This window comes from Homalodisca vitripennis, chromosome 4 (assembly GCF_021130785.1).
Source record: "Homalodisca vitripennis isolate AUS2020 chromosome 4, UT_GWSS_2.1, whole genome shotgun sequence".
NCBI classification, from domain to species: domain Eukaryota; kingdom Metazoa; phylum Arthropoda; class Insecta; order Hemiptera; family Cicadellidae; genus Homalodisca; species Homalodisca vitripennis.
Window position 1 is genome coordinate 87020569 of NC_060210.1, and position 60948 is coordinate 87081516.

At 32.3% G+C, this 60948-nt stretch overlaps 2 protein-coding genes across 3 annotated transcripts; one reads left to right on the forward strand and one right to left on the reverse strand.

Moving 5' to 3' along the window:
- The first annotated feature begins 17834 nt into the window (after nucleotides 1-17834).
- On the forward strand, nucleotides 17835-33562 carry LOC124359695. The gene is made up of 2 exons (XM_046812642.1): nucleotides 17835-18497; nucleotides 33045-33562. Exons 1-2 carry the CDS (start codon nucleotides 17876-17878, stop codon nucleotides 33440-33442), a joined length of 1020 nt encoding a protein of 339 aa, XP_046668598.1. The 5' UTR covers nucleotides 17835-17875; the 3' UTR covers nucleotides 33443-33562.
- Nucleotides 33563-33835: 273 nt separating this feature from the next.
- On the reverse strand, nucleotides 33836-54205 carry LOC124359694 (MICOS complex subunit Mic60). 2 transcript variants are annotated; one of them, XM_046812640.1, is made up of 13 exons: nucleotides 54073-54205; nucleotides 50154-50263; nucleotides 49850-50059; nucleotides 48831-48961; nucleotides 47805-47933; nucleotides 45982-46120; nucleotides 43974-44163; nucleotides 40359-40496; nucleotides 40066-40194; nucleotides 38436-38664; nucleotides 36275-36433; nucleotides 34816-35107; nucleotides 33836-34146 (listed from the first exon to the last, which is right to left on the reverse strand). In XM_046812640.1, exons 1-13 carry the CDS (start codon nucleotides 54106-54108, stop codon nucleotides 33969-33971), a joined length of 2070 nt encoding a protein of 689 aa, XP_046668596.1. In that variant the 5' UTR covers nucleotides 54109-54205; the 3' UTR covers nucleotides 33836-33968. The 2 variants fall into 2 exon arrangements, with proteins under 2 accessions (XP_046668596.1, XP_046668595.1); XM_046812639.1 differs by lacking the exon at nucleotides 54073-54205 and adding an exon at nucleotides 53650-53805.
- Nucleotides 54206-60948: the final 6743 nt, after the last annotated feature.

Sequence of the window (60948 nt, forward strand, 5' to 3'; positions counted from 1 at the left end):
TTTAATTTGTAATAAGGGTTTTTATATACATTTATTTTGGAACTCAAGACTAATTGCCTGTTCTCGTTCCCATATATATGCTTGAGATAGACACGAACTCTACTCATTACGAGTGTGAACAACATCAGCAACGAGCCCAATTATATTTGTACCCGGAAGTTCCCATGTAAAGAAACACTCACTATGCAAGTTTGTCTGTACCGTTACAAATTAACCAATCATAGAGGCCCGGCAGTGGCGGTGCACAACCTGCTAAGGCGGACGTGAGGAGGCTCTTAGCACCGAAACACACTTCGCCATCTCCCGGCTTTGTCAGAAACCACACGTAATTGTACGCAATACAGCACAGCAATGCCGCCTAATAAAGCAGGAGCCCGTTTTCGACTTCGACCATTCACAGTCGGCACTAAATGACAAAATTATGATCGTTTTACGCACAGTTTCCCCCGCGTACGTGAATGATTGATGGTTTTTTTCTGACACCTCTCTCCGATTTCTCTCTCGCTTTGCGTAGAGAACTTGTCAACTCACTGCAGACAAAAGGTTAGACTTCGAAAACTCGGCTCTTTTGGTTTGTAACGCTTTCAAACAAGGCGATTGTAGAAATCAAAATTACTGTTGTACTATGACGGACGAAACTGTTACCCATTCAGTCACGACGTTGACAAAGTCCTAATTTGATGCAACAGCTATTTTAAATTCATTTGTGGTAAAGTCTTTTGACTTTGATCATACATGGTGAAGACGTTTGATATAATTCAAAGAAATACCTTGTTTATACAATTAAGAATTGTTTGATCGACATATGACCGAAGAGCAATTAGACGGATCATTAGATTACAGTGTCTTGTTCGGTGATAGAGTGGGGGGAGGGGAAATTGTATTTTTTGTATATTTTAGGAGCTAAAATATATGGGTGAATTTTGATAGAGTGGGAGCTGTACTACCTATACAACATGGAGGGTACAAAATTGACTCACCAGAGTAAAACATCTCACAACAGAACAAGCTGTGTGGCATGGGCGTCAAATAAATTCAAAAACGCATGCCTTAGGTTTATAGCAATATTATAAGAAGCACAAGCCATAATATTCACAATATATGCGCATTTCGTACGACTTCAGTAACTAAGAGAGTGCATTGTCTGTTTTTATGTACAACCTGTTGATTTGGGTGGGTTAATTACCATATATTGTTCGTCCTGTTTAAAATTACGTTCAACCGACTGGAATATTTACTTTTATAATATTTACTTATATTTACTAAAAAATTTCAGTCCTCAAAACGAGTGTTACATTCTTATAACTATGGAAAATTACCAAAATTGTCTAATCCTAAAATCATCCATCGTCAATAATGCCATAAACAAAGAATACTCGTACTTTAACATCTAATGATCAATTAAAATGCCTTATCGATCATATTCTCGATAATACTTTCAATTAGTAAGTATAAGACTATCCATACTCCATGAAAGCAAACTAGGACACCTAAGGCTTGCTGTATTTGGTACAGAGCATCTACTTTATTTTGTAGTAATCTACTTCCGAAGTAAGGAATGCAGGTAGTAGCGTTTGCCTTAGTGTCCCGATCAAGAAAGTATTCGTACATACGCTGGTCTGAAAAATCTACTTTCGTCACACAGTAACTAATTAGGGATATTTTTATATTCTCCTCTATAATATATTTGTGGTACTGGTATTCTTTTTAGGGTATGTACATATGCTTGCAAATTTCATCTAGGACAGTGAGAAGTTTAAAAACAAAATTAAGGTTTTTCTATAAGTTGTAATCCTATTTATGCACCTGTGGTGGATTATCTTCATTAAAATGCCTTTTTCTCTTTATGTGACGTGGAATGTGTATGTAAAATTTCATCTTTCTAGAACAGTGGCAATTTAAAACACATTAGTTCTTGTAGGGTTTGTATCCCCATTTCGACCCCTATGAATGTTCTATATTTATGACAATGAATTCGTTTTTTTCTATTTGCGTTATGAGGCTATATGTGCCAAATATTAACTTTCTGAAATATATGGAGAATCAGTGATGAGTGAGTGAGTGACGGTTTTGACTTTTATACTCGTATGTAGAGATTCTTTTGGAATTATTCGTTAAGAATAATCACATTCTTTGTATCACTTTTACACAAATCTGTTACTCCTCTTTTGACTAGACATCCTGACAAGCACTTTTTTGTTCTAGCTTAGCGTTCCATATTCGACACAGTGAACCGTATAAAATCCAAACAGTATAATTGTCATCTTCACGGTGCTATTGTGTGGCTGAGAGCAATTTTAGATACAGTTTCAATGTTGTGTCACCTTCGATTTCGCTTTCTGAGTTTCGAATGGAAAACAAGTCAAGATAGACAGTAACATTTATCCTATCAATAATCAGCAACAAGCTGCTACATAAAAACAATTTCTACCAGTATATTATAGTATAAATCATAGATACTTTATACAGGGTTATACGAACTCTCTTGTAATATTTCTGTATAATGTATGATTAATGAAACCTTTTCAATCGTAGACGTTAAGTATTTTTTGTAGCTACAAATGTTGTTTTCTTCATTTTTCTGTAATAAATAGTTTTCCATCCTAAATGATATTCTATTTTTTCATATACAGGATCTACTTAATTTTCATCTACTAAATTTGTCATCCTACAGGAAGTGTTCTGTGTATTATAAGATGCGGTTGAAATATTTTTTTATTTCAAATATGAGCAAAGTTTTAATTTTATTCTTAGTTTTGAGTTTTTTTTCTGATCTCAATTAGCCAAATCAGTTAATTTCTTAAAGACTGTTGTATTGTTATCGTTGTTCTTTGAAGTAAAACCATGATTTACTTTACAGTTCATTACATACATAATGAATTACATAAACTTGGTAATAATTTTACACAGTAAAAATTGTTTTAAGATTTTGTAGAAAATGTTTGGCAACTGCGTGCCTAAGGTGTATAAAATAGCGGTCCTGCTTATTCCAATTTGCGTAAAAGCCAACATCAAAAAGGAAGACAATACGTAGGACCCAAAAAATAAAAATAGGGTTGGTAGTATTCACTTTTAATCCTTAAATAACTCAGCTTACATATGCATATCATAAGCTTGAAACTGGACTAAGGCATTAGATTGGTGGAAGAGAAAAGTTGATATCCTTGCATAAGAATTAGGGGCTAAAGAAGAGAAAATGCTGCATGTTTAAGGATATAAGGCCATAAAAGTTCACAGAATCCTAGCAAATCAATTTGGAGTATTTACAAAGCAATTTTTACATTTCTCTACTTTTAAGAATTTATAACTAGTTTTCACAAACTTATTGGGAATACAATTATAATGGCATTTTCATTTACCTTTTTCTTCCTGTTTTGTAGAAAAAGCTCTGTAAGGTAGAAAGCAGGTCAGGGATAAATAAAAGATCATTTCTGGAAAGAGAGATTATGTTTAAATGATTTACCTTAAAGTAAGGAGTATCCCTGATTAAGATGAATTATTAAGAGAGGAACAAACATTTAATATTTTTTCGGAAACAAAGGATTACACGAAACGGTGCTCGATTGAAGGATATTAGTGTTACTTTGGTATGTTATTCTATCGCGTACAGAGGGTTTTCGTTTCTTTCTGTGATAGAAGTCACATTGAACGCGATTTTTAACTGGGTATAACTGTCAAATTGTTGTGTGCTGAAATTCGTTTTCAGAAGGTTACTGGCATGCTCTGGGTTTTCTGTAAGACTTAAAGTTTGTGTGAATCCTTGAAACTGTAAGAAAAATAAGACCCTGTAGAGAGGTAAGTAGGTGTTACCCTTACTTTTTCTTCATATATCGTATTGAGTTCGTGACCACATCGCTAAAAAAGCAACTAAAACCTACTATTTTGTTTAATAATTTGAAAGGGTTTGTTTTTTAAAAAAACTGAAACTTTCAAAGTTCTATATTTTGTCTTAAAAACTATACGGCAATATTCATTATACCTTTGATTTTTTTTCCACTAACTTCCACACAATGCCAACTTATAAATAATATTTTGAACGTAAATTTAAGCTCTACGTTATTATTTTTATGCCTGCAGTACTATCCTAATCGTTAGAACATTTATTTATATGGGTCGAGATAAGGTATGTATGAGAAAATGTCGTGCTTGAAGCAAAATTGGCCAAAAACACTGTTATTCTACTATGTGAGAAAAACATTCTCTCCCTACGAATCTGGGTTCATCAGCTAACTCAAGGTCAACGACCGGGTCGCATCCCGCCTTGAATTTGTATTCAGGGAGATTACAGTGAACAACCACAACTACACGTGCCTTACACGTACGTCGATCAGTTGGTTATTAGCGAGTTGATCAGGAAGAAGATACCGCGAGGAATCAATAATGACCATCGTCAAGAAATTATCACGAAGACTCTTTCTTTTTACATTACCCCTGTATTATCTGTGTTACCTTACACCGCATCACCCACTTTCTTGCTTAACTTTCTACTAGTTTCTGCTCGGCAGATGGTTTCCCTTGAAGAAATCTTTTCTATTTTCCAGTTTAAAAATTTGTAAAATGGGATTAATTATTTTAGATCATGTAAGTATAATATGTAACCATGCTAGAGTACATTGGATGATATTTTGGTGTCGATATATTTTGTATAGAAGAATCAGAATTACAAGTATTTTCAAACAATAAACCTGCATTCGTCGTATGCTTTGGAGAAGGGCTTTTAGTTGTCAGTCTGGCCAACAGTAGTCTCAATCCTTTTTCTTCGGAGAAAAGTTGTAGATGACCATCATTTGCATGGATTTTATCAAATCGATAACTACGGCAAATGTTTTGCAAATTATAATAATTAGTGTGGAAATTCTGTTTATGCTGTTGTTCACTTTTATTTATTAGTTTTATCCTTTTTATGCTATTTTATTATTTTTTTATGCGTCATACGACCATCGGTTACAAGATTTATTTTTATAAATAAGCAATAAATTTAAATTTAAAAAGTTTTTCTTATCAAATTAATATGAAATAGTATAATAATTTTTACTATCGCCCTAATGTTTTTTTTATAAATTAATCTGTCACGCCACAACCTATCATATATACATATATGATATCTGTTTAAATTTTGTCTCAGACTTGTCGTACATTTATCTGTCCCCCAAAAGAGCTAAAATCGCTACAATATTTATGTAGGTAAGACATATGCATACAATAATTATACATTATATTATATGTTAGAGATATTTCTGACTTCGTGCAAACATCGTACATTATCTGTTCTCCCGAGGAGCTAAATTACTGAAATCGTTCTGTAGTTGAGACATATTCATACATAACTTGTACATTATAAATTTTCAGATATTGCATAAGTTGTTGTTTGGAGAAGTGTTGTGTATAGTTTTTTATTAAGTACATGTTTTTAGAGTTCGTGAAGTTGACAAACAACATGGTGGTTGTGATTCCTGACTTAGGCGAGCCACAACGCTTTGGTATGATTTGTTTATTTTAACCTAGTTTATAATTATGTATTAGGTTAGTTCTTTACCTGAAGAAGAGATCAGATTGCAGATCTCGAAACGTGTTACTGATTTCTTGTTTCACTGAACGATGGCAAATGTCCGGAAAAATCCTGTTTCCTTCACAATCCCTCCATCGTCAAAAATAACCAAACAAAGAATTTGAAGGTATGTTGTTCAAAAGTTCAGTAAGAGAAAGAGACAATTAAGAATCTTCATCCACTGAGTTTGCTTGCTTTCAGCCGATGATATTATCTACCACTATATGCCCACTAACGCTGGCCTTTTCTCTACATGGAAGTTTCTTTCAACGGAGTAAAATTTTTTCTGGTTTTTTTAATTTTAGATTCAAATTCCTTTAATATACATTCCCTGTAAATAGACAAATTATAAAAACCAACTATTATTAAATAATAGTTTTCTGGCTTTTAAATCTAGAATGGCTGTACAAGACAACCAACTTTGTCTTTTAGTTAAAACTAAGTATACAGCAGATTACGAAGACTCTATTACCGAAAATAATGTATTACAAAGGTGCCCGAATACCTTATACAAACTTGCCCTCCTCTGTTTGACTGGGTTAGAGCTAGTGTCCATTCCGCAATACTTACTGGTGAAAAGCACACTAGTAACTAACTTTAGAGGCTAAAAATGTACTCGTTACGCAACAAAGCAGATAGATTATGGAAAGTAGCCCAAAACTTCAGCCTATATTTATCCAGTAACTCGTCAAAAATTCTTATAAAATATGTTTAAAATGGTTCAATTGTGTTTGCTTGAGTATTTTATTAATGTAATAGAGGATTTATAGACATTTAAAAGTAGCATTATTGTAAGATGCCTCAAGGACCTGCAGAATATAAGAATATGTATTATTCAGGGCATAAAAAATATATAAAACAGTTGTGGATGTGATTTTTTTTTAATTATTATATTACATTTAGTAAAAAAACTTGTTTTAAAAAAGTTCACGTTTTTTTTTTTTAATTACAAAAATACAGTACAGTAACCAACTTTTCTATTTTTCTTTTCTTAAAAAAAGCTGTCTAATAAAAGCTATTTTATTGGTTTATTTTTTATTTAAAAAAATTAAACAATCGAATCGCCCACTGATTCTCGACCTTATATGATTAAACTTTCTCGTGGCAAAGTGTAAGAGAGGTTATGTAGATGAAAATTCTGAGATCCTCAAAGTTCCATCCATCACTTAAAGAAAAGAGAAGCTGCGAAAGTTCCCGGTTGTTTGCTCCTCTCTTTCACGACAGAAGGTGACCTCTGAGCCGCGCGTGGGAACTCCATGTGGGAACTCTTCACTTTCTTGTCGAGGGTACTCCAACCTCCAGCGTGTGCCGACCATCCTTGTGACTCGCCGGCTATCTTCTCCCTCTTCACAACTCGCGGTGTCTTTCATTGACACACCGTCTAACACTGTTACAGGTTTACTACATATTGCGATTTTTTTTCTTAGCATTTGTAATGTCGATTCAATTTTCCTACCCTATTTACATTTTTTATTTGTGGTTCATCCTTGGCATTTCCATTTTTTGCCATTTATGTATTAGATAATATATTATTATTCTTGGATTTCAATTTTAATACGTGTGGTTGGGGTTCCAGGGATTTCATTTCAACATAATCAATACGTTAATGGAACCAATTAAATCAGAGGTTAATGTTACACGTCAGTATATTTCGTATTATTTAGTTAATTACCCATAAAATACCCTTTAACAAAGTTCTTATACACCAAAAAGAACAAAAAATTATAAATTTTTTGGCTTAATGCAGCTGCCGCAATGCAGCTTAATCACACTCGTTTTATTTTGAGAACCTTAAGAACCTTATTTAAAAGTCTGTTCTTTTGTTTGAAGTTAGTTTTTGACGATGGAAGGATTGTGAAGGAAACAAGATTTTCCAGACATTTGCCATCGCTAAGTTTCAAGGATTTAACTCTATCCCCTTCCTCAGGAGTCAAAGACCTTCATACATAAGGCTACACAAGGAAAATCTTAAAAAAGGCGGTGATGACTTGCTACAAAAAAACTAAATTTGATAACAAAAAATGTATGTATGTCAAAAACAACTTCCTTTTTATAAAATCTAGTTTATCATGTGGTAAATACACCGCCACTCTTTTTTATTTTAAATTCTTTTGTGTATAGAGGTTTTGGCACCTGAGAAATAGTGTAGATTTCGATCCTCGAAGTTTCGCAGAATTGAATAATGTTCTATTCAAACCCATAGCACATTACGAGTAGGGTTCATTGCTTGTAGCAAATAAAAATGCCCGAAATCTATCGTTTCAAATCATCTATCGCCAATAATAAACATCAAACAAAGAACAAAACTTGTACACGTCACGCATAACAGACACAAGTGTAAATACGTAATATCTTTTCATATTAAACGTGCCATTACTTCTAACGTACGATCTCTCTGTCGACCAGATGACTCTACAAGAACACCAACTGGAAGAGTTTGATCCGGAAAGGAAGATCGGTGCAGAAACTGACAGTTGTGATATTGTCTCAACCAACAATCGGTGACCTACTCCACTACGCCACGTCTTAATGGTCTCAATCCAGCTGATCAGACAAAGCCGCGTGACTCGGACGCTGACACAACAAACACGCCCTACTCCGTTATACGGCTCAATGGTGTTTGGACTTCTTTGTGCTGTTTTGACAATCGCACGCCAAATAGCCTCAATTCCATTGTTAATTGTTTCTCGCTAACTGAGAGACGTTCCACAGGGATCGTGCCCCGAGGTTCAATGCCAGGTGTGTAACGGCGCAAAGCGACTCCCTCTATATTGTACATCTCTGCTCGATCCAGATCACATTCCGAGCATGGAGACTCTTGTTTTACAACGTATAGTTGCAAGTTGAGAGTACGCCACGCCACGTGTCACGTAACTGGTTTCGCTCAGGTTTCTGGCGAGCTACGACAAACAATCATATGGAAAAGAAATTTGTTTATTCCCCGACAGACAAAAGAGAGAATGAGTCAGCCTGTTGAATAAAGGACTTCAATGACGCTTTACCATGGTTGGATATGCACAATTATAAAACTCACTCCTGTCTATTCTCCTCCTTCCTATTCACTATGGATTCATCATACCACATTTGTGCTCATCAAATTGGGGTTCATGTCAATGTTTTAATAATAAAAGACTATACAGCAAGTCATCATAAAATTTTTACATGCAAGTGGAAGCATTTAGGGAAAAGTGAACACTAGTATGCCCGTTCTGGATCCGATGGATTTCATTCAAATTTCCTTTTGTATTTTAGCTCTTATGCAAACTGGAGTAAGTAGGGGTGGTAGTTTATGTGGCATTGGTACGCACTTGCCAAAGTGATAATTTTACACTCAATCACAAAAAACACTTTTACTGTACAAGGTAAAAGGATACTTACCAATGTGTCACGTAACAGGATTCGCTGAGGTTGCCTGTAAATTTTTAAATCTATAGCTTATTTCATTCTTGAAATTTCCTGTGAAGAGATAAACGATCACACACAAAAGATATCTTTTATTCCTCAGGCAGACAATCGAAAAATTGTGACAACCCACTGAGTAATATAGGCTTCAATGCTGCTTAACAAAATTCCATGGTTGGATTTGCAATACCACCATATAACTCATTCTTTTCTATGTAGGAATGACATTTAAAGTGTACAAATGCAAAATTCCTAGAGATATCCTGCTACCATGATACATCCACATTTTTTTTCATTAATTTCCGTTTCATAGCAGTGTTTAAATATCAATTTTGCTGTGAGCTAGGAAGCGTACTAAAACGCAAGAATGTGCTGAAATAAAATCTTGTCAGTGACTCTTTTTTCTTTTACTATATGACCAATGTAGTATAGTCTATACACAATGTCCAAATGATGTATGGGTTGTGGTATTCTACATATTTTAGTTACAATTTCACATTTAAAAATCTGCTTTTATCTTTTTGGCTTGGTACCAAGAAGCCGCACAGCTCTTATCTTGAAAATTTACCTATTGATTGTAGCTAGTTGCCACATTTTTTAGTTAACTTTTATTTCATAAATTATTTGTTAAGAAACATTTTATTTTCTGGCCATTATAATTTATATATTATATATTTATCATCTCATATCTTTATTTTAGGAACTATTAGAAATTTCAAGATGTGTTCCCAAAGATCCGAAATATGTGGTCCATTTGAAGAAGGTTTGGTAAATGTGGTGGAGTTGCAAAATGTTCTTTCCTCAAGTTTTCAAACATATTTTTACATTCCGGAACATAACCAACCCACTGATTGGAAATATGATCAGTCGGTTCCTTAAATATTAGAAAATAGGTTTTACCTGCGTTTCGCGCGCAATTTTCAAAATCTGAGTCCTTATACTACTTAGTAAAATACTTTTATTGTAATACGATGGAGTCCTTCAACGTAAGTAGGCACACATCAGCTAGATATTATTTGTGTTCATGAATAAAAGTATCCTGACTTTAACCTGACTCTTATATCATGTTTTTTCAGGTGCAGGACTTTTTTAGTTCAAATTAATTATATTCCCAACGTCACAGCTGGGTCTGTTTTGTTACCCCAATCAAGGAAATATCGATTTGGTACCGGTTGGCACCAATTTTGAGAACCTAATGTGAACAAATTCACAGCTTTGTTCATCAAGGTTGGTTTTATAACAGTGCTTAATAATATTTACAGTACATTGGATGTTTTCAATTCGACACTCAATATAAAATAAAATTGGCTGAAACATCGGTTTCATCCAACATGTAGCCCTTTGGCTGAAAGGGTCAACAGCTGTTTTTTGTCAGTTAAATTTGGATTATGAAACTTAAATACTACAACCTTTTCTGGATTTTAAAATTTTCCAGGTAACTTTCCATAACTTTCTTTTCATAAAAGTTTTTCTCTGGACACAATGAATATTTTACAAAAACAATCAGCCGAATTGGACTTAGCGTTCTCAAAATTAACGCTTAGCAACACGATTAGCGATTCATTTTTTATAAGAAGTTGTATGTTTAGCTACTTTTTAAACATATACAAATTCGCAATTTAAAATACACCCTTACTGTATTGGATGAATCGTTTGTATTGTTATGGTTATTTAATGTAAGTTTAATTTCATATTGTACTCGTATTTGACTTTCATATAAATATTGTATTTTTATATTGTGATTTCAATAATGTACTACTGACTTTTGCTAAACATGTAATGTATGTCTACGTTATTAAAAAGGTTGAAATTGTAATTTTGTTTTAGATTGACAATTAATAACATTAAAGAGTTAAGTTGTTACATGACAGGTAACGTAAATATATATTATTTGTTTCAGGTTAAAACTTTTATCAGTAATGCTTGAAGAAGCTACAACGTCAACTTAGCGTTTGCATTATGGTCACAGCATCGCAAAGAACTATATATATATATATATATATATATATATATATATATATATATATATATATATATATATAAATATATATTTAAATGAAAATTGTTAAAATGAAAATCTGTCCAAAAGTTCAATAGCTTTAATGATACCACAACATCCAAGTATACCAGTCTTTTATATTCTTCCCAAATTACACAAGAAAATTATGCCACCACCAGGACGCCCGATAGTATCTTCTTGTTCATCACCTACAGAAAGAATTTCTGCATATGTGGATCATCAGCTACAGGACTTTGTCCAAAATCTACCATCATTCATATAAAATTCTGATGACTTTTTAGATAAACTTAAAAATGTACCCCAACCTCTTCCTAACGATGCAATATTGGTCACTGTTGATGTCACTTCTTTATACACAAATATAGAACACGATGAAGGAATTGAAGCTGTAACATACTATCTTAATCAAAGACAAATTGACACAAAACCTAGTACTTCATTTATTACAAAATTAATCCATTTTGTGCTTACAACGAATTGCTTCCGTTTTCAGGATACATTTTATTTACAACAAAAAGGCACAGCCATGGGAACTCGTATGGCTCCGTCATATGCCAATCTTTTCATGGGAAAACTAGAAACAGATTTTCTCAACAGTCAAAATTACAAGCCTATATTTTGGAAACGTTTTATTGATGACATTTTCTGTATTTGGACACATGGGAAGAATAATTTAACCAACTTTTTAGAACATTTAAACAATTTTAGCAAATTAAAATTCACATTTGAGACGTCTTTAACATCAGTCAAATTTTTAGATATGGAAGTATTTATTGAAAATGGACATTTAAAAAGCAAAATTAACGTAAAACAAACGAATAATTTGGAGTATTTAAACTACGACAGCTGTCATCCAGTCCATATCAAGAGGAATATACCAAAAAGTTTAGCATGCAGAGCTCAAAACTTATGTAGTAATACAAATGACTTGGAAAAATACATTGATGATATTATGAACGCATTCTTAAGAAGAGGTTATCCACGAAAATTACTTAAAGATAAACTTAATGTAAAAAAGAAAACACTACATTCTAAATTTGAAAACAGTGATCCAAAATTAATAGTTCAATACCATCCAGGGCTTCACAAAATTAATAGTATTCTTAAAATAGCATTTAATACCTTACAAAATTCTAGTTCAACTAATGATATTTTTAAAACAACTCCTAGAGTAATCTTTAAAAGACCTCCTATTCTTAAAGATATATTGGTCAAACCTAAATTACCAATGACAAACACCAATGAAAAATCAATACCAAAACAAAAAGGATCACACCCGTGTAATAAACCAAGATGTTTGATTTGTAAAATGTTACCAAATTCTTCAAAATTCACTAGTAGCAAAACACGCAAGACATATCCTATCATCGGCAACTTGTCTTGTGAATCTAAAAATGTGATTTACCAAATTCAATGTAAAAAATTTCCAGCAGATTATATTGGCTCAACAACAAATACCTTGAGGACAAGAATGACAGGACACCGATTTGATTATAAACACCAAGATTTAAAGAAAACTGTCGTGACTCATGGTATAAATCACAATGAAACTTTTGAAAATACATATTCAGTCAAACCTATTCGGCAAGTACATACAAATTCAAACTCAATTTACCTCAGAACATTAGAACAAGCACACCAATTGGTTTTAAAGAGCAAAATTCCACATGGACTCAACATCAGATAACTTAACCAAAAACGTCTAAATTTGAAATCAACATATGGAACAATTGTTTAGTTCATGTCATCTGTATTTATTATTATTACTTATTCACTGTTTATTTACTTTCGTTTGTACTGTTTTCTTTTATATTTTTATATTTTATACAATTTTTGCACCTGAAGACGGTTTTCACCGAAATATAGTGCCAATGTTTTAAAAACACTTTGTTTTAATTGTAAAGTAATTTACTACAAATAATATATATATATATATATATATATATATATATATATATATATACATATATATATAGTGTAACCTAGCAATGTTCCTAGCAGAATCAAATATGATGAACAATCTCCATTACCACAAACGTTACTTAAAGTTAAAAATAATAATTGGAGTATAACTACACTGCAGTTAACAGTAACATTCTGAAACACAGCCAATTAATCAATTCTCTTGTCAGGATATTTCACGGCCACTGGGATGAGTTCTTATCTTAATTACGATCTTAACGCGCTGTCTCTCGCCGCAGCTGGCCGCTTCTAGTTGGTGGGCAAAGGTCTTACTCTAACCCATCATTTCACGGTCGTGGGGGTATGTGAAAAGTAGGAATCGTCGGTCATCCTTACCTTGCTAATTACTATATTTAAAACAGCACTGTTTCAATTTAGATAAGGATAGGCACGAGAGGACATTAATATGTATAGTGTTGTCTTCATTATTTGCATGTTACTCTATCTGAAGATTATAAAGTACCCATCACTGATGGGATGTATGAGTTGATTTACAAGTTGTGTGTATGTACATGTAACTCAGAAACGTGTATATTCTATCTTGCATCAGTACCGAGGAGATGTTGTTAAACGTAGTTTCCAAGACGGAATGCTCCACTTTCCTAAAGTGAGGCTGGAATTCAGAATAAGAAGCTAGTCTTACTTCGACCCGAAACTATACGACATCCCCAAAAAAAGTTAAACTGTTCTTGTCCAAAGTTTAGACAAAGGTTAAAAATTGTATGTAATAGGTAATATTATAAAATAATATCTTACAAAATAAAAATATTATTTTATTCTCATATGAACGATATATTTTGACAAACATGTCTGTGGCAGTAAGCTGTAATTAGGTTTAAGTATTTTTATTCGTTTTACTTTGAGAAATTTAATGTTTGATATTTATCGTATATTATTTTCACTTTCATTATTAGTATAATTAGTTACACATTGAGTATTCTGGTAATGTTGAGACCAAAATCGATCTGAAAAACTGTGAACTGAGAAAAAAGAACGCTTGGACAATAAAGGCGTTTTCTTATTTTTATTATTATTATCATCATCTATAATTTTGTGTAGAAAGAAATGTACATTTACTGTATTCCATGAAATATCAACTGATAGACAAAAGGAGTGTATTTAAAGGCAGTAAACAAAGAAAATAAAAATTAATTTTCCTTCTACAAACATACAATTTATAAAACTGTAATAATAATTCTCTTAAGTAGAGTTATTAGGCTGATTTTTATATTTTAAGAGTCCGTCATTATGGGTTACAGATTGGAGCAAGAATCGTTAAAGTAACTAAATACTTGATTTTAACTAAGTACTTGACCATACTATGATATTGGTTATCTACTGTTTAATATCAGCCCTGATTGAAACCCTGTACAAGGAAAACTACACAGTAACAAATAGTTCGCGAGTAGCAATTTGTCAAAAATAAATTAACATATATGTATATAAAGCTTGCAATTGAGACGAGGGTAACGAATATCTAGAGATCTTAAGGTCCGTTCTGCAATCGTTCCTATAGAAATTTGACTAAATCGTAAGCTTCCTGACTATACTAACTTCTCCAACCTGCAACAGGTCAGAAATGAATGATCTTGATCCAAGTAATACTTTTGCAAAACAATATAGGCTAATTCGTTATGCTTGGTGGGATAAGCAGCATGTCAGCACATACCATAGCTATCGTGGGAAAGATGGTTTCAATGTGAATATTGAGTTTAGATCCAATTCACCTTCCTCTGAGTGTCGCGTCTGGAATATGACGCTGTCGCAGACGTAACTCCTGGAATCTAGAGTCATGTTCGTCTGAAGAGATCCAAACATTTTCAGCGACGAAGAAGCTCAAAACGAACTCATTGGTTAGTTTCGACATCAGAGGCACCTAGACTACAAAATATAGTATAATCTAGGTGAACAGGTTACACTGTCTCATCAGGTGCACAGTTGAGTGCACTGCGATTTTTCTGACACCATCCCAAAGTACGGTGGAGCATCGAAGTTTCCTACACATAACTTAGTTATGGTGGGAAGGTTGTTTCTGAAATCGTTCAGACGCTGCACTATAAAGAAGGTGAACTGGAGCAATCTATGTTTCAAGCCTTGGATTTTCCGAAATAACAATTTGGTGATTGGGGATTTTATTTACCTCTCTGAGTGGCGTATAGGCAATATACTTTTATCATTTAAACAAGTTTAGGTACAGCATTTTGTAACACATTTCACGCCTATGCCGTGAAATGGCGGAGATATATTTCAAAATGCAACATATATGACGACTTTACAGAATCATTGAAAATATATTTGTATCTATACAATTTGTTGCAGTTATAAATTTTATTTCTATTGCTGCATTTTATATTTTAAAACAATACATAGCAAAAATAATATATTTAGCAAAATAATTAAATTTATTTCAAATAATCTAAATGTGTTGTAAATTATTGTATTAAAAACTTAATTTATTATCAATAACAAAGTAGTTATTCACACAAGGTAGGGATACGCCGAATAATGTGTTCTTAACAGGTTTCGCTGATATTCCACGCTAAATTTCAACTCTAGCTCATTTCATTCTTGAGATATCCTGCGGAAAGACAGACAATCAGAAATATAATTGTTAAGGGAAGCGAAACATCATAGCTAACTCTGGTCATCCGAGGGCAAGTAAAAAGGCTTGCTGTAGTGAAAATATTGTTTTACTTCATAAGAACAATGTTACAGTTAAAAAACTGTCACTTCCTTATTATTGATCTTAGAATGATGTGAGGTATCTCGTTTAAAAAAATGATTAATACGCATCCAAATGCTTTTTTAGTGTATAATAGACTTCTTTTGAGTATTTAAACTATGAAGTTTAAGGAATTTTAAGATTTTCTGATAAATCAATAAAAATATCGGAAAACAACTAAAAATGTTACAATGCCGATTTTATTTTTTGCTATTTGTTTATAATTTTACATTTTTTAATGTTACGATTTTGTTCTTTTATTTTTTTTTTTATTTTATAAGTACATCTATAACATAAGACAGACATCTTCCATAATTCTGACTAAAAGTAAGGTGGTAAAATTATTTTAAGCTTAACATTGTTCTCATGGAGCTAAAGACAAGTAAGTAATAAAAATAGTTCAGCTGGCTTTTCTGATTGTACATTAATCAACGAAATACTCACTGGCTTATAGCAAAGACTAGGCAATTCAAAAGAATGGATAACGTAGATTTCATTTTCCAAGAACATTCCAGGGAACTGACCTGTAAATTAACCAATTTCCTTGCACATCAAGGCAGACCACAGCGGTACTACTGATGCAGTTCACAGCTCCAGACGTCGCTCACTTTACAGCGACACTTTCCACTGCGTGAGAAAAAGGAAGAAGAAATTGTCCGGAGTTAATTCACCAGATGAAGAGAATATAATTCATCTCGAAATAATGGCTTGAGACATGAATGGGTGGTTTGACATGAGTCTGATAATTGCGGAGCTATGGAAGCAACATTAGCCTGCAGGACATGACTTTCCCTGCAAGATGAAGGTGGAGATGTTTACTTGGTGGCTGATGGAAGATTAACCGCTCTTTAGTCCTTTCCATGTTTCTGGAATTTCCCATCTGATTTATTGCAAATACAATAATTTCCCTCAGTACATTTATTTATAACATTGCAAATGTCGAAAATAATATCACCTCAATCTAAATATTGCCACTGCGGTTATTATATGCTTGTGGCACATATATTTAAATGGCTTTAATTAATGTAATATCTATTCATATTAATAAATCACATAGGTCCAAATTATTAGCCTTTAAGCATCTTAGCAGTCTCAGAGTAACTAAAAAGCCTCCGGTGATGGCCACAAGTAATGGACTCGCATATTGTCCATGATCACTTCTTATCCACAAACCATATCGATGCTCGATGCTTAGGCTGCCTTGAACAATTGTCTTTACTCTTGGTAACACTTTTTTTTAAACACGACTTTTGTCTTGAAGATTTTTAGATTTCTTTTAAATCTACCATGTATAATAATTGTTACTTCTAGATCAAGCACAATCACTATATATATATATATATATATATATATATATATATATATATATATATATAGAGAGAGAGAGAGAGAGAGAGAGAGAGAGAGAGAGAGAGAGATTTGAAATAACCATAAATATTGCACAGTTGTTCATTAGGTGCTAAACACTCAAAACATACACAATATTTTTCATCATATGGGCTTTTGTGATCGTCATATCATGATGATTACATGTAAGATAAATTCATACTTCGTTTTAGCACAGCATCTATATAATATAAACTGTTTAAATTAATCTATATATCCCCTGGTTGCCTAATTATTTGTGTCAAATAGATACGTGTATATCATTTACATAACTGCCCTGTACTTATTATAAGTGCGTTATTAGCTTTCGTGCGTATAGAATGTAACCCGTAATTAATCGAACCAACGAACAAGTGGTCACACGACATCCTCTTTTATTATTTATTCCTTTTAGTGACAAAACACGCCATATGGTCCAAAATATGAGTACCCATTATCAACATTTATTTAGTTACCTTCTTGGACCTACTAGAACTCCAGGTTCGGTTGCTCTCCATCCAGATCAGTCACGAAGGCCAAACGTAATAAAGTAAACAATCGAAGCGAGAGACGCCGAGTCAGCGAAAGTGACTCGAAGCTTGTGACTTGCAGCTGTCAAACTGGGGCGTCAGCGGCAACTCGTGATATTTGAATATCACCGGTGAGATGTTGGTAATGAGAAGAGTTGGCGTATAGATCGCGAAGTTCCCGCTCTCCGCACCGCGCCACCGCTAGCCCACTTCCCTCCTCCCACCTCACCGCCGCCGGCCCTCGTATAAAACATTGGACCATCGTACCACACGTGCACTAGCCAGCATGCCAGTGAGTCCATAGCAGATCGCGATAACATCCTGACATGGGGGAACTGAAACTAAAAGTGTTCGCTATCTTCATAGTAATCACGGAAGTCCACTCCGCGATTTTAGATTCCTCGATTGACAAAGTGGTCAATACAAAAGTAAACGATAATGGAGACAAAAAGACTGAATTTGGAGACTTTCACATCCTCAGCAATCGACAGCAGAGATTCTTCAGCTCTGTGAAGTTGAATTCTATCGATTCTGCCAACGAGGTGGACAGTCCCCATGCTGCACTGGAGAAGGCTGATGAGGACCCCAACACCGCACTCTCCGGGGTCTACACGGACTGTCTGTTAAATCTGTCCTTCCCCTGCCTCCAGAGGAAGATCCTTGTCTTCATAGACCGCCTGGGAAGGATGGCCAAGTTCAACCTTATCGGAAACTTCCTGTCTGTCGTACGAACCGCCAAAGAAGCTCGACAGTCCTTAACGGAGGACACACTGTTGGCCAGGAAGATTGATGATGAGAAGACCCTCAGAGGTATGATCGACACTTCCATCGATGAGTTCTTCGAGGACCACGTGATCAGGGTGACGATTCCTACAATCCCGGGTGAAGGTGGGAGAGCTACTTCAGTACTGGATTTCAGAATCGGAGAAAATTTTGAAGTGGAAGAGGGTAAGTACCAGTGCACACGTTAATTTTAATAAATATATTTTTGTATTACTTAATAGCATTTTGAATAACCATCCATAAATTCATCAAAATTAAAACAATAACATAACTAATTTAGAGTAGGCAAAATAGATTTATAAAAATTATTTGAACTGAATTGTTTTTGTGTACATACAATTTTGAGATTACCGAAACTAGCATTAGATTAAAAATTAGTGGAAGTCGCAATTAAGTACCTATTTTGTCTAACCAGGCGTTAAAGTTACTCGTGAGATTGTAATATATAAAGCTATTTTAATGAAGCTGAACTGGCTGACTTATTCACTGGCTGAGCACTTTCCTTAGAATAACAATTGACTAGAAATGTTTAATTCAGTTGAGCCTTTAGCTTAGGATACCTAGAAAGTTCAAACTTTACTACTTTATTATTTTATGCCTAGAATTTATTGCCTAAAACTGTGTAGAGGAAAGCAATGCAAACGACAGCATACACTACAGAAACGATCTAAACTATTATTTTAGCGAGGATATAAAACATCTCAATATTCTTAAAGAAATATTTGTTTATATAATTGAATGGCTACCTTTAATAGATATTTTATCGCGAAAACCTGAAATGTTTTGGTGATTAAAGTCTGTCAGAGCCTAAAACTTAAATATAGTTCCAATAATCAATTACTTTAAGTTTATAGACTGATATAATTTGATATGTAACACACATGTAAAATTTCTGCCATACCATGCATATTATATGTCATATTACATAAGTACGTATTACATAAGTGGGTAAAAACTACTAATTACAAAAATTACAACACAATCATGCAGCATAACTATAACTAACGTTGCAATGGCTTTGTAAATGTTATACCAAATTATTTGACTATACAGGTTACTTGTTTCCCTAGCGAAACGTCTTTGTTTCAGTTAATTATCTCTTCATGTTACTTGGTCACTTAAGTTCATGTTGTCCTATACGTTGTAAAAATTAACCTGCACCCCTATACATTTACCTATAGCTGTATAGTTTGGTCGATTCTGCAGTTTAATATAAAACATGTTTAATTTAGAATGAATAAATTAGTAATTCCATTAAACTTAGTAAATACTAAGTTACATTTGCCCCGTACTCACATAAATAAAAATACTTCATCTTCAATATCCCCGAATATTTTCAAAGATTCCAGTAATTTTCAGACATATTCAAAATAAAACAGAAACAGGTCGCGCAGTAGAATTGTTTAATAATGAAGAGTAAACTTGACGGATTATTAATAACATCTTTATTAAGAAACTGTACTTTAACTACAACAAATTAAGAGTTGCTTTATCCATATTCTATCGGTTTTAACATTACCCGAACAATATAAACTGAAACGTTTTGGTAAAGGGATGGTGATAGAGGTGGTACTCGCAAAATTTACCACTTTTATAAATTCAGTTCCCACACTTGAGATTGGTAGACGGGGTATTTGACCCTGCAAATCTCCCGCGGGTGGTAGCTCTGGTTATCGTATTCTACTATGAAAATTTAATTCTGATGGAATTGAAATAATAACTCTATGCTCTAAAATGATCAAATGTAACAATAGTGCGTCTCTGAAGATGCTCTTTGTAAACATGAGCATGAAGTACCAGTATTGTAGTAATCGAGTATTACAATCGAGTATGAGCAGCTTTGTGTGACTTTTATTTGCGTAGATACTAAAAATATATAGCTGTGGGACTATGTACATCATTCTAGAACGAGCTGGAAACTATACCAAGGAAAACAGTTTTAGACCTCATCACGCATTAATTTAAAAATTTTATTTGCATGATATTGAAACAATAATATATATGTCAATAATGGAGAATGTTAACTTCTTTAAATCTAACACATTATTTTGTTACTGATTCGCTTGGTGGTATGTAATATCAACACTTAAATAGAAAATAATTTATAATTTACAGATAAATGTTCCCAACTTTAATAACTCAGATGATCGTAAAAAATTCACTTAACTCAAAATTTTAGAATTTAAAATCCTTGTAATTTGGATATAAAACTAAATTAGAGACCGTCGAGAGAAATATAAATTTTCTACAGCGGACCTTACGTCAAAGTATTATACGCAAAAATAGCAATTTAAGATTGTGATTCTTGCACGGCAATGGCTTCTTCAATATTTTGTTGTCGTTTTTATGGATTTATATTCATCCAATAATCTACTTAGAGAAAATATTGTAATATTTCAACAATGACTTTCAATTAATGACATCATTTATATAAGAATGCACATTCTTGTGTTCAAAACAGAGGCCAAATTCCCTTTCTAGCCTTATTCAGCCCGTCCTCATTGATCACCGACCTGCGTCTTATCAAACGTTATAAAGGAGAGTCGGTACATTAAAGGATCAACAGTACTCATAAAAAGTACAACGGTCAAAGACAGGATTTGAACCTGCGCCACCGGCTCTCTCATTTACACTATGAGACGGCATAACATGGAATAATGTTTATGTATTGACATGGGCAGATAAAAACTATCTCTACCGATTGAACCAATTTTCCCACTTCGTGCTCACCTCTGCCCTGCCACGATTAGAAAGGTTACGGCCGCTCGAAGCTGTACATCGAACATCCTGCTCCGTGACCGATCGTGTTCTTTTGGTTAACCCATCATTAGCACTCTTCCTCTTTCTCTTCTTTCTGTCTCCGGCAGAATCAGATGTAATAATAATTAGGAGTTAACGAATTCGTTCAATTCGTTTTCACCTAACTATTGAAGAAGTAAACGCTAAACCCACAAATCGCCAAAATTATTAATTTCTTTAATAATTCATATAAAACTACTAATTGATAAAACACTATGCTGATTCATACCCATGACGATATCAGGGTATAACTTTATCTTTCTACAAATATATATTATTTGTCAAATAAGTCAAGGTTTGTGGTGTATTTTCTTTGGAATCAAAATCTAGGATCCATAGCTAGTCTAATTACTGCGAATGTTCCCAAATCCATCAGTCACTCTAACATGACTCGGTTAGTATCCTTGCCTTCCCATCATTAAACACCGAGCGTGTCTTTGGTTAAGATGGTGCAACTATATCTTGGTTAGGACATTTTTCGTTTGAAAGTTGTAACTCTTAAAGACAACTTACCTAATAGCATGTACACTAAAACTTTTTGAACACTCTACTAGAAATAAAAAAAATCTTAAGTGTATTTAGACAAATTTAGATAAAAACTGAATATTTGACAGTAATTGCATGAGTTTTAACTTCAATGAGTGATGTATTTCTATACGATTTTACTTAACTAAATATAATTTAAGAAAATTATCATAGATGATTATGAGTCTGATTATAAGATGTCTCTAAATTCTGCTTCCAATGCTTACTCCAGGTGCACGGAACAAAATATGTTCTATTTGCTCTACCTACAGAAAATATATCTTGAAAGGCTGTGAACAAAATTGAGTTTAAAATAAAAAATAAAAAAAACTATTTCATTATTGCATTTTAAGATTACTGAAAGGAATGAACAGGTACAGGTTGTTTTAACATTTCCGATAATATAAATGAATACAAGCGAGAAAATGGAGAGGTGGAATAAAGGAAGTGTTATGGCATGTATAATTATTTTCAATTGACACCATCTCCACTCATGGGAAAGAAAGCAAATTATTTCACCACGCAGAGAAGCAACTCCGGGCACTTCATCTTGTTACACCGTACAAGAACAAATTCAAAGCTGTCTGGAAGGCCCTAATAGTGAGTCCCCTAAGCACTCGATACGTGAGAAACAAAGTTATTAAGAACTCTGCAATCTATGACGACAAAACCAAAATTAACACTCCTAAATCTACAAAAATGTTAGTCATGTTAAAGTGATTCTCGACAAAAACCTTGCAACTAGAGAGAGATGTGGCTTAAAGTTGAAGCTGACGCAACATTTTCAGCAGTCATCAACAAAAGTTATAAATGATTGAGTTTGCTTAACATATGCACTGAGACGTACGTTGTATCGTGATGACTACCATTTAAGTGATGCTGATATCTCGAAAGTTAGCTAGCTGGATAAATTAGAACTTTTTAAGAACAAAAATAATTGTCTTGCTATCCAATAAAATGTGATGGAACCAGAGCTAGGACATTGCATCCTTCTACCTATGGCAATGCCATTAAACCCAAAGTATGCCTACGAAAGAAGCATAATAAACGACAAACACCTTCTCACAGATACTGAAGTCCCAGATGGATCATGCCTCGTAGGCATCATCAAATCTGTAGAAACAATGAATGACGGTTTCCCACAAATTAATGTCATGTCTGCCACGCCCTCTATGTAAGCAATAATTACTTAATCGACATAGAGTAACTATACAGGTACGTGTGCCACCACAGATAGCTTAGTCTACAGGAAACAAAACATCGATAGTAAAGTGAGAGCATTTTACTACCACTCTCTTCAGATGATGTTAATGGAGATGATGAGTGCGGATCGACGGTTGCCTTGAAAAAAAAAAGGACGCCGACACCAATCGAAGATGTATATAGGAGATACTCTAGCTGCCTCCGGTCCTGGGCAGTTGTTTAGACAAAGTATGCCAACGTTGATATGTTTATTGCATTTAGACAACGACAATAGAAAGATAAGTAAATCCGTCAGTAAGCATCAGAGATTGTACTCGTGAAATACACAGTTGGATGCCAAACTTCCGAAGTAAGTGTGCGTTACTTTCAAGCAATAAAAGAGCCATAACGATTAGAGTGCTCTTAGTGAAGCGTTTGCCGCGCTAAAACGTGACTCATCATAGCGTGACTGGCGGGTACTATTGACAGTGTTGTGTTGTATCGCCATTAGAAATGCGAATTATTCATGTTTCTTATTTAAGGCCGGCATTCAATGCGTGGGAAAATGACTTGTGAAATTAGTGGATTTGATGTGTTAGTCTAAAACTAGCTGCGCAGATTTTGTGAAATATTACTAATATATAAAGATATATTAGTTCTTATATAAAGATAGATTTTTTTAGTGTACATTCTAATAATTTTTTGTAAGCTTACCCAATCACACATATGTTCATACTGTCCCTAGTATACATGTGTCACCCTTCCATCATTTTCTACGTATGCAACCCCGCTCTTTATTTAAATCTATCCCCACTGTAATAAAAAACTACATTAGGCCTTTTTCAAAGGATTGTCCAAATTGCATTATTTACCTATATGTCCGTGTTGTCTGCTTTTAAAAGTATATTCAGTATATTCAAATTAACAAATTCTTGTTTATTCAATTTTCCAACGACTTTTCAAGGGCTGCCCCATAGAAACGAGGCGTAGGTTGAATATAAACGCTGTTTTAGGCTCTAAACCGATGTTTAGGTCTCAATTTTATAAGTTAGCATCAAAAATGTATACTACATTTCCCATATTTATCACCATCCTTTATAGTTTTCTTATCAAAATCTTACATAGTTATATCTTCAATACCAGTTATAATCTTTTCCTGATAAATGGGAAGGTACACTAAATTTTCCCCTAAATTAGTTTACCAACATGTTGTTTTGTGTTATTTTTTAACATCCATACAAGTACAGTTATTTCGAGTGTGGTTCAAATTACCCCACTTCCTTCCAAACATCACTTGCCAGAAATTCATCTGTCTACAACAATAGCAGTTACCCGCGGCTTCTCACGCAATTTTGCTGATTTTGCACGTATGAGCACTTTCTGGTTCGAGTGAATTATTACATTTCAGACTCCAATGTAGAGTTTGCCTTCTTCCCGCAATCAACAAAATATGTTAAAAATTGTATATTTATGGTCATTTAAATTTACTCCGGTCTTAGTTTTTTGTTCCAAAGCTACTTTTATTAGAAGACAATTTAATAGGTTTCATAACAGTCTTTAAATATATAGTAAAATTTTGACTACACCGTCCCTTACATCTGCACTGCAAACAGTTACCTGCTGCTCTGCACGCAATTTAGTAGGTATTGCACGTTTATGCATGACCACTGCTGGTTCGAATGAATTATTTTCCAACGCCCATTTTGAGTTTGCATTGCCACAATCAAAAAAATACGTCAAAAAGTTTATAATTATGGCAAGTGTAATTTACTTAGTATGTTTTGTTCCATAGTTGATTTTGTTTTGTTTACCAATCAAGAAAATAAATAGCACAGATCAGAGAAGCCTACTTCTATCAAAAGAAAACTAAGATGGGTTTTAGATCAGTGTTGAAATTTATTTTAAAAGTTGTTTAATATTGTGGAACATTTAGAGCTGGGATTGGTACATTAGTTCAAAAGACCATTCCAACTTTTATATTTTTTATAAGTATATTAGTACTTACTTAACTGAAATCTAAAACAGCATTAAAAACGTGGTTACTTATTAGAAAATTTGCTCACTGTAGATGTAAGCAAATTGAAAATAATAAACAATGTTTATACAGAACAGTTGATTACATTTGACAGATTCATTCATTTAATATTACACCACTTTAGAGACCAAGATGGGATTTTTACTACTTTAAAAACCAGTGGGACGTAGCCCGGAGGATTTCTCAAAATAAGAATAGGCCTATATTCATCCCAGAAAACGCAAGAATGTCCATGTACAATTTCAGTACAATCGGTTGAGTAGTTTACTCGTGAAAACAAAACAAACAAACAAAGGCACTTTCACATTTATAACATTACTAAGATTTTTGTACATTGCCCAAAGAGTAAAAAATGAAAAACATAAGAGTGGAAACACCACATTAAAAGTCCGTTCAAAAATTTTGACATTATACACTTTCATGTAGTAGTAACCTCCCAGTGATTCTATTTCCATAATACTAAAACTCGCCAAATTCAAATTCATCTACATTATATTATTGTTTTGCGAAAATTATCAAATGATTTTTAATGCACTTTTATTCATTGCCAAGTAATATAAATAGTGGCAATAACAGAACTTTGGCTAACAATGTTTCCAGGATAAACACGTTTTTTTTAATACGGTGCAGGGGCCATCATTCAATTCTTCTTAGGTTGCATGCACTAGTTCGGTACTACACCAAAAGGAGCCCTAGTTATGATACCACTTTTCTAATTGGCTGAAGATTTATATTGCAGTATTAGTATCAAATTATCAGCTATTAAAAAAATTCATGGGATTCAATTGCTATTAATTATATAATGTAATTTACAGTTCTTGTTATTGATCTACGACTGTTAGCATGATTTACCCACTTTATATTATATTGCTATTAACGTTATATGTTTATAATTAATTATTACTAGTTTTTGGCAGTATCAGTATAGTATTAATAAATTTGAAATTGGCGCTTTGTATAAGCCGCTGGAAAGTAGGGCCTCCAGTGAGCTAGAGTACTACCATGCAAAAATGCGTTGAAATAAAATCTTTGCAACGACTTTTGGCATCGTCTTTCCTATCCATTTTTCTTCTTTTATACTTTAAAGTCATAGCCCAGTACAATTATAAACTAGTCCCCCAGTACAATTATACAAATATGCCCAGTACTTACATATGTAAGTTAAACAAGTCAAATTGTCCAAAAAATTATTTTTACCAATGTTGAAGTTTGATTTCGCTAATATTTCACTTTACGGTTAAAATTTTCAAATGAAGAGGTTGATAATTTGTAAGTAAATAATATTGGCTTCAAAATTTCAACAAATTCAAAGAGTTAAAAATTCTAAGTTATAGAGATTGAAGATCCCTATAGAAAGAAATAGTACAACAATTTAATGGTGTATGTCTGTGTGCTTGTGTGTGTGTTTTAGAATCACATAAAAACTACTGGACTGATTATACTCAAATTTGACATGGACATTGTTAGAGTCCCTGGTTAAGGTACTGTATTCTTATTTCAAAAATCTCCTTGGGCTACACCCCCCTAGTCTCTGAAGTTGCAAAAATCTATTCTTTGTCCCTAAAGTTGCATTACAACAAACAAATATTATTAATTGAATGAGCTTGTTACATGTAATCAAATGGTCTGTTTAAATACCGTACTGTTTTATGACAGCACAAAAATATGTTTAATTAATTTAATCACTATTTTAAATTTGTTTACATTTATACTTTTGAAAGCATAGAGTAAGCTGATTGTGACAATACTTCTTATTTCAACCTATTCTGTAACTGCTGTTGAGCACACATTAAAATACATCCAGATAAAATAAGTTTTAGAAAAAATGTACTTTAAACTGTACATTTTAGCAAATATTAAGTATGCAGTGCTTGGTCAGTACTGCAATGCAGATATCAAAGACATAGTTCCGTCTATTGTCTAACTTTTACTATAAACTTTAAAGACTGTTATAAAACCCATATAGTTGTCTTTTGGCAGAAGTAGACTTCTCAGCCCTGTGTTATGTATATATCTGTGTTATCTTCTTGATTGGGAAAACAAGGCAAAAAACAATGACACAAAAAAAATACTAATACAGGAGTAAATTACAATGGCCATAAATATACACTTTTAGACACATTTTCTAATTCAACATCGACTCGACTTTCAACTATATCAACTCTCTTTCCTATTGTGTTCGATAAGATTCTAGCACAGGCCAGTAGTCCACGTGACTGAGCATAAAAAGGCTAAAAGGGTGATCGGACATTCCTTTTCTTTAAAAATGTAATCTTCAAACACATTAGTCATTAACAGCATAATTGTTTCTTCATGTATCCTCAAGAATATCATTCTAGTTCTTTATCACAAACCAGATCAAAATTTCGTTTATCAATAAAAAGAGTAATATCACTTTGTATTTTCTTGTTTTTCTTACTTTCTAACTATTTTTATTTCAGATATAGAATATTATTTGTCATATCAAAACCTAATTTTTGATATTTAATGTTTTGTGAAAATCAAGTGTAATATTTTTTTAAATTTTGTTAAATAAAGAAAATTGGACATGAGCTTAAAATTTAAGACGATACAATTGTATTGAACTTCCTACCTCAACAAAGTGTTTTTAAGTAGAGCATTAGATTTATAATGCATTAAAATAACCTGTCTCTCTCCGAATGTCTCTCCTTGAAACTAAATACAATTTAGTTCTTAGGGTTCTAAGTTTTTAAGTAGAGCATTAGATTTATAATGCATTAAAATAACCTGTCTCTCTCTGAATGTCTCTCCTTGAAACTAAATACAATTTATTTCTTAGGGTTCTAAGTTTTTCATGTTTAACCTTGGCTTCTAAATTGTATCACCTGTTGGTATATAAAACTCCTCAAGTTCCATTGCATTGACTCCCAGCTCTTTGCATTGTAACTCTTCAATAACACCAATCCAAACAGAATTACAAAATGAAAATCCTATCATCAAATACATTATTTTTTACTTACCTATAACCTTCCAGTAAACAAAGCCGATAGTTTCATTACATTAAACCTAGTCATTAGAGACTTGTTACACCATTACTTGATACATCCATTTTGGCCATACGTGGGCCTATTACAATTTTGATGGTTTAGCTTGATTTACTGGTTGCAAATTAAATTGTACAATTGTAAATTGTAAAAAACTCAATAAAATATCATAATATTGCTGCAATTTGAACAGCAAAAAATGTATACATTTTCTCAGTGTTCTCATATTTCCATAACAATTTCACACTTTATCCTATTGGTCTCCTGAATCATGTCAGGTGACGATACCCCGAGACCTTAATGATGTCCTGAATACTGATGTTTTGATGTATTGTGCATTAAGCTCATATTTATACTTCTCAATCAACTACTTATATTTGTAATAGGACAACTGCAGTATAAGTTATGGGAATTATGAATTATAACAATATGATTCCAACAACAAGGATTTGTCAGGCAACTGTTGATAACACTTCAATACATAGTATAAATTAAAGTTGCTTTTTGTGTTGGTCTGTTTGTGCATTGACATTTTCTAAATTACTCTTCGAATTTTGATATGGTTTTTACTTTCGGCTTTGTTATGAACTAGGGCAGGTTCCTAGGTATGATACATCCATATTTTAATGATAGAAAGTAGATAAAAGTATGTGTAATGCGAAAGTTGATTTTTGAGTGCTTTTATTGCTAACACTGACTAAACCTTACGACTTATAACAAAATAATGTATTACGGAATTGTAAATTTCAAAAAGGCCTACAAAAAGTCTGCAGAGTAATATTTTTTTCTTTTAAAGTTTGCATTTTTATTAGCATTTCCGAAGCCATTTAGATCAATAAAGTATCCATATCAATGTATTAAGATACTTAAAGATTAGACAATGAATCAACCACCTTTGTAAAAGTAAACAATTTAGGAAAGTAAAATTGCTGCTTTAAATATATATATATATATATATATATATATATATATTTAAAGCAGCAATTTTTATTTATATATATATATATAATGCAATATAATTTTTTTATAACCATAAACGAATAATAATTAGCTGTAGGTTCCTATTTTTAAAACCAGTGCATAATTACAATGTTTTTAATGAGTTGATTATTGTTAATGGCAAGTGTAAAAATTCACACATGTTACTATTATTTTTCCTATTATTCTATAGTATTAATGCAGTAATCAAGCAACATAAAACAAAGCATGAACTACTGATGCCTTGACCAACAAAGGCACTCGGGCATTCATAAGCACTCCAGATGGTCTCGCCACTCAAAAGTTTTGGAAAAATGACTTGTGAGAAGATGTCTTCAAGTGAGACAAAATTTAGTTTCTTATTTACAATTTTGTCACAAACAAAACTTATCTGAGCAAAACTGACTTTTTCATATAATAATTTGGTTGTATTAAAAAGTTATAACTTTGTTCAATTAAATATCAAGTAAATTACACATTTTAACAGCAAACTGAATACATATAACCAGTTTAAACTTTATCCAAAGTAAATTAACCCTCGAACCGACAATCGACAATATAATGTCGATCTAAATTGTTTTACAAGTGGCAATTGACATTATAGTCAATCTGACATGCACGTACTTTGACAGTTCGTATAATACATAAATCAAAACTACTACCATTTATATACCATTTCAAACAGACAAAATGGTTGATTTCAATAGGATGGTTTTGCTGTTTTGGTAACAATGATGCCACAGCAACATCACAAATTTTGACAGAAAGTTTGTCTTCATCTAGCCATTTTGAAAATTAGTGATATGTCATGAGTATAGTTTATAATGTTGATTTATTAGCTTTGTTTTAGGTTATACGCTAAATTTAGGTATATTTTTTTAATATCAAGCATAAAATTAAAAATGTTTTTTAATTTTCAAAAATAATCGTATTTAAAGTAACAAATTTAGGTACGCCATACCACTTTTCAAAAATAAAATGATTTAGAAATCATGTTTCAATCATAATAACAATCAGTAATAAAATAATTGTATTTATTGTTTTATAGTGCATATAACTCTCTAAATTTTTGTATATTTTGGAAACATTTGTAAGAATTTTATTTTTTGTACATTTTTGAAAATAATTGTCCCCATAGTAACAAATTTAGCCAATCGTGTACTTTTTGTGGTTTTTACAATATATATAAATTTTCTTAAAGAGAACCTAGATACCATTATATATTTTCTGAAACTACATAAAATGTACATTTTACAAATACATATTTTTTTACTAAATGTTTTAAGTACGGGTACAAAACACTCAAAAATGGCCTGCCAACTGAGGAAAACAATACTGCCAGTTTGAGAGTTAAAACTCTGAGTATTTGAAAGGTGTCAAAAGGAAATTTCTCCTGTTTGGGAAGATAACTTGGATATTGTTGCCTATGTGGTGATTGTGGTGATAATTCCAATAAGTTAAATGGGCACACCCCTTCTATTATTTTTTTATATGCAATGTAATCCTCAAGGATGTACAGCACGCGCGCTGAAGATTCGGCCCTGTCGTTGCCCTACTAACCAAATAAAAACATTGACTCTCCAATGATCCGTCACAGACGGCAATGTTTAATTCTCGCTCGACAATCAACTTACGGTTAGACCAACTTCCTGTACAAATAAAATTCTGAAACTTCGCAGATCTATTTTCCTGTTTATGCCAATGCTAATGGATGTATTAAGTTTCAATGTTTTATTACTTTTCTTCAATAAAATAAATTTTAAAATTAACTGTGCCAAAATTGTGATCCAAAAACGTTTGTATGTGAGGATTTTTTTTATTATTTGGTCAGGAAACTTTCACCAGCGGGAAAGTTTTTCTGAATGAACAGAAGTTAATTTTAGATTTAACTTTTTTCAGATACATAGTTTAGGTTAGCCGTAACTTAAGTCTGAAGTGGAATGTATCACCGACACCGCTGCCCTACAGTTTATGGCCCATTCACGTAAATGCAACACGGCAATACCATTTGAAAGTTTAACATTGAATCACTTTGCAATAGTTTATTTCTGAAAAAAAAAAAAAAAACACTTTAGGCCATAGTGGTGATCTGTGATAAACTAAAAGTTTAAACTTTAATGAAATTATGTTGAATTTCATTGTATTATATTCGAATAGAAAATGTTTTGGGGTGTATTGTTTATACACTAATTTTATGACAGATGAATGAATACGAAACACTGATGTATAAAGAATCCTGAGAACAGGGACAATAAATATTCAGACTGCAGCGGGCCAAACATTGGCGGATGTCTGCAGAACAGTTGTTATATCGGGCAATCCACCCGTCCCCCGCCATAGTCCGCTCGGTTGACTCGGAGCCGAACCTTCAGCGCGCGTACTGTATATGTCTATTTTTACAAATTTCAAGCATCCCAGTCACTGCCTCACTAATAGTATAACTGACTAAATGCTACACTCAGGTAACTATGTACTCTGCAAATACACCCAGGAGTGTAAAATATTTGTTTCCATTGTAGAGAATACCTTACACAATAACGAAAACACTTTTAATTTTTCCATTTTTTAACTAGTATTAGTAATTTTTCTATAGATTAAACAAGATACTATAGATGATCCCTAATAATGTATTTTTCCAACACTAATGAATATTTATTTAAACCTTAATCAACCAACAAATTTTGAATGTGTTTGTTTAGTGTAGGTGGCATAAGTATTTCTTTAAGAACCTCAAAAATATTTCAATACAACCTGAAACTTCAGGATATTTATGAATATCTAGCTGTTTCCCGCGGCTTTGCACGCTTTTCGTAAGCTTTGCCCGTGTATGTGAACTTCTGGTTTAATTGAAGTATATTTACAACGCCGATGTAGAGTTTGCCTTGTTGCCACGATCAAGAATATATGTTTATGTTTATAGCCATTGTGCACGTACATGTACTTTATTATAAAGTGGTCTAACACTCAAACTTTAAGTTCAATCAGAAATGTATCTTAAAGACAAAATAACTAAGCGCCTTCAAATAGTGTTTGGCTATGTAATATACGTAACTGTCTCGTAATTGCAGTTTATAGTGTGCGCTTTGAAACCTTTTATCTTTTGCAGCACCGCTTGGTGGTGAGTTACATCAATGGGCATAGCTTATAAACCTTCTCCATGGAAAAATACGTATACATACAAATTTTCATAATGGTCTGTCTAATATTTTGCGATTCCATAAAGGACAAACACAAACATTCATTTTTATATCTATAGATTTATGCAATTTGTAATTTTATTATTCTGATGGAAAATCTTAAGAACTGGTAATAAGTCTCTAAAAGTTTTACAGGTAAACTAGATATCTAGATATGATCGTATACAGAAAAATATTAGGAAAATACATTCAAGTGTCTTGTATATTATATCAATATACAGTGTGTAAAATTTCTGGAAGCACTTTAGAATTTTTAACTAAAACAGATCAAATCTACAATTTTTTAAACAGCCATTTTAACTTTTTGTGCAATAACCATCACACACCTACATCGGGGGAGTCCATGAGGATCATGGAAATGATAGTCTAGATCAACATGCATATAATTTAAAATGCCTTAATATTTAGAATACAATACTTCAAAATCTCACTTCATAAGCGTTATTCATTAAAAAATGATGGCTGATGAAATACAATCAATATTGAACCTTTCAACGGCTAGCATTTAGTATAGAATAACTTTTTTAGTAATAACTATCAGAAAATGGAGCAATCTGAATACGTAACTCAAAGTGCTCTATTTTTTTTTAATAATGATTCCTCCATGCTATACAAAATGGAGGCCGTTTAAGCTTCAATATTGATCTTGTTTCAACAGCCGCCATTTTGTGATGAATAAACCTTTTGCTAAAGAGTTCCTTGCAGCCAATATAAAAGAGCTAGTAACCCATTGGGATAGCTGCATATATACATTAATTAGTATAATGCTGAAAAGTTGAATAAGTCCTGTTAAGTAAAATTGTATGGTTATATCTCCAGAGCAGTTAGTTTAATCATTAAATGCCATATTTCCATATTGAAATAAAAATATTTTAAAATGTCTGATTTAAAAATTACTATTATTGACCAGTACAGGAATCTGATATTGCTTCCTTCCATGGAGATGGAGTTCTTCATAAAAATAAAAATGACCATAACATTTTTGTTACAGGTCGCATGAAGAAGAAGAAAGGAGGAGGAAAAATGAAGGGGATGAAAAAGATGATGATGATGGGATGCATGATGATGATGGGAAAGGCAGCCATGTTTGGACCAATCATCATGGGTATAAGCAGTCTCGCAGCAATAAAGGCTCTGATCTTCTCAACAATGGCTCTCACCATATCCAAGATAATAATTCTTAAGAAGTTAAAAATGATGATGGGCAAGGGTGGAATGTCAGGATGGCCTTCCTCAGGAGGGGGAGGCGGTGGATGGCCCTCTTCAGGAGGGGGAGGAGGAGGAGGCTGGTCATCTGGTGGAGGGGGAGGTGGGGGAGGCTGGTCTTCTGGAGGAGGAGGAGACAGGAGTTTAGATGCTCACTCTCTTGCATACCAAGCGTACAGATAACATACCATTGTAGTTATTATTCAGACTGTGTTGTTAACTATATCTGTTATTTATTTATTGTTGTGTTCCTTATTTATTTAATTTATTACTGCGAAAATAAAATCTGTTCAAATAAAATTATTTGAGGAAACTAAGTTTACTTCATTACACCATTTCCAAAATTAGGTGTCCTAAAATTCATTGAGATAATGAGATACTTGTGTCTTGAATTTTGCTTAAGACAACTCTTAAGGGTAACAAACCAAACAATCAATAATTAACTAACAATATAATATTATTAACAACTTAGGCTTAATACAATCATTAAAATACAAATTAACACTAAATAATACAGACTTATTACACCACTTTAATTAAACTAAGATGGTCGGCCTAGAAAATAAACAAAAACACTTATAAAAATAAATTTAATGAACACATTGTATTCAATTTAGGAATGAAAAACGTATATTGATTTTGAAAATTTATAAATAACGATATAGAGTCAATTTACATAAGAATTTTTACATAGTTCCGTTTGTCGTGTTCACGAGTAGATCATGCCTGAGGCAGACGCATGGGCTAGCAACAGGTTAGCTGCCTGCTGAGTCTCCAGGAGGATTGTCACCTCCCTCATCCAGTCCAGAGCTATGGAGCGGGCACCTCCCTTCAGCAGGTTCATGTACTTTAGGGCCTGCTCGAAGTCCCCTCTGTCTACATAATATCTGCAATATGAAACACACAATGAAAGGTCGCAACAAAGGCTTTGTTGGTAGTTCAGTAATCCATCAATAAGACCAGATAAGTATGAGCGTGTAATGAAGTGATCTGATCTGACTATTATATTACATTCGTTTTATGTCAGCTTGGTATTACTTGGGATCACTTCTTTTCATCACATAATTAAATTGAAACTGTAAACACAAACTAATAATATATTGTACTTATCCCTTTATATATTACTGTGTTAATATGATCTATATTAGAATAAAAAACATTATTTTTCTACTGTTTGAAAAGCTTGAAAAAAGTTTTTTATATACCATTAACTCTCAAAACACAGAATTGCTATTGTTCTGATTTTTCAAAATAACGAATAGTAATAATTATCTAGAAAATACATTATATTACATATAAATTGTTTAAAAAATACATAGAGAATTACAAATAATTCAAAAAATGATTACTGACAACATTTAAACAAATTAATTTACCTTAAATAATTTAAAACCCAAATTAGAAAACATGTTACCAATTAAGGTTGGTGCTAAAAATCTGTTTTTTCTTATCTTATAATTCACATTACATGGCGTCCAAAAAAAACTTCCAAAAAAACATCCAAAAAACCCCATGTAATAATTGTTTGTGCCTAACAATTGTTCACTCTGACCCACCTGGCTCGCTGCAGGACATCGTAGTTGTTGAGCTCTGCAGGGTCGAAGGGTTCATTGTTGAGCTCACCAGTAGGGATGGGTTCAGAGGCCTTGATTATGAGTGCACTCTGCAGCCAAGCGAGCAGCAGCTTGGGGAGTGAGGCCCCACCCTCCGGGATCCCTGCTACTCGCCATGCAACTTTCTCCACCTTGAGGAAACGATCCCGCAGGGAGTCCTCAGGATACACTCCTCGCTTCAGAGCGGTTGATGGAATTGTAGCCAACACAGTCTCAACCAGATCGTCTCCCTTAGCTGTTGTAATACAAATAACTCATTATAAAAACTTTCTGTTTGTAACATATAAACAGATATCATGAGTATCATTTGGTACTAGTTTGGTACTAGAACACCTGACTACTTATGTCTGATGACCATCATTAAGCTAAAATGCCCAACTTATGATAATTCTAATTCAGCAATTATATAATTTTATATGATTTTGTGCTTCCTAGATATCAATAATATTAAACAAAGCTATTCAACAGTGTAAACTAATCGCTGCATAACATTTTCTCACTTCGTTATCATGGATTAATTTATTTTATGATCCATCTTTTTCCATTACTTTATACAAATGTCTACAAACAATCGGTGTTTTCTTGTTTTACTGACATCATAAGAATAAAGTTGGATATCAATATTCTGAACAGTGTTATGTTATTGATAAAAACAACAAAACAAGGTATCAAATTTAGACTTTTGTTTTAAATAACAAATGAAGATATTGAACAAATAAAAATTTGAAAATTGTTATTACAATACAACGCTTTGTGTTATAAAGTTTTAATTTGATAGTATGGTACCAAAAGAAAATCCTCGCAAAACTGATTTACATACTTTCAGAAGTTCATTAACTGAGGTCTTGGGTCTATTTTATGTTTTTAAAAGGTAACTTTTCCAACAGTCAATTTCGACTTTTCTTTTACCTATCACTAATTTTATCATCATTCACAAGCCAAGACAGCTAAAAGTTTCTAAGGGCAGAAAACTTCAGCTTTAGCAAAGAGGTCAAGTTTGCTGAAACACCTTTAAGACTATTGGAAACATTCCTTCCTTTTCGCGGGTATATGATCATCCCTCATGGTAATAATAATCTCTGTAAAAAGCCTGTAAACACTGTATTAATATACAGTAGGTGGAGTAAGCGTATCAACCCGATTAATTATAAGATGATATCTGGTAATCAGGACCAAAACAATTAACCCAAAATATTTTGTAATAATTACTACTGTAACCCTCTGGTTATTTACCTCAGTTCCAAAGCTATTGTAACATTATCGGCTGAGCAATGGCGAAGCCTATCACTCGAGGGACTGGAAAAATCCTCTATTGCATTTCACAACACCTGGCTTGTTCTAGTCCTGAAAAGCTCTCTCTCTCTCTATGAACACACCTTAGATATGTGTCTGACTGTCTTACCTGCAGCATTTCTGATGGCATCCACAGAATTGGTGAGAGGTTGCAACTTGTCTGCAGCATCCTTGTCAGGACTACTGTTCTTAAGTTGAGCATAGAGAGCCTCAGTGGCACTCCACAATGCCTGGCTTGTCTGGGCCTTCTGGTCCTGGAGAGCTCTCTCTAAAAAAATAATAAGTGTACATCAGTAAACATTACTAAGCAGTCACAAATAATTTCCTTATGAAAAAATTCCACTATTTTAGTGAAAAAAATTATTTAATTTTAAAACACAGTTTTCTCAACATTATTTTATCATAGCCATAAATTTTTAGTAATCACCAATTTGGATAACGGACAAAACTGCTAACTTTTCATAAACGTTCACAATGAATTATAAGGCTTTCACCCTATAAAGCTCAATCATTACATAAATTATGTTAAATTATAAATGTGATGTTTGTATACAATATCCAAAACTGATGAGGTATAAATATTGCGTGTATTTTATGAGGAATTTAGTGATTCTTAGAAAAAAGACTACAATTAGTTTGTTTCTTCAGAACAAAACAACAACTGATGCTAGAGTTAAACAACATCTCTGAAGTTTCTACGAGGGTGTATCAAGTATAATAAGCTTAACAATATACATTATTTTTCTTCATATTCTCCTACACTTGAAATACATTTTTCTCATCAGATAAAGAGGTTTTTTATTCTGTCATCGTAAAAACACCTTAGTTGTTCTCTTAGCCAATGAGCACAAACACCTCAACCAATTTATTTGTCCTTGAAACACAGGTCTCCACATGCTTCTTTGAGGGGTCCAAAAAGAAAAGTTACAAAGTGACAAGTCTGGGCTAAAGGGTGGACGTTTGAGTGTTTCCCATCCAAGTGCAACCGATTTTTGCTTATGGCATTAACCGTATATGGCCTGGTGTTTTCATGTAGAAGAATGTTACTTCTGGCCAACTCCTGCTTTCTTTTTCTTCAAAAAAATAATTTAGCGGAATCCAGTACTTCAAAATAATATTGTGCATAGTGATTTCAATGAGTTATGCACTGATTTTCCTCAATGAGATTTTGAATTGCCTAATGTTGATCTTGGTAACACTCGTCATTGGACGATGATCATGACGCTTGTTCTCAACCTTTCCACTCTCTTTAGAACAATCTTTGTGCCAAGCAATCACACAGGTTCTTGACAGGGTATTGTACCCGAATTTCGTACCACAACTATTAATCAACACAGGCATAATTCATTCTGAAGATTCATTTACCAGCTTTTAAACACTAACATTTAATTTAACCTTAGACCACCAGTGGTTATAACATTATGTGGCCAAACATTTTTTCCTAGTTTCCAAACATTCATAAATTCATATTAAAAAAAACAAATAGATTTTTTATAAAAAAACTTATTAGTGCTACAAATAATTTTAGAAATCATGAAATGTAGGCTGCAAGTATCTAAAAATATAATAAATCATATTATTGTATAATAAAGTTCAGAATAGGGAAATGCAAGGATTTGCTTTCTGAAAGCAAATAATTATTAAAATAAGTACACAGAAAAAATGTAAATGACTTTTTAATATCAAAAACACACTTACTGTAGTTGCAGTGTAAAACAAAGATGCAACTGGATTGCTTGACAGCCATTTAACATAACAAAATGGAACTTTTGAACAGCAACTTAACCTAGCTTTTAGCTGTATGTTAGGTGAGTTATATATACCTCAGATTGGATCCTCAGTAGATGGATTTTCAGTAGATTTCTTGTATTATTAAAAGATGGCAAATTTCCAATATTAAAAATGAGTTTATATTTCATAAAATCCCAAAACTGAACAATATTGCCAACATCCTTAGTTGTTTGTAATAAAGTTTCAAAGTAGGAAGTAGGACATTTAAAAATTATTGATTGGGAGTCAACAATAGTATGGGCTACATGATACATCAATTTAGAATGTTACTTGCTTTCGAGATAACCCATATATAGTGAGGGGCATCATTTTCTCTATATTCCCACATGCCGTAATAGTTATCACAATGTTTAAAACTTCTGTAAAGGATACAATAATATTTGACTACGTTCAGTATTTTCATATCTACCTAAAGTACAAGCTCAAGCAAGCTTCTATTAATTGGCCATAAGATTAATAGTACAACCACAGATACTGACTAGATATCGCTTCGTTGAGGCCCTTCATACGTCCAGTCATGTCTGCCAGCTCCGCCTGGAGTCTACCCTGCTCCTCCAGGACCCTGTCCTCCAGCCGCTGGATCAGCTTCCTCTCCACCTCCTTCTCCTTCAGCTTCAGCTGGTCGTTGAGCAGATCTATATGAACTTGCTCCTGCCGCTTCATTTGGTTGTGGATCTCCTTGTCACATTCACCTTTCAGCTCCAACACCTGATCAAAACATATTCAAATTTAATCCTATAAGAAAGAATGTTGAACAGGTCTACATATGTACTTGCTTCTGCCGCTTCATTTGGTTGTGGATCTCCTTGTCACATTCACCTTTCAGCTCCAACACCTGATCAAAACATATTCAAATTTTACCATATGAGAAAAAATGTGGGCCTTCATTGCATTTTGGACTTACAAAAACACTTCTGAATTTCTTCCTTATTCTTTTGAAGTCATTGATTTAATTTGAAAGTGTTTACACGTGCATTTCTGTGTATACAGAAGCAAGTTGATGAAAATGGAGATCTGTAGATCATTAAATTTAAAATTGAATAAAAATTAATTAGGCCTACTATTAGTTTGAAATGTAGTACAAAGGGATAATGGAAAATTAACATTTTTTTTATAAAAAGCACATTCATATAATCTTCCTAATAGAATATTATTTTGTCATGCTTTGGCCCACAAAGTTTGTAGCTACAATCCTAAATTTCAATAAATTTTCATTTGTTCATGGTTTTTCTGGTTCTAAAAACAAATTACAATAGTTTGAGTTCTATTGGATATATAGTGTTAAAACATTAACCACACCTGTCATTTTACACCACACCAACTACAGCCATGAAACCCATGATCATTAACAGTTAAAACAGAGCATACTAATATATCTGTACAATTGGAATCTCACTGAATTTTGTTATGTAATCTCTAAATACATACTAATTGTATCCAGACCAAAATTTTTTCCATTGCTTTATGGACTGAAACAACAGCAAATATAAGCTGGCAACAGGAATAGGAAAAGTAAAATTTTAAGTAGTTACACCAACCAGAAACATTACATATTTTATTGATAATATTAGGAAGAGTTCACAGCCTGTTCAATGCTGCTATCTTGCAGACAACAGACCAATTGTACAGTCAATGTTTCAGGGCCCGACTGTTTTGTCGCAGCAAGAGTCTGGTACTGCTATTACTGGTGTTTTACACTCATACTAGCATGTTGATGGGTTAAGGTAGGTATAGTTTGATTATTAGTAAAAAGTTAACTGAAGTTGCTTTGAGAGAATATTTATAATTTCTTTTTGTAACAAATCATTACAAATGAATGTCACTGAGATATGTAAAAGGAATTATAAACCATTCCAACCCATTTTTCTTATTGCTTTTTCACTCCAATTATTGATGATTTGTTCTACAAACATATTATTTAATTACTACTGCTGACAGAAGTTAAAATGTTTACTTTCCTAAAAGCTATATTCTCTATCCAACCATAATAAGATTACAAACTCAACTAATTCAGAAACGTTTCAGTATTCAAACACGCCTTTAATATTAAGAGTTATAGGGTTTTATGGATATTAATTTTAAATCAATCTCTAAAAATGATTTACTCACCTTCTTGTCAAAATCTTCTTTAATTTGTCTCTTTGCTTTGTCTACCTCTGCATCTATGGTTTCTTGAATGATAGAGGCATCATCTTTGGAGTCTTGTATTGCCTTCTTTAATCTTTGCGATGTTAGAGTCTACACATTACAAATACTCCATTACATTACGTAAATATGTTTAAAAAATGAATTTGTATCAGCATGCATATTTATAACATTATGTAGCTTCTACGTCCTTAAAATTAAAATTTAACAGTAATAAAAACTTAATGAACATTAAAAAGATATACTGGATTACAAACCTCTAATTTGTTCAACTCCTTCTGGTAATAAAGTAGTTTTTGGACAGCGTAATACAAGAACAAGTCTATTTGGTCTTCTGAAAGCTTCAGGTATTTATCGGACAACCTGATGCTTGGAAACAGTGTTACCAACTCTTCCTGAAATGTAGGATCAGACAAATGAAAAATTATAAATGTCTAAATAAAGTTTAATCTAGGCAATGAGTTATCCATTTCTGTTCATAAATCTTATGTCTAAGTGGCCAATATCATGATGTGATATAAGATGTACAAGAAGAGCCAGCATCCATTTAATCGGAAGTCTATAAAAAAATTCACTGTAAATCAAAATAAGATCTAATATTTTCAATATTATTGATATTGTATTCACTATAAAATAATCTCTCTGAAAACACTTTAAATGTTTTTGAACTAAATATGGACCAAACAAACACTGAATACAAGTGGCATGGATTGTCAGCTCTATACTTTTGCAAAGTAATCTAGAGAAATGTCTGACACTGAAAGGATTAAACATTTAATTGGTTTTAAAAATTTCACAGCCTAACCAATACTTTAAATGACAATTTTTATCACATTCAAAATTGTAAGAACATATATAGTTACCATTAGGGTTCCACATAAGTCAAATATATACGCTCAAGATGAGTTTTTTAATATATTTTCATATGCTATCTCGATAACTTATGGAATACCATGATATCACCATCATAAACTCAAAAATATATCATATATAAAGTTACTGTCAGTTCTACAGTTGGAACCACAATGGACCTATCTATACAAACTATTACAACTATTATATTTGTATCAATGATATTTTATTATCAACACAGATATTTTAACATATATATATATATATATATATATATATATATATATATATATATATATATATATATATATTAAAGAGATTTTGAAACATATATTAGTCTTTGCTTTTAAACCATTTTGAACAACATCGAACCTGTGGTCAGAAGATGAACTAACAACTAGTTTAAAACCAAGGTAATCTAACAAAAATGATAAAAATAAACAGAAGATAGGTATAAGGTTCATAAACCGGATTTCTTTGGTTTACATACCTTATATATATTCTTGAATGAATATGTATGTATATATATATATATAAATATATATATACTCATTAACCCTTTGAGTGCCACAGCGTCGCTAATTTTGACGGTACGAAAAGTGCATAAAGTGCCAGCGTCGCCAATTTTGACGTTTCGTATTTCGATAATATTTTATATAGTACAAGATTATTTTGGCCAAATAATAAGACGGCTGTATTCAATAGTTTCCAAACTATCAATAAATACGAGTTTTATGTTGTTTCTCTACTATTTTATCTGTGAAACTTATGTTGTTTGGGTACTTATCAAGAAGCCACTATTTTTGGACGAGTTTTCCTTGGGGACAAAATAAATTACAGTATTAAAAACAACTGACTTTATTTCACCTATATTGGAATTTACAAGTTATTACGACAATCAATTAAATAAAAAACTATAAGAACAACGTTTCATTAATCGAAAATGTCAGGCCATTCGTGTGTCTATTTGGAGACGATTTGGAGATAGGAAGTATGACTCATCGAGTATTTTTCGATTCATTATGGAAGAAGGAACGTATAATGGAGTTTATTTTGATCTCTGATAAGGAAAACTCGTCCAAAAATAGTGGGCTGTGATAAGTACCTGTACGATGATTCTGTCTTCCAGTCACGCGACGTAGCGGACGAGTACCATGTTGCGTAACGGCCTTTCTTGTTGTTTATGTGCTGATACCCAAGCATTTGAGTAAATACAAAATAAAATAATAACTTATACAGTATTTTACTGTATTTCTTTACAAACGTAATGTATGATTTGAGTTGTGTTCAAGCGAAAAACGTGAATTTTCAGTGTAAATATTATTAGGGTTATTATTTAGTAAATGTAAACTTTTATGTAAATATGTTAGCAAGTATTTGTTTCTAAATTTACTAATCATATTTATTTGTGTTGTATTAATGTTTTATTAGATTTATTGGGAAAACTACATCATTACTAAGTAATTTCTAAACTCTGACAAATGAAGTACAGTTTATAAAATGTGGGTACCGGGCAGCATTTTGTTAATACATATAATGCCATGTTTTTAAAATTCTAGAATAAGATATTACACATGGATTTTATTTAGAAACATATGGCCTTTATCATGGTATAATTTAAAAAAATCTTAAAAATACCGTATAAACACAAATTAGGTTGAAACTTAACTTTTTATACAAAAGTAAACAACTATTTTTATAAATACTGAAAGTTTTATATTTTTATAAATAAAATTTTATTTTTAACGATATGTATCATATTCTGCATTTAATAAGAAAAAAACAACAACAAAATGGTGGAAATCTGTTTGGTAGTTATTTTACAACAGCTTTTTTCCCAAAAGCTTACAAATATGCGAAAAAACAGCGTGGCACTTTATGCATATGCCTTCGGAAAATACCCGTGGCACTCAAAGGGTTAAGAGTATACACCTATACTCACCATGTAAATAGCCAATTATTAGTCATACGTAGCTGTATATACAACAGCTCGTATTTCTGTATACATACAACGGTTTGGATCATTCTAGGATCATTGTTTGTCATTTATATATGATTATTTGAGTTACCCATGTAGTTGTAGAAAAAAATTGAGTTTTTGTCAGTTTTCAGTCATAATAAATTGATTTTTTCTAAAATATTAAAGATAAAATAGTGATTTGTTGTAAGCTACATCTAAGTGATGTATCATATTCTGACCTCAAGTGATTTGAGGGAACTGGTGGAGCAGATCATAGAAAGTGAATCTAGTGATGGATCAGATATACATAATATCGTAATGAACTCATATTATATTGACATAACTGTTTGATTATGTTATTATTCATTATAATTCAGCAATATTCAGACTGATGTAAATATAGATTAGATAATTTAGTAAGACTGTATAGTGTATATGTTTTTGTGGATATGGAAATTTTTCTAACTGGTATGCGTTATTGCATTTTCTTGTGTAAATTTGCTATTACTCCATATATTTATACATAGTTTTTGATTTTCTAAAACTACATAAAATTTCCCATAAGTTATAAATCATAAATTTATACACTCTTACGTATACACCCTGTTTTCATAATGTAAGAGCATTACTGCTTTTTCTTTTATAGCTACATTATGGTTTAATAAATATGTATAAAGTGTATGTTTTTCTGAAACTAGAAAATTTTATACAAAATGGCTGTATAACATTTACAAATTTTTGCAATACCTTGATTTGATATGCATGGTGCCACTCAATTTTTTTTACTTTTTTGCAAAATTTGCATTTTATTAAAATCAGCATTTCATGAAAAAAATTGCAATAATAACTTTTAAGGCCTACTTTAAATGCAAATATTATTCTTTTTTTAATTATGAATAATACATATACACCCTGTATATGTAGCTCCTAATTTATATTTTCAATATTTTTTTAACCTTGTGTGAAGCTCTAAGAAAAGCTTGACATAACAGGATGAAATGACCCCCCCATTGTAGGATTGTAAAGTTAAAAAAAAACATTACTCTGGAAATATACTTACAGAGAAGTGTTTTCTTGCTTCTTCAATTTTATTGAAGTATTTTGTAGAGGCTCCTAACCTGGAATTCTTCAAATCTTCTAGTTTGGCCTTTGCCTTGTTAACATCAATCTCGAGTCCCTTCAACTGTTCTACAGAATCTTCTGATAATTTTGTACTCTTTAATAATGATGTGAATTGCTTTACTTTCTCCCTACAAGAGCAAAGCACAGTGTTAAATACAGTTATCAATATCATTTTGTTTTAAATATTATTTGTATATGTAAAATAACCAATATCGTTTACATCAGCATCTGACACATCATCTTGGCAGGAATCAGTTCCTCCGGGTGATACATGTTTTTACCTATGGTGATGGGTATATTTTGATTAAATGTGCGCATGTTAAGTTAAAAAACATTTTTTTTAAAGCAAAAACTGTATTGTAATATATTGTGTTGCATATCATTTTATTCTGTACATTCTAAGGAATCAGAAAATAATACTATAAGTGAACTTGCGCTAATATGATGACCCACTGTACTCTGCTGAATGTTCAAATTTACTTTTGCCTATTTATGTACATTCAGAAAAACTACACATGTATGGCTCAATTCATAAAAAAACTCAATCTATATATATATATATATATATATATATATATATATATATATATAATAATGACTATGTACACCTCTTTTTCTGAGCAAACTTCACTGTGATTCAATATCAATGACATCTTCTGGTGTATAAGTTCTCAACCACACGGGATTGGAAAATTCTTGAATAGGCCTATTTAGATTAGGTGTATCATCTTCATCACTATCACTATTATTTACAGTATGATGAGAAATATCTACTTCAGAGGATTCTAAGTCTTCAAAGTTTGGAACGTATTCCTTACCGCTGCCAGAAGAATAATCCTCTAATGACACATCTGAATCAAATTCCGGCACATCTATATCACTAGTATCTTCCAAATCATTTATTTCATTATCTAAAACATCTCTGATTTGATCTGAGCCTTCCATTGCCACTAAATACAGCACAATTCAAAACAATAACACAGTAGACACCATTACTGTATGGGTGTAACAACAGCTGGTTGAAATCATCGACATATCTACCGCCAAAACAATCTATTAGATTCCATAGAGAATATAAAAGAAACTCCAGAATTTCATGATTACGGCACTGTATGAAACATTAGATTTCAACGAGAATTGTTGAAGGAATTAGCGTTGCGAAAAGCGCTTACATAATAGTAGTGCTCGCGACGATATCACCCGGGCGGACGATATAATCGGCGCGGCCAATACTATTATCACTGCGAGGGTTAATGACAATGATGAAATAAAACAACCATAAAATCCTGGATATGTGAGCAGACAGTGAATACCTTTGAAAAGGGATATCAAAACTTATTTTCAACTGCCTAAAGTACTTGGTCTAAATTACTTCAAACAGCTCTAAACCCTAGGGTATATTCATTATTTTCTTGACGTCTAGCTTTTAACTTGATTTGTCAGTCATGAGCTCATTGATTTGTGCCTTCATACCCTATATATTGTTTTATACCTGAAGAAGAGGATAGATTACATTTCGTGAAACAACTGACCTAAATTTGTAACTTATAATAAAATCAAATATGTTAGATCAAGGAGACTATGCAGGAAAATAATGAAAATAATTTGGAATCTGAAAATAAATTTGTATAAAACAAATTGTATTTATCCATTCACACACATCAGTTTATTGATTAAAATATTAGTTTGATTAATTAAATACATGTGGGACAAAAACGATCAACTACAAATATTTTATGAGCAAAAGGTAAATGCTCTGTGATGTTCTGGTAGCAACCACGTCCAGAAAATGAGAAATTCGGATTCATCACCTGGCAGAGCGTGTATTTTTGTTCATTAATTTTAATCGATATTAAACTAGGATATTACCACTTTTAAAAATTATATTAACAAATATATATAATTTGCTTGTAAGTAACATTATAGTATTAATGTATTCAACTTACCCAGCTATTTTTGCTTTTTCTTCAACAACTAACAAGGTTTTCTTGTTTTCTTCAACTTGTTTTCGTATTTCATTCCATGCCTTTTGATCAACATTTTCAACAGACTTGTCGATTAATTCGATTATTTCACTTCCACTACCTGAAAATGGCAATATACAAAGTTTGAAATAATAATTAATAACAAAGGATAAAATTAACTTCATCCTGCTTGAAAATTGAATAGTTATACTTCACAGGCTCCTCCAAGAGTTTTTTCCAAAGAAACACCAATGCCTTCTACTCAACTCAACTTGGAACATTTTCTTTGAAAGTATTATCTTAGAACACAGCAAAATTTTCTTTTAAACTCATCAAACTCGCTAACTTGTAGCTCAATATATGTAATCTACCAGACTCTTTTCCCCCAACGGTAAGAAAGTGACTCACAAATGTCAGGAACAATCAAATACAAGTGGGTTAATCCAATGAAAGGCTGCAGCCAAAATATAACTTGTAACTCAAGTAAAAAACCTTGTCTTCTAGCACCATCTGGCCTTCCTAGCATCACCAAGATTCTCGATATGCAGTTCAACATCTACACGCCAAAACTCCCACAATTATGACAAACATCCGTAAAATGTGGTTCATCCCAATTTTCAATTTCAGAAGGCAACAAACCCACTCAGAATCAATCCTGGAATAAAATATCCTGAAAATTTATCCTATAAATTTACCTTGTAGTTCTATAACCCATCTACAGTATAAGATATTTGACCATTATACCCTGACCATCATTAGATGCCTAACTACCTGTACCATAACACTGGAACAATTATAAATCTCAAAATCCAAAATCCTGATAAATCTCTTTCAGCTTCTACATAAGCTTCAAAAAAATCATGAATGTTTTACCACTTTTACCATCAAAACCTTAAATCATCATAAGTTGGAGGAGAGAAATTTTCCCACCACAGTTTGTAACTCTCCCAAACACAATAACACATCAATTGTTTCAGCATATAAGATCAAAAATACTTGATCTCTTTATATGTTATACATAACAGACTGGTGCTCTATTGAGAAAAAATTGTCATTAGTGTTCTAATTTTACTTATGATATGAACAGTATATTTTCAGTGTTAAAGAAGCTATTATAAACTATTGTTGTTTTTTCTGTAAATCCTTCTGAATTTATAAGGTCTATTTCATTAAAATATTCATCTATGACTAATTTTAAAAATTCTATGTAACAATAACTTTTTTTTATTTTTGAAAAACAATTAATTTTGTATACATAACTTGTTACTTACAACTACAGGTGCTAGGTGTTAGTCACAACAAGGGGGCATTGTTACTGCCTGTATGTGTTTCCTTCTTTCTCACACAGCACTTCTTTGTCATTTCAAAACATGATAACTAACAGTAAAGGTGCTAAACAAAAATGTAAATAAACCCAACACAACATCAGGCAGCTGGCTATCATATGCCAATTTATAAAACAAGTGAATTTTGCCAAGTGTCTATCATGAATGCAATTTTAACCATTTGCACAATTTCTTCTTTCTCATATTGAAATTATTACTACATTCATTGTCATTTAACAATAAAAATCTAAATAGATTTTATGTTGCATTTTGGTTAGTAAATCTTTTATAATATAAAACCAAAACTACCAATATATTGGTAACTGATTGTAGCCTCCATAATTTTCTACGGATGATTACCATATATTCTTTTAAACAATGTTATTTTTAATATCATCCTTTATAAAAAAAACTTCTAAACACACAAATTAATATAACAACTCTTGAAATTAGCACTTACAATACTACTAGTCAACTTACTTTGAATCAAAGCTATTGCATCATTATACATCTGAAGAGCTTCATTGCCAAAATTCTTTATATTGCTTTCTATTGCTTCATTTGAAACTTCAACCACAGCAGGTGCTTTCTTTGTTGTAGCCACGGCAGCTGAAGATGAAAAAAACAATTATCATTATTACGACAGGGTTGATAACAAATTATTGAACAAAGCAGAATAAGTTTCATCCCAAATGTATACATTGTAAACAATCAACAACGATAACATAGTGTAATTTTATTTAATTACATACTTTATAATAACTACTATTTTGTTCAGTTATGTGAGTCGGATGATGTTTTCTTTGAAAAAAGACCTCACAAATAAAAAAACTACACAATACACTTAGATTGTTTTGAACTGAAAAAATGTGTGTGCATTTCATTTTTATTTTCATTAAAGCCATAATTAAATTTATTTCATTTTTCTCGAATCATGAATTAACAAACAAAAACGTGTTTGTTTTCCTATTGTTACAAATCAACATTTACACATTTCTACACATTTGTGGCACTTAAGTGAGTTGCAATGTATAAAATAAAGTGATATTGATATGAACATATGCCGTGATATGAGCGGGGGCAAGAGTCCTGATGTTAGTGAACTGGATGGACCTTTGTCTTTAATTCTTTGATTTTTGCCTCATTATAGGGTTCATGGTAATTTGGTGTTCCAGATTTCAAATTCAAAGATTTCCACCAAATATTGAAATACTTATAAATATTCAGAAACTTAGAAAGAGCCTCAAATTAACAAACTGAAATTGAGAGTATTTTTTCAGAGCCTCTCTACTGTTTTCCTGTCGAGAATGCTTTAAAAATAATTACTTAAAGCTGAGCATTCAAGTTATTGTAATTCTTAAACATGTACTATACGTAAGCTTGCTGACTGAAAATCTTGAGTTGTATTTAAATAACTGACCGCAAGATTTTCCACATTTACAACAACAAAATTTATGACAGAACAAAACATATGATATAAATATTTTTTTTAACATATTAAATTACCTTTGGGCTTAGCTTTGGCTTCATCTACAGATTTTACCTCCTTAGCTTTAGGTAGAGGTAGCGTTGTAGGTTTAGACGCTTCTTCCTCGGGAGAAATTAATTTGTAGACCTCATTTGGTAAGGATAAAAGCCTGAAAGTTCAAAAAATTATAATTCACTTTTTTGTTACACTACTACATTTTGTAAGATCCATGATATTTAGAAGATATTCTTTGAAAATATTTTAAAACACCATTTTATCCTTTTAAAATTTTCTCAATATTGTATTATGAAGCACAAAAAGAAAACATTCTGGTTTAATATACTTTAACTTTACGGCTATATTCATTGGTTACACATAAGAATAGTACTGAGTAAGTAAGTTTTCCATTGTTTAAATTAAATTAATAACAATTTAAAAATAATGTGCTCTTGTAAATGTGAATAGTCATTAGTAGACGACAAATAGATTCAAATGATTGTGTTGCAGTCACTGTTAATCAGGCAGCAATCTTCTACAAAGGGATGGCACACTCTTACCCTTAAACCAGAAGGAGAACACAAGCAACGGAAGTATAAGCTTTTTGACTGAAGTAGTCTTTTTAAGCTTATGTATGTGTATATTTTCTTTACCGGGGATATTGTCTATTTTGTTTGAAAAATATCATAGGACTCCATAATGTTACATCATAATTGCTTTCAATAAGTAGGTTACATCCTTCAATTTTAAAAATTGCATGTGAAACCGCAAGTAACTGCTAGTATTGTAATAAAAGTAAAATATTTATTTTTTCATCAAGTTAATTTTAAAAAACACCTGAATTTTCTTTTTTTTCTACAGAACAGTCATTAAACTTTTCAATTCTACAGGATCCAAAAAGCAGCATCACATGTGCCATAGTTAATTAAAATCAAGTAATATTTAAAGCCACAGAAATTTAATTGTACGAGTCAATGTAAAGATTTTCCAATACAAAAGTTTGTAATATGCATATCCAACTGTAAAAATAGCTAACAACAATACAGAGTTGAGTACTCACTTATCTTGGAGCGAGGTGAGCTGTTCAGAGATAGCATCTACACTCAAAGTTTCTCCCTTTTCTTGATAAATAATGCTAATAAACCTATCGGTACCAGGAGCATACGATTCTAGCGTGTTTCTAAATGCAGGATCTTGTTTTGCATATACTACAGCACCACCGACACCAATAAGTGTGAGGCCCACAGTAGCGTAGAATACCTTCCTTAGTCTGAAACAAGAAAATTTACATAACTAAAGACTCTGAGTATCTGAGATTAATTCATATGTCATATGCAGGGCCATCAAAATAGATCTTCTCTTACCTTCTAGGAGGCCTCGCTTCCCCACTAGCGTACCGCCGTTGCGTTGTGTCCTTGGGTATGGAGGCCACATACACCCTACTGAGACACACTGGACTGCCGCTACGATATGGCTGTACAAAACAAATTGGTATTATTAAAATTAACTGACCTACAAAAAAAACTTTCTCTGTTTCAAAAATCAATAAACATAAATGTGATTTCAAACTAATGAATGATGATGACCACAGGTAGCACAAAGCCATAGCTGATCCAAAGACATACAAAACTGCATACAAACATGATATAACTCTACTTCTGTTAAAACATTTAATTTGGCTAAGTAATAAGGTATAATTATTTTAATAAAGCGTAGAAAAATCAATTCAAAAACTGTACAACCCAAACAAAATTTACCAGAAATGTCTTGTTATATTCAGTAAAATCACTAAAAAATTTAATGTTTATCATACTTCCTGTGTTTGCAGGATATCATTATGCAATTGTCTGAATATTATTACTTTTCAATTCATTGACATGCAACTCCGGCACTTAAGGGATTGACATTAACACAAATTTATCACTGTATAGCTGTTGTACACACAGCGTGAACAACTGATGATTTAGATCTATGTGTAATTGGAAACGTGATGAACAACTAAATAACGTGATACCTTAATTTGCTCCCTTTATGTTAATTGCACAATAAACACAAAGACAAGTGACTGTCAGTGACAGTGGTTAAAAACCCAATGATGATCAGTTGGTTCATATGTGGGCTGCAGTTCAATAAGTCAGCAATACAATTAATTGTTTATAAACATGAAACATAAAAAGTATCACTTATATAATACTAGCTGTTCCCTGCGGCTTCGCACGCTTTTTGTAAGCTTTGCTCATGTATGAGCACTTCTGGTTCAAGTGAATTATATTGTCTACACCGATGTAGAGTTTACCTTGTTGACACTATCAAGAAAATCTGCCAAAAGTGTATGTTTATAGCCATTGTACACGTGCATGTACTTAATAATAAAGTGGTCTAACATTCAAGCTATAAGGCCATACAGAAATTCATTGAAAGACAAATATCCATAAAAACTTAGCGCCCTCACATAGTGTGTGGTTATTATACACAACTATCTCGTAATTGTAGTTTACAATGTGCAGGCGCTTTGATAACTTATATATTTTGCAGCGCCTCCTGGTGGTGAGTTACATCAATGGGCATAGCATAAACCTTCTATGTGGAAAAATACATATATACATACAAATTTTCATAATGATCGGTCAAATAGTTTCTGAGTCTATAAAGGACAAACACACAAACATTCATTTATATATATTAAAAAAAATTTTAAGCTTTTACTTGTGTATACATGATATTTTCACAAATGAAACAGTAATTCATAACATTTGATTCTTTTACCATCTTAACTATTTTTGTAAACAAATAACATATTCAAAAACATTGAAATAGCAATATTAGGTTCAATTTAATAATATCAATATGACCATTTACATATCGCAGACTTTTATCAATATTTACAGTTAATTGTTTGTCAGCCTCTTATAGAACTGCAATCCATCTGTGCATTGTAACTAATATTTGCTCTTTTTCAACAGTGCTAGGATTTGTTTATATTGTTGTTTTGGTATGAATTTAGTGGTTTATCTTTATTGATGCTAAAATTGTATAAGATAAAATATCTATCCATGGCAACAAGTTATGAGCTTTGTGAAGCTCACCAGTTTATATGTAAAACAAGTAAATAATTTTATCTAGAGAAATCACACTTAAACCATACATTTACTAACCATAGAATAAGTTTAGAATGTTTTAAATATCTTGGAATTTTAAATTTATTAATATGACCATCTTTCTGGGATATACCTCCACTCCAATTTTGAATAAACTGGTTTATAAGTTTGAACAACAAATACAAATTCACATAGACGTATGGAGAGTATTCTATTGGGCTGCAGTATAATAGCCTAAGCGTCCAACAATCGAATGATCGATATTCATGATTATTGAATCATCGATATTCATGAGTAAAGAATCCTCGATATAACTACTTAAACCAAATTATGTTAAAAGTATTTCAAATTACAGTGTACAAATATGACATGGTGAATAAAAACTATCTGGGCTATATGTATGTACAAATAAAACATGACAATAACCACTGTACAAATGGGCAGTATTAGTACCAGTAACACGTTATTCAGTGGTAACCTATTACAGTGATAAAATGTTACGAGCAACATCCTGTTATTTCAGTAACAGCTGGTCTGAATGATTTGGTGTTCTTTTAACGTTTTCCGGTTTTAGGTTACTCTATAACCAGTATCAGCTGAGGACATTTCGTCTCAACTAGGAATGGAAATACTACACTATGAAATGTTATTACGTGATACAAGCAGTTTTGATTAAGTTATCATAAATATGTTACTAGTAGTTAAAGATAAACATAACAAACGCTCACATGATCTGAACTTGAATTAAGGTACTCTCGAGGGAGGTTTTTCTTGTTTTGCCGGAAACGCGGAATGGTGTCAAAGGTGACACTGAAGTCCGCATTGATGGCCAGGGGCAATTCTGATTGGTACTTTCCTGACATCAGATCATGTGCTAGATCATCCACCATGATCTGACGTTATAAAAGTTTGGACAGTCTGAGACGTGATCTGAGTATCATAAGAGTGATCGGGAAAGTATCGATCAGAAGTTTGAACAGCATAGTACTTATAATTATTACTTACACTATAAACACATCTGACTGTATTTAAATCATTCAAATTGATAGTTTGATCATTTGAGTGTTGGACGCACTGCAGCCTTCTATTGTTTATAGTGAACAAAAAGAAACCAAACACACTTAGTCTAGGTTGACGCGAAACAAAGGTTGTTTAAACACATTTTATAACAAAATTCTGCGAATTCTCTGTAGCCTATAGATATCTTACAAAAGAATAATTATCATTCAACACTATTGTTATTAAATGTATTATTTTAAAAAGGTCCACAAAGCACAATTGTTCAAGGATTCTTTCATTTATTGAATTATAATGTACTAACCCTACTTTTTGAGACCGGTAACTTTTAAAACATCCAAAATCAAAGTTCATTCATTAAGTGCCAAGTAGGCCTATGAGTAACATGGTAGCCTTATTGTTAATATTTTATAATTAGACTACTGTATTTTATTTTCAGTTTACTTTAACATAAAACATTGGATATGCAAGGATTAAGGAAACATGACTTTTAATTACGCTTCATGTGCTATAAACATTATTTAAATTTTCAGAGAGATAATAGTAACATAATGACAACAACTAAACAAATGTAATCTGATCCTGTCTATAAACATTAAAAGCATTATTTTATCATCTTCAAATTATGAAATTAGTTTCAATCACAGGCAGACAAGATTACCCATACCCTAATATTAATATTTCAATAATAGAGAACTATGCTATATATATTGCAATAACTAAGTTTAGTAGATAGATGACTTACAATAAAAAAGTTTACTGGTCTTGAGAGTGTTGATATAAGTATTGAGGATTGGTGTTGTTTTAAAATGTGTGTACTACAAACAGCTTTCATTTCACTTACACATAACTTTTCTCAAAATAATATAAATTTTAACTAAACTAAGCCTTATTACTAACAGTACTATTTAAATTGGACATTCTGCTATATCTAACAAACAATTATGTCAGCTGGCTGGTGATTAAAATAAAAATAGCTCTCAATGACATAAACCTTTAAAACTTAAATCAACTGAAAATAGTATTATACCTTCTTGAAGTTCGGTACTTGTAAGGTCAAACAATCAAAGAAGGTTATGTTTGAGACACTCTTCATTCTACGATACAAGCTAGTTTTAAATGATTATGAATGATTAAAATGATAAAATATTTTTTAGGTGATACTTACTAAGGGAATGAAGAATTTTGAACAGCACCTAATCATTTTAATTGCTCTTTATATAAATCTAAAATTTAGCTCGGACTTCCCTGCTCACCTTACACTGTCGAAAGGCAGACGAAATTATGCATGGTGGCCAACATAATAAAGTATATAACTACTAACTATAGTAGCATTACATTAAGTGATGAATTGAACCAGGCCCGTTGTCAGACCGTTTTTTGGACCATTTTACCAGGGGCCGAGCTCTTAGGAGTCCCGCCACACTTCTATATGAAGGGACAGTGTTGACATATTATGTAGCTCAATCTAATAACTGTAACGCTGTTATAGGTTAAATTTGTAATATCGTTTATTACAATTTCGAATAAACTGCGACTATTAAAATATAATCTTACTTTTGATTTAACAATCTCAATCTTGTTTATTTATATCGTACATTCAAGCAGAAAAGTCAATAATAGCTCCTGTGATGAAACAACAAATATATCAACACTCGCGTTCCGTCTGACACGATAAATCTGGAATGTCTATGCAAAAGACGAATTATCTTCAATTAAAAATAAAAATAGAATTAAAAAAGCAGTTTTATGAAGACTTTTCTCATGATAATTAATATCTAACAATATTTTCAATCGCACAACTAATATAGTAACCATTGTACATTTTTAGTGTTACGTGAGAGATTACAATAAAATTAAAAACTAAACATTCGGCCATGGCGGACTAAACAATGTCGTATGAAAGAAAAGAAATAAAATGAATGATCAATTATTATTTTATAATAATTATTTATTTTAAGAAACATTCGGAGGACCAGTCGGGATCACAAGCTTACGACAATTTCAAAAGAGACAATTTGAGGGTAGGTCAATTGAATGTGCCAAGGAAGTCACTCACCAAGACTTCTTTTCCGAGTACCACAACAAGAGGAGTCATTGCACCAGGCGCAAGAGATCAGAGGTAGACGAGACCAGAGAGAGTTCCAGGGGAGACCTCCAGAAGTCCACACTGACGGATAATCCACGTTCAAGGGAGAACTTATACTTTAGCACGCACTACGGAGCACATAAGGGTTGAACAATAGGTAAAACAATAAAGAGAATGGTGAGGTTGATAGAGTGAGATGGGATAATGAGCAGAGGCTTTATGTGCTTACGCGATAAAAATCTTTTTCACACAATTTACTTAATATCAAATTTTAATATACCTTATTTTGGAAAAAATGTCTTGAAGGAGGATAAGGCAGGATTTTGTGTTATTTAGTATAATTTAAAAATTTATTAATACTGTTGTTATATTACAACTAAGAAATATTGTGAAGGAAACAGGATCTGCATGTGTGATCGTTTAGTGATACAATACAATCAATAAAACTGCGTTTAAGATCGGCATTCTGATATCTTCCTCAGGTGAATGATTATCCTAATACATAACAACAATATAGGTTAATGTAAACAAAACATTCCAGAGCGTTGTTATACGCATAAATGACAAACTACACAAACACAATTCTATTTGGTTGGCCGGTGAGTGCAGACCTAATGTGACTTTTATTCTGTAGTTGAGTTTTAATAATTATGTTTTAGTTTTTATTAAGTGCATGTTTTATAGAAAGTGTGCATAGAAAATAGACATACAACATGGCTGTTGTGGTTCCTGAGGAAAAGATCAGTTTGCAGATCTCGAAACGTAGTGTTACTAATTGTACTGTTTCACTGAACGATGGCAAATGTCAGGGAAAATCCTGTATCCTTCACAATCCATCCATCGTCAAAAAAACTTCAAAAGAAATACTATACAGTATGAAGAATAATGTCTTTACGTGTTGAAATGTAAACTTGTTTTACTTTTGAAAGTAAAATGTGCGTTTTCACATATATGGTTAAACATGACGTAGCTTACCACAAGAAAGCTTGTTGGCAAAAACGAGATAGATATTATAAACAGCTAAGCATTGTAGGTCAGCTGAGTGTATGTTGGCAGAATCCAGATAGATATATAAACAGCTGAGCATTGTTGGACAGCTGAGCGTATATATTACTGCATGGAGGTCCACGGAGAGCAATTTTAACACTTAATTAGAGATAATATGAAAGTGATAATCTCTTAATGAATTTAATATTTATTAAAAGTATTCAGTATTCATTATTCTTGACAGTTTTATTTCCATTTCCATAAATGTTTACACGTAAACGGCATAACAAAATAAATGAGTTGAAAAAGTATTTTCTTCATGGAGGTTCCCTTTGCGGTTAAACAATTATTCTTTACTTGTAGCCTTTCACTTTATATTCTGAAATATTGCAGCAAAATATAAATTGATGCAAATTACTTTCCAACAATATACGTTTGTGGCTGCCATTTCTTGTAGAGTCCGATTACAATAATTTTTAAGTGAATTTTGTATTAACTAACCGACCTTTAAAATTATATGTTACAAGACTGCAAGCGCTATTTGAAAATTTTGAGTTGCCTCTCACCCCCTGTCAAATGAGGGTCAAAATTTTGAAAGCTATCATTATTAGTGTAGCCCTTTGTAGCTAAGAATGCCTCAAATAGATTTTATATATCTGAAATAACAAAAAAGTTTAGCAGGGGTGCTACTTACTTTTCAATTACCCTGTGTGTGTGTGTGTGTGTGTGTGTGTGTGTGTGTGTGTGTGTGTGTGTGTGTGTGTGTGTGTGTGTGTGTGTGTGTGTGTGTGTGTGTGTGTGTGTGTGTGTGTGTGTGTGTGTGTGTGTGTGTGTGTGTGTGTGTGTGTGTGTGTGTGTTGTCAGTAGATATGAATATGGAGATTCTAGCGCACTTTTAGAGTTAAACAGAAATTGAGTATAAAATACCGGTACTATTCAAAGGACCAAAAACGAATCTGAGAAATCAAACAATGAAAAATAATCGAACCTATAACAGTTTTACTGTTCAGGGGTTTGCTGCTAATTTCTTAAGCTGTTTTAATGAAACATTTTCGAAATGGAATGAAAACTCTTTAATATCTTTGAATATAAAATTTTAAAATAATCAATGGAAAAATGGTTACTCTACGAAGATAATCGTAGCACATTCTTTATCTTTAATAGTTTTCTTTCTAGTAACTGTTAAGTTTAATTTATCATTTTTATTCATTTCTTGAATATTCTTATTATCTATAAATCTATTTGGCAAATGAACTTTGGAATCTTCCAGTTCTGCAATGATTGTTAATCCATATTTATCTAGATTTCTCCAAATTCACGATTTTATATTTCTTATTTTCTTCTAAATCGATTAATGTATTAAATTCTTTAAATTTTAATTATTGCCAGCTCCATTCTACTCTTGTTATTGTATTTAATACGGAAGAAGTTTATAATATTAGAACACATCTTTTTTGGAATTACTCTATAATTCGATATTACAAAAAAAAATGAAATATAATTAAAATCTCTGAAATCGAATGAAAAATTATTTAAAATATATGAGAAATGTCTGAAATTAAATGAATAATCCTTAGGAAAAAGTAATATTATAAAGAATCTATCTAGAATCACATTAAAGATTGAATAATATTTTTTAGAAAGGTTCAAAAATAGGAACAATTATTTCAATCTTCATGTTTTTCTCCAAATGTGCTATGAAATAGTCAGGAATGTCTGCAAATGTAAAATTAAACTTAATATCTAAGCAATTAAAATATCGTAAGTAATACTTTTTCGTAATAAACATGCATATTTACAGCAACAATTTTGATATACTCTACAAATATACTGTTAATCCTTTTAGTACCATCAAAATACAATTCAAATGTTTCATTCATTTTCTGAATTCAATTACAAATTTTGTTTGTTGTGTACTTTCATTTTTCAATTTTATAAGCATATTATCAAAATATTAGTTTATTTCCTCGTTTATAAGAAACCTACATAAGGTTTAGGTCTTTCATACAATACCAAATGAAAATTATTACAAACTAAATATCTTTTACCAACAATTTCTCCTCTATTATAACACTTGTAACAGTTGGTAATATACGCTCTTTATTAATGTATAAGATAATTATTTTATTTATAAATGTAAGAGTAACACCTTCAAAGATATAAGTATTTTAGTACAAATGTTTATGTTCAAATTTCTACAACTAAGATAAATACAAATGATTTTATTCCATTGTAAAACAGTTTAGGTTATTATGTTTACAAGGATTATTATGGAAGTCCACGAGATTTTTCATCAGCGAAAGAGCATATTTTTGAAGTTTTAGAAGGAATGAAAGAAAATAATATGAACCCCATCAATTATTCTTAAAGAACAAATGAATGGTTGTGTAGTAATAAACCTAACCTGAGTGGCATTCCCGTAGAAGAGGAAAAGGTAATATGATCTTTTAGTATATCTAACAAGTTAAATTTTATCCTTATTTTAGTCAAACGGACTGAAATCATGTTTTAAACAGAAATCCCAACCTCACACTTTTTAAACTATTTTCATGAAGGCATGAACCTGTGATTTCCAAAGAAAATGGTGAAAATTAGACATAAAATAAATCTGTGTTCTAATAATAGACTCAAATGGTTTGTTGAAGAACGTCTCCGTCTAAACGAGAAAGTTATAATAGTCTGTATCATATTCATCTGTGGGCAGTAAGGTATAATCTGTTTGTCGAAGAAACCAAGTCAAACTCTGTTGAAGCTCGGAAAACCTTCAAGAAAGCTATTATCGATGACAGACTAAATTTCAATGTTGAACATATATATCCTCTGCATGTAATAGCTGCAAGGCAGCATGGGCAATTATTAACAGGTATTAGGGCAGCTCAAATGCCTGTAAGATCCGCCACAACCTAACCCCTGGTGACTTCAATTAATTACACCTTCGTTGCAACAGTAAAAGAAGCAAGTAGTCAGGTTCCGCGTTCTATAGCGGTTTCCGGTCAACTTGTGAGCGACTACCAGGTGCCACCCCTACGTTTTTTGTGGAAACTAGTTTCAAGTGAGGAAGTATTGAAGTGTTTCCAAAGCATCAAAACCAGTAAAGACATCTTCGATATCAGTGTTTATGTGGTGAAATTTTGTTTTGCCTGTGATACTAGAGCCCCTTACGGCTAGCACCAATCATTGTCTTTCTACAGGCCTGTTTCATAACTTGCTAGAGTTGTCAAAAGTTGTACCTATTTAAAAAAAAGGGTGAACCCTCCCTGGCTGAGAACTACTATATCTGTGGTGTCCACCTTTTCCGAAATCATCGAAAAAGCTTTGATATACCAGGTTAGTGAATTTTTAAAAATCTAATTCTCTTTTTTCTAAAAATCAATTTGGCTTTCGCAAGGGTTTGTCCACTGTGAGCGCGGTCGAGCTTCTAGTCTCAGGATTAATAGGTGGCTTTGAACACTGCTCTAACACACTTGCCAGCTTGTGTGATTTGACAAAGCTTTTGACTGTGCTCCACATGACATCCTCCTTAACAAATTACAACATTGTGGCCTAACTGGTGTTGAGCTAAACTTCTTTCTAACTTACCTGACTGATCGCACTCAGAGGGTGTACCTCAACAACACACTCTCTTAGTTAGTTTTAGTTAAGGGTGGTATACCACAGGGATCGGTCCTGTGCCCATTCTTATTCTTAGTTCTTATAAATGATTTGCCTACCAATGTGGATTGCGGTTCAGTAATTTTTGCAGATGACTCCACGTTTTATTGTATTAATAACGATATAGATACCTTGTTTGTAGAGAGAACTCATGTCCTCCACCAAGCTAACCACTGGTTTTCATCTAATGGTCTGTTACTAAATGATTATAAATCACAAAATATTTTATTTTCTCTTTGTAAAAATCTTACGGCAACGAAGTATAATTTAAATTTAAAGTCCTGTGTAAGACTGTTGGGTATAACTTTAGATTCTAAGTTGACTTGGCAACTCCATGTTCAAAGTAGGCCGTCAAGAGTTATTTTATTTTTGCTGCGCCACCTAAAGGAACTTGTTCCCAAAGATTATCTTAAATCCTCATATTATGCATTTTTCCATAGCAGCATTATGTATGGAATCACCCTATGGGATAACAGTCATGATATTCCAAAAGTATTACTGTTACAGAAAAAGGCTGTTAGAATTTTGGCAGGTGTCTCCTCCTTAACTACAAGTAAACCTATTTTTGCGGAGGAAGGTATTCTATAGGTAAACCGCTAACAAAAAACCCTTGGTTGATTTGAGTTCACGCAGGGTGGGGTAAATACCCCTCCAAGTATCTCCACCACTGCTCGGCGCTTACTCTATTTGATCAGCTGACTAATCTGGCTCAGTCGGTATCGTTCACTGCTGCGACCCGTTCAGTTGAACCGGTCATTACAGAGTTACTAAGCCTTCCCGCTAGAGCGCGTTTTACCGGTCATCGGGTTCAACAAAATGAACGACTGAACGGAATGACCAAGTGAACGAAAAGATCCGCTTGCAAAAAAGTGTTCGAATACAGGAATAAACAGCATATCTTCAGTAAATGGATAAATATATATAACAATAAATATATTGTTTCAGGAATCTAGTAAATGTAAATGTATATTATTACACTACTATATAATTATACTGATTAAAAAAATAATTATATGTTACTATATACATTACTAAATATTTTAAATGTTAATACTTATGAACAATGGACATGGTTGATTGATATGCCTTTGATTTATCATAAGGTTATTTCACTACAAATGTTTCAATAAATTACTAAACACCAAACAGACACATTGCTCGTTTGAAAATCATTTATTTTTATAAATAACACATTTTATACATTTAACCGATTAAGTTCCCTCCACTTTTCATAATATCCAGGTTGACTATAAGTTTTAACGATTCATTAAAATAATATTACGCACATTACTGCACGGAACGCCTCCTCTCAGATCG

Bases quoted from the DNA above. Each gene is read 5' to 3' on its own strand.
- LOC124359694 (XM_046812639.1), bottom strand. From the start codon at position 53,739: ATGAAAGCTGTTTGTAGTACACACATTTTAAAACAACACCAATCCTCA. The intron at 38,665-40,065 runs GTGAGTAAATCA...TGTTTTGATCAG, and splicing joins AAGAAGATTTTGACAAGAAG to GTGTTGGAGCTGAAAGGTGA. The intron at 34,147-34,815 runs GTGGGTCAGAGT...TTCATATTGCAG, and splicing joins GATGTCCTGCAGCGAGCCAG to ATATTATGTAGACAGAGGGG.
- LOC124359695 (XM_046812642.1), top strand. From the start codon at position 17,876: ATGGGGGAACTGAAACTAAAAGTGTTCGCTATCTTCATAGTAATCACG. The intron at 18,498-33,044 runs GTAAGTACCAGT...TTTTTGTTACAG, and splicing joins AAATTTTGAAGTGGAAGAGG to GTCGCATGAAGAAGAAGAAA.